Source organism: Budorcas taxicolor, chromosome 22 (genome assembly GCF_023091745.1).
Source record: "Budorcas taxicolor isolate Tak-1 chromosome 22, Takin1.1, whole genome shotgun sequence".
Classification (NCBI taxonomy): domain Eukaryota; kingdom Metazoa; phylum Chordata; class Mammalia; order Artiodactyla; family Bovidae; genus Budorcas; species Budorcas taxicolor.
Genome location: NC_068931.1, coordinates 16,876,156 through 16,948,244, shown reverse-complemented (window position 1 = coordinate 16,948,244; position 72,089 = coordinate 16,876,156).

Genomic DNA, 72,089 nt, shown 5'->3' with positions numbered 1-72,089 from the left:
CATAATGTGTTTTCTATTTTAACTGAAGTTGTTTATGAAGCATAATGAAGAATCAAATATCACTTTTCTTTTATTTTTTACTATAAAGAAGTGGGTTTTTTAATTTTTATTTTTACTTTATTTTTCTTTACAATACTGTATTGGTTTTGCCATACATTGACATGAATCAGCCACGGGTGTACATGAGTTCCTAATCCTGAACCCTCCTCCCACCTTCCACCTCATATCATCTCTCTGGATCATCCCCGTGCACCAGCCCCAAGCATCCTGTATCCTGTATTGAACATAGACAGGCGATTCATTTCTTACATGATAGTATACATGTTTCAATGCCATTCTCCCAAATCATCCCACACTCTCCCTCTCCCACAGGGTCCAAAAGTCCACTCTAAACATCTGGAGCCGATTATACAGAGTGAAGTAAGCCAGAAAGAAAAAACACCAATACAGTATAGAAAGATGGTAATGATAATCCTGTATGCGAGACAGCAAAAGAGACACAGATGTTCAAATATCACTTTTCAACAAACCCTTCCATCCTCCCGTGTTTATTGACTCCCTTCAGTGTATCATTTCTCCTATGACATCAAGGCATTTTGGACATTTTGCTCCTCTAGCTTGGTCCTTCCTTGGCATCTCCATACTTAGTTTTGTCTTTCTCTTGTTTGAGGATGCTTTTCCTGCTATCCTTCTACTCTATGATTAGATATCGTCATTGTAAACAGGACTTACCTAATGACCCTCTCTAAATTAGCCAATATACCATTCAACTAATCTCTATTATATCACTGTTTTAAAACATGGTTTTGTTGTTTCTGTTCAGTTGCTCAGCCATGTCCAACTCTGTGATGCCAAGGACTGCAATACATCAGGATTCCCTGTCCTTCACTATCTCCCAGAGTTTATATCTGGTATAGATACTATTAGTTGAGGTCATGGGACAGTTGCTAAAACTCACGTCCATTGAACTGGTGATCCCAACCAACCATTTCATCTTTTTCTCTTGCCGTCAATCTTTTTCAGCATCAGGGTCTTTTTCAATGAGTGGGCTCATCACATCAGCTAGCCAAAGTACTGGAGCTTCAGTTTCAGCATCAGTCGTTCCAATGAATACTCATGGCTGATATCATTTAGGACTGATTGGCTTGATCTTGCTGTCCAAGGGACTCTCAAGACTCTTCAACACCACAGTTCAAAAGCTTGGGTTGTTTTGTGCTCAGTTTTCTTTATGGCCTAACTCTCACATCCATACATGACTACTGGAAAAATCATAGCTTTGACTAGATGGAGCTTTGTCAGCAAAGTGATGTCTCTGCTTTTTAATATGCTGTTTGGCTTTTATTTCAAGGAGCAAGTGTCTTTTAATTTCTTTCCCGCAGTTACCATCTGCAGGGATTTTGTAGCCCAAGAAAATAAAGTTTGTTATTGTTTCCATTTTTTCCCCATCTATTTGCCATGAAGTCACTGGACCTTAGTTTTTTGAATGTTGAGTCTAACGCCAGCTTTTTCACTATCCTCTTTCACCTTCATCAAGACAAGAGGATATTTAATTCCTCTTTGTTTTTTTCCATTAGTGTGATCTGAACCATCAGCATATCTGAGTTTATTGATATGTCTCCTGGCAATCTTGATCCCATCTTAAGCTTCATCCAACCCCACATTTTGCATGATGTGTTCTGCATATAAGTTAAATAAGCAGGATGACAACATACAGCCTTGATGTACTCCTTTCCCAATTTTGAACCAGTCTGTTGTTCCATGTCCTGTTTTAAATGCTGCTTCTTGACCCACATACAGGTTTCTCAGAAAGAGGGTAGAATAGTCTGGTATTCTCATCTCTTTAAGAATTCCCCACAGTTTGTGGTGATCCACACAGTGAAAAGCTTTAACGTAGTCAATGAAGCGGTAGTAGATGTTTTTCTGGAATTCTCTTGTTTTTTCTAAGATCCAAAGGATGTTGGCAATTTGATCTCTGGTTCCTCTGCCTTTTCTAAATTCAGCTTGTTTATCTGGAAATTTTCATTTCACACAGTGCTGAAACTTTGCTTAAAATATTTTGTGCATTACTTTGCTAGCATGTGAAATGACTGAAATTGTATGATAGTTTGAACATTCTTTGGCATTGCCTTTCTTTGGGATTGGAATGAAAACTGAACTTTCCCAGGTCTGTGGCCACTGCTGAGTTTTCCAAATTTGTTGGCATATTGAGTAAAACACTTTAATAGCATCATCTTTCAGGATTTGAAATAGCTCAGCTGGACTTCTGTCACCTCCACTAGTTTTGGTCATAGTAATGTTTCCCATGACCCACTTGAATTCACACTCCATTATGTCTGGCTCTAGGTGACTGATCACACAATTGTGGTTATGCAAGTCATTAGGACCTTTTTTGTACAGTTCTTCTGTGTATTCTTGCCACCTCATCTAAATACCTTCTGCTTCTGTTAGGTCCATACTGTTTCTATCCTTTATCATGCCCATCTTTGCTTGAAGTGTTCCCTTGTTATCTCTAATTTTCTTGAAGAGATCTCTCAACTTTCCCATTCTATTGTTTTCCTTTATTTCTTTGTGTTATTCACTTAGGAAGGCTTTCTTATCTCTCTTTGTAATTCTTTGAAACTCTGCATTCAAATGAGTATGTCTTTCCTTTTCTTCTTTGCCTTTCATTTCTCTTCTCAGTTTTGTAAGGCCTTCTCAGACAATCATTTTGTCTCTTTGTATTTCTTTTTCTTGTGGATAATTTTTATCACCACCTCCTGTACAATGTCATGAACCTCTGTCCATAGTTCTTCAAGGACTCTATCTATCAGATCTAAACTGGTCAACCACTTGTAAAAGAATGAAACTAAATCACTTTCTAACACCGCACACAAAAATAAACTCAAAATGGATTAAAGATCTAAATGTAAGACCAGAAACTATAAAACTCCTAGAGGAGAATATAGGCAAAACACTCTCCGAAATAAATCACAGCAGGATCCTCTATGATCCACCTCCCAGAATACTGGAAATAAAAGCAAAAGTAAACAAATGGGATCTAATTAAAATTAAAAGCTTCTGCACAACAAAGGAAAATATAAGCAAGGTGAAAAGACAGTCTTCTGAATGGGAGAAAATAATAGCAAATGAAGCAACTGACCAACAACTAATCTCAAAAACATACAAGCAACCCCTGCAGCTCAATTCCAGAAAAATAAACGACCCAATCAAAAGATGGGCCAAAGAACTAAATAGACATTTCTCCAAAGAAGACATACGGATGGCTAACAAACACATGAAAAGATGCTCAACATCACTCATTATTAGAGAAATGCAAATCAAAACCACAATGAGGTACCACTTCACACCAGTCAGAATGTCTGCGATCCAAAAATCTGCAAGCAATAAATGCTGGAGAGGGTGTGGAGAAAAGGGAACCCTCCTACACTGTTGGTGGGAATGGAAACTAGTACAGCCACTGTGGAGAACAGTGTGGAGATTCCTTAAAAAATTGCAAATAGAACTACCTTATGACCCAGCAATCCCACTGCTGGGCATACACACCGAGGAAACCAGAAATGAAAGAGACACATGTACCCCAATGTTCATCACAGCACTGTTATAATAGCCAGGACATGGAAACAACCTAGATGTCCATCAGCAGATGAATGGATAAGAAAGCTGTGGTACATATACACAATGGAGTATTACTCAGCCGTTAAAAAGAATACATTTGAATCAGTTCTGATGAGATGGATGAAACTGGAGCCGATTATACAGAGTGAAGTAAGCCAGAAAGAAAAACACCAATACAGTATACTAACACATATATATGGAATTTAGAAAGATGGCAATGACGACCTTGTATGCAAGACAGCAAAAAATACACAGATGTGTATAACGGACTTTTGGACTCTGAGGGAGAGGGAGAGAGTGGGATGATTTGGGACAATGGCATTGTAACATGTATAGTATCATGTAAGAATTGAATCGCCAGTCTATGTCCAACGCAGGATACAGCATGCTTCGTGCTGGTACATGGTGATGACCCAGAGAGATGTTATGGGGAGGGAGGTGGGAGGGGGGTTCATGTTTGGGAACACATATATACCCGTGGTGGATTCATGTCAATGTATGGCAAAACCTATAAAGTATTGTAAAGTAAAATAAAGTAAAAATAAAAAAAAATAAAAATAAAATAAAAGTAAAAAAATAAAAAATAAAAAAAAATAAATAAATAAAAATAAAATAAAATAAATCTACTTGTGACTTCCACTGCATAATTGTAAGGGGTTTGATTTAGGTTATGCCTGAATGGTCTAGTGGTTTTCCCTACTTTCTTCAATTTAAGTCTGAGTTTTGCAATAAGGAGTTCATGATCTGAGTCACAGTCAGCTTCTGGTCTTGTTTCTGCTGATTTTATATATGGCTTTTCCATCTTTGGCTGCAAACAACATAATCAATCTAATTTCAGTTTTGACAATCTGGTCATGTCCCTGTGTGGAGCTGCCTCTTGCATTGTTGGAAAAAGGTGTTTGCTATGACCAGTTCATTCTCTTGGCAAAACTCTGTTAGTCTTTTCCTTGCTTCATTATGTACTCCAAGGCCAAACTTGCCTGTTACTCCAAGTATCTCTTGACTTCCCACTTTTGCATTCCAGTCCCCTCTGGTGAAAAAGACATCTTTTTTGGTGTTAGATCTAGAAGGCCTTGTAGGTCTTCATAGAACAGTTCAACTTGGTCTTCTTAGGCATTAATGGTTGGGGTATAGATTTGGATTGCTGTGATGTTGAATTATTTGCCTTAGAAATGAATCTAGATGATTCTGTTGTTTATGAGATTACATCCAAATACTGTTTTTCAGACTCTTTTGTTGACTATAAGGGTTAATTCGTTCCTTCTAAGGGATTCTTGCCCACAGTAGTAGATAAAATGGTCATTGGAACTTAATTCACCCATTCCCATCCATTTTAGTTCACTGATTCCTAAAATGTTGATGTTCACTCTTGCCATCTCCTGTTTGACCACATCCAATTTACCTTGACTCATGGACCTCCCATTCTAGGTTCCTATGCAATATTGTTCTTTATGACATCAGACTTTACTTTCACCACCAGACATATTCACAACTAGGCATCATTTCTTCTTTGGCTCAGGCTTTTCATTCATCCTAAATGAGGAGCTATTTCTTGACTCTTCTCCAGTAGCATATTGGGCACCTAGCAACTTGGGAGGTTCATCTTTTACTGTCACTTTTTTTTTTTTTTTTTTTGCCTTTTCATATTGTTCATGGGATTCTCAAGGCAAGAGTGCTAAAGAGGTTTGCCATTCCCTTCACCAGTGGAGCACACATTGTCAGAACTCTTCAACATTTCCAGTCCTTCTTGAGTGGCTTTACACTGCATGGCTCATAGTTTCTTTAAGTTGTACAAAACTGATCCATGTGATCATTATGGTTAGTTTTCTGTGATTGTGGCTTTCATTCTGTCTGCCCTCTGATAGGTGAGGATAAGAGGCTTACATAAACTTCCTGATGGAAGGGACTGGCTGTGGGGAAAACCAGGCCCTGCTCTGGTTGTCAGGGCCATGCTCTGTAAAATTTTAACCCAATTTTCTGCTGGTGGGTGGGGCTGTGTTCCCTCCTTGTAGTTTGCCCTGAGGCCTCCTATGGATAATTTGTTTTATCAATCTGCTTATTTATTGATTCATATGTTCTGTCTTACCTCATTGGAACTTTTTTTGAATTTGCCACATGACTTGTAGGATCTTTGTTCCACGACCAGGGATCCAACCCAGGCCCACAACAGTGAAAGCGCTGAATCTTAACCACTTCACCACTAGGGAATTCCTCACACCTTACTGGAATTTAAGCTCCATCAGAAGAGTGATATTTTCTTATTTTCATCTATTTTTTCCAGAGGCATTTTAGACCATAATTACATTTTCTATTCTTTGGATGGGGCTTCCCTGGTGGCTCAGAGGTTAAAGCATCTGCCTGCAATGTTGGAGACCTGGGTTCGATCCCTGGGTTGGGAAGATCCCCTGGAGAAGGAAATGGCAACCCACTCCAGTATTCTTGCCTGGAGAATCCCATGGACAGAGGAGCCTGGTGGGCTACAGTCCACGGGGTCGCAAAGAGGATATTTAATTTGCATACACATTTATTGATCTACATATATTTTAATTAATTTATTCAATAAATACTTATTGAGCAATTGAACAATTATTATATACCAGGGAATTTTTTTTTTTTTTTTTTTTTGGTTTAGGGACAGGAGGAATGCAAAATCAAACCTCTGTCCTTAAGAATATTGGAGTTCAGAGGTGGAGACAGACATGAAACAGATAAGTAATAGACAGCATTTGAGATGGTGATTAGTGCTATGGAGAAATATAGAACATAGAAGCTAGAAAGGAGTTGTTATCTTTATTAAGAAAGGAAGATCTTATGGAAAACGTAAATTTTAAGTGGAACCCTGACTAAGTATTTACAGTGATTAAAATAAGATGTACATTGTAGATTTTAAACAGAGAAGTGAATCAATCTGCCTCCTTTTTTAAAAAAAACATTTTGGCTCTTGGATTGAATAAACCCTGTGGGGAGGCAGGATCCAGTGGAAATAAGGAAACTAAGGTAGGAAGTATATAATGGTCTACATAATAGGTGTCATTGCCAGGAACCAGAATATGACCAGTGTAGATAAGGAGAAATGATCAGATTCTATATATACTTTGAAGATACAGTATATGGAATTTGCTCATGGCATTAATGTACACTGTGGAAAAAGAGAGGAGTTAGGATAACACAGATTTTTGGCCTGATCCATTAGAATGATGGAATTAAAGGCTATGAAAAGAACAATTCTGAGAGAAGGGAAGAAATTGGAAATAGGTTTGGGGCTTGTTAAACTTAAAATGCCTGTAAGACATCCAGGTGGAAATGTCAAACAGTTTGGTTATACAAATTAAAATTCAGATAATTCACCCATTCATCTTAATAAATACTCACTAATTATTTCTGCTGTGTCAGAAATTGTGATGAAATGTTGTAACTACTAATTTGAAAAATATACTATCCCTATGTTTTAGGAATTTTCAGTTTAAAGGGGAAAAAAATGAGCAAGGATTTCCAATAAATAGGATAAAAGTTTCCCTGATACTCCAGGAATATGTAGCAATGGTAGGAAAGTTTTATTTGGTATTGGGTTAAGAAAAGAGGGTTGGGAGAGCTGATGCTTTGGCAGAGATTTGAATGGTATTTAAGTTAACCATATTGAGGGTGGGATCTAGAATGTTCCTTGCTGATTTTCAAGTACAGCTCATATCTCATTTCCATGACACTTTCCCATAAACTCATGCCAAGCATAAAGTATTTCTTGAAATTAAGCAAAACAAAGGGAATATGGATTTGACTTTGGGATTTTTATTTACAAAATAAATTCTTCAAGATAGGATATATTATACAGCTTACAGAATAATTTTTTAAATAATTATAAAATGTTATCCCTATACTTCATTTTGCAGTTTTTTCAAAGGTTTAATATTATCACAGTGAGGTGAATGAATGTTGTGATGTGCCCAGATCCTCTTTTAGGATTATAGTTTCAATTTTCCCAGCTCCTTGTAGCAGTCCCTTCTCTAGAAGTTGCCCTATAATGAAATGAATCCATTACCCAAGGTGAGCACTCCTCCCCAGGGTCAGCACACATCTAATGAATGTCAGAGCACAAATGCCTGTCATTGCAGGTTGAGTCAAGACACCTCTGAAGAGCCAGCTCATCTCCAGAATTCTCCATATGATTGGTTGGGTGTTCTGTTAACACTACCTCAAAGTTGAATTTCTCTTTCAGTCCAATTCTGCTTTTTTCATTTGATTAAAGGTTTTGTTCCTAAACATACTACCAAATAAACCTCTTGTAAGCCAATTTTTGACTTACAGTCTACTTTCTGGTAACTGTCTGTGGCAGACAGTGATATTCACATCATCCACAATATAGATCCATTTAGTAAATCTCAGTTAAACTCCCCGATTAGAATTAAGAATGTCCACTTTACTGAAATCACTATTATAACTTTGGAGTAAACCAATAGAAATATTCCTCATCTCCAAATTCTGCCAAACTCACATGTACCCTAAATTATGAGTGTGTGATTTTAATTTTGAATACCTCACCACTGGATGAATGTATAGTAATTGATGGGAAAGAATGACCTATACAGCATCTAGTTCAGAGACTGTGCCAAATCCTCCCATAGTTTTTGAGCTTCTCAGTCAGGCTTTGAAATTTTAGAAACATCCTTTTTAGGAAGAGCAACTAGAGAGAATCCAGAAGAGGAGAAAGATGATCTAAATTATGGAAAGTCAGGCAATCAATCTCACGTATATAAAAGATTTAAAGAGGATGCAATTTCTTGTTTGTTTGTTTGTTTAAGCTATCATGTCTTTTTATCCTTCTTTAATCCGAAACATTTCCAAAATCTTTCTTGGTTATCATGATGATATCGTATAGTGCACCTGTCTCCCCCTTTTCTTTTCAGTTTCTTTCTTTTTAATTGGAGGATAACTGCTTTACCATGTTGTGTTGGTTCTGCCATATAACAATTCACATAATTCACATCATCTCCTTCTGAAAAACCTCATTGTTGAGGCTCCCTCCACCTCCCATTCCACCCCTCTAGGTAGTCATGGAGTATCAGGCCAGGCTCCCTGTGTTATATAGCAGTTTCCCACTAGTTATCTATTTTACATATGATAGTGTATATACATCAGTGCTACTTTCTCAATTCATCTTATCCAAAAGAGGATGCAGTTTTAGCACTAAGAGTATGAAGCAACTTTGGACATATAAAGATACAGGAATAAAAGTGATGAAGAAGCAGGTTTTGCTCTTTGGCAACAGAGTTATCTCACAGTTACAAAAACATATTAACTGTAGTAAAGTGACACAAAGCCAAGGAAGTTGTGGAAAGATACTTGAATTGTGCTGAGGTCCAAACAGCTGACAGTCAAGGCCTTGTCCAGCTTTGATTTTTTCACCATAGTAGGCTTGGACAAGAAAGGGTCTCAGTTTGAAAAGCATATCAGAGCAACATGGTAATTTATATAGAAAGAGAAACATGTGTACTAGATATATTCATATTAAATAAAGGAAGAGATAAATCTGTATACTAGTTTTAACAGTTGTTGATATGGATGAAAATATTCTATGATGAGACAGCAACATAGCCTTGGTTTATTTACTTTTACAGTTTTAGAGAAATACACTGTATGCCAGAGGACAATGTATTTATCATTTTCTTTGTGGAAAAACAAAACAACAACAACAAAAAAAAACAACAAGCATTATTCTGTTGTTAGTGCATGCAGTGTTGCTATGTATATTTTTGTGCATGTCATCAAGTGTACACGTGGAAGAATTTCCCTAGGACATACAACTAAGGATGGTGTATGTGGGTCACAAGATGTGAGTTATCTATTTTAATAGAAAATGCTAAATTGATTACTAAAGTGATTGTATCCATACTCATTCCCACCAGCAATATGTAAAAACCAGTTACTCCCAGACAACATCAACACTTGCCTGTCTTACTGATTTTCTATTACTGTGTTGGGTGTGAAATACTCCCTTATAGAGATTTTACATTTCAGTGTCGATTATTTACAAATTCAGGATTTTTCCATACAATCATGTGATGTCCCTTCCTCTTTTGTGAAATGCCAACTAATTGCCCATACTGTGTGTGTGTGTGTGTTTTAAAATATATATTTCTCTAAATAAACTTCTTCCATATATTTTTCCTAATAAGTAATAGTTCTTTATATATTCTATATTTAATCTTCTTTAATTTTATGCATATGAAATATCTTCCTGCAGTGAGTGTTATGTTTTTATTACTTATGTAATAACCTTTTGAAAAATGAAAATGTTAATTTTAATATATTTATATTTATTGATTCTTTCATGGTTACACATATTGGATCTTGTTTAAGAAATTATTTTCTATGCTAAGGTCTTTAAGATGTTACTCTCTAATATTCTGCAATTTTGTCTTTACTAGTTAGACATTTACATTTAATTTTTTAACCTACCTAATGATTCCTGTTAGTAGTGTTAGGTAGAGATCCAAAAACATTTTTTAATGAACAATTGATTGTCCTGTGCTTAGTCACTCAGTTGTGTCCGACTCTTTGCGGCTGCATGGACTGTAGCCTGCCACAATCCTTTGTCCATGGAGATTCTCTAGGCAAGAATACTGGAGTGGGTTACCATGCCCTCCTCCAGGGGATATTCCCAACAGAGGGATGGAATCAGATCTCCCACATTACAGGAGGGTTTTTTACCATCTGAGCCACCAGGGAAGGTCCTCTGTCCATTGAGTTTTCCAGGTCAAAATATTGGAGTGAGTAGCCATTCCCTTCTCCAGGGGATCTTCTCCACCCAGGGATCAAACCAGAGTCTCCTGCATTGCAGGTGGATTCTTTACAATCTGAGCCATATACCTGGGATTAATCAACTTCCCTCGAGATGCTGTTGGTCTAACTTAGAAGGGTTCTTCCTCTTATCTCACTTGCATTCTCTCCCTAAATTAATTTCTATAACTTCACAATACATTTTGATATTTGGTAATATTTGAACTATTCTTGATATCTGCAGTGTACTGTTTATTCTTATACTTTGCTTTCCATACATATTTTAGAATCAATTCAATCGCTTCTCAGCCTTTTGGCTAAATTCAAGTGTAGAATCAACTTACTATTTTTTTTTTAATGCTGTCAGAATTTTTCCTGAAATTTATCTGGGGTAAAATTACATTCTTTCACTATTGTTTCTTCTTATTTATGAGCATGGTATATGACTCCATTTGTTTAACTATTTTAATGTCTTTCAGTAAAGCTCTATACATTTTTTCATAAAAGGCTTGCAAATTCTGTACTTTAAAAAGATTCATACTTTATTACCTTTACTTTTGGTGATTTTATATTGTTTTATCTTTTTTTCCCCAAAATATTTTTTTTACAGAAATGCAATTTATTGCATATACTAATTCTTAGTATTGAGAAACTTGCTAAATTATCTCATTAATATTTTTCATAGACAAATGTCCTTAGGAATGGCAATCTGACCATTTAAAAGGAAAGTTTAAAAGCCTATGAGAAATGGAGGCAAAGAAGAAAAAAAAAAGAACTTGAAGATACATAAGCGTTCCAGTCAACATCATTCTAGTGATGGAAAAATTTGCAATAAAATTCTCATAAATGGATTTTCACAAATTGAGTTTTTGTATTTTTCACTGGGATGTGTCTACTGCTAAGAAATTGTGTTCCGCCTTGTTCAGATACCAGGTTCTTTTCTTGCTGGAATGATGCTTTGGGGTTTATGATAGAAAAGTAAAATTTAACACCTTTCCCCTAACCTTCATCCCTTCTTCAAGATAAACTGCTATGTTTGATCCTCTTCCTAAAGTTCCTATTGACAGGACACCAATCATTTTATTTGCATACCACTTTCTTTTTATTATTATTATTTTTTTTAATTTTAAAATCTTTAATTCTTACATGTGTTCCCAAACATGAACCCCCCTCCCACCTCCCTCCCCGTAACATCTCTGTGGGTCATTCTTTCACAGGACTAAAAGTGCTTTACAGAACTAGTAACATCCAAGTTCCCAACGTAGACGGACAGATTATTTGTTCAAAAGGCAAGCTTATCAAGTCTACACTGCTTACCTTTCTGTGTGCAGAGTTGTATTGGCTGTCTTTGAAATGAGGGGAGCATCGGGTGTCCCTGGCACTTGACAAGCAGAGGTGCTGTAGATGTCTCTTCCAGGCCCTTTGGAGCAGCAGGCTGTGGGCTCCTTGTATCTGAAAGGCCATATGAACCTGCTGGGAAGAGGATGTGCCAGTTCTCCAGTGGTGTTTCATAGGGAATTCACTACCATGAGACTCAACTCCTTGGGTTGAAATTTATCAAGGAGTACTAATCACTCTAGGGGCTGTACTTGGTAACCAAGTCCCAGGGGTTAGGTAATGTCAAGTAATACCAGATACAAGTGTCTTTTTTTTATTATCAAAAATTATAATCTTTCTTTGGCCCTTCTTAAGTGTGGCTCTTCCACTCTGGTCAGGCTTACCTTTTCAGTTTCTCTGTAGGCATTTCATCTTCTTTTTTATGCTTTCCCAGGTGACCTTTTTTTTTTTTTTTTAAATCATTATTAACACACTGTTCTTGCTTTTCCAGTAATCAGATTACATGGGCATGACTTCTATTTCAATAATTCAAACTAAATTCATGTTCCTTTAGATTTTTAGTTTATGCATATATACATATATGTTGTAGTATCTATATAACTCCTAATATTGGGCTAGAAAAATTCAATCATGTTAATTTATGTTTGAGCCCTGCAGGCAAGCTGTATAATCATAGTATAATATGTATATCACTACACATGCATACATATCATTAAATATTAAAATATCACATACAATTGTTATATTATTCTTTATATGTTGCTTGACAAAATTTTCTTACTATTTATGCTTATGCTATTCCTGTTAAAGTGTTAAATACTTGAAGGCAGATGACATACATCTTTCTTCCTTAATTTATCATAGGTTTATAGTAAAGAAATATATTTGTATATGCATCTATATCAGAGTATATAATAATTTTTGAGTAACTAGAGTAACTGAGAAATATAATTTTAGCTTACAGGTTCTATTTAGTAGAATGTATCTACATGAAGTTTATATATGCTTGTATACATGTGATGCATACACATTATAGTCACTTAGCAAGTGATTATAAGTATCTATATATGTATACAAATGGATACATGCAATCTATATCATTATTTTATAATAATCAAGAAATTAGGTCCTTACACTGTAAAAACATTATGTAAATATAAAAGTTACACAAAGGTTTTTTTCTCACAATAATGTAAATCTAAGATTAAGAATATATCTCAATAGCTCTTAAGAAAATATATGCATAATTTATGTTTGATTTCAGTAGATTTACTCTCTAGGAAAACATAATCCAACGGTTTTCACTAAAGAAATATGTTATGGCTTGGAAAAAATATATTTTTAGTATCTAACTTGTACAAATAGTTCCCTCACAACAAACCCTTCTATTAGCATGTACATTTATAGTCATAAAACAACCTTTAAGCCACATTTTACTAAGCCCTAAAGCAGATGAAAATCAAATGCAGATGTGGAATGGGAGCCAAACAGATGCTGAAAAACCCTGTCAATATCCTAAAGGAATCTATTCCCTATCAGAGAGAAACTTAATTTCTACTATAAAGAATTTGATTATGTATTGTTATACAAAATGTGATTAATGTTTTGTGGTGATTAATCAACTGCAAAATATATAATTATGCCATCTGTATTTTTCCAGCTTCTTGTCACTTACAAATTCTGCAGGGGAGTAGGGAGGTGGGGTGTTGAGAACTTGTGGCATTTAGAGAGCTTTAAACCCACAGAAGACTCATCTGGGGAACTGAACAACTTGCAGACCTGATGCTAATTCTAATGAAAAAGGAATAAGATCATAAACAAAGAGACCCCCAAAGCCCTGCTGGCTCCCTGCAGAACAGAAGACTATGAAAAGGGAGGCCACTACCTCCTAGACACATCAAAAACTAGTTCCCATGGTTAAATTGCCATTTGTTTTTCATTCCAATAACAGGTTACAAACTTCATCTTGACTAGTGAAAGTAATCGCATCAGTGCCAGGCAAGGATCCGTCCTTTATTTCAATACATCAATAAAATAAATATTTTTTGCATCTCTATTCTACTACAATCCAAGATGTAAGACTGCAATTAAGGTTTATGCTGCAACCCATATGCATTCCTTCCTAAAACTTGAAACTGTTAGAGTTGTATTTACACATGTGTCCCAGCTGGAAAAAAAGTTTCAATATAGTTGTGAGCTGCTTATTAAGTTGAATTCTGCAGAAAACCTCAGGTTTTAATACATCATTTTGACCTAGATAATGCTAGATAATATGTTTCATTGATTTATTTTTTTCATTTTACTATTGTTTTGGGGGGGAGCATTATGTAGAAACAGTTTAAAATGAGTTCTGCTTCAAATTCCCAGTGGTTTTCAGTATTAATAAGAGTAGCATCTACTTGTATGCTGAAGAGTAGCACAGGGAGATGTAGTGATTTTCTCAAAGAATGTTTCTTTAACTCTGGATATATGTAAGAATTGTATGGAATTTATATTTTAAACATAAAGTCTAGCTTACACCTGCAGAGATTAATTGTCCTGGCATGCAATCTAAGCATTGATATTTTTAGAAGTTTCCAGATGATATCCCTTGGACAGCAAGGATATCAAACAAGTCAATCCTAAAGGAAATCAACACTGAATATTCTTTGGAAGAACTGATGCTGAAGCTCCTGATGCAAAGAAACAAATCACTGGGAAAGACACTGATGCTGGGAAAGATGAAGGCAGGAGGAAAAGGGGATGACAGAAGATGAGATTGTTGAATAGCATCCCTGATTTAATGGACATGAGTTTGAACAAACTCTGGGAGATAATAGAATCTGCCTGCAATGCAGGAGACCTGTGTTTGATCCCTGGGTTGGGAAGATCCCCTGGAGAAGGAAATGGAAACCCATTCCAGTATTCTTGTCTGGAGAATTCCATGGACAGAGGAGTCTGACAGACTACAATCTATGGGATCACTGAAAGTTGGACACAACTGAGCAGCTGTCACTCACACTCTCTGGGAGATAGTTAAGGACAGGTAAGCCTGGGGTCCATGCTGCCCTCCGTGGAGTGGCAAAAAGTTGAACATGACTGAGTGACCAAACAATGACAAAAACAACACAAGATGATTTCCAGGTAATGTCTTCTAGAATGAATATCCAATAAGCCAGTGGCTCAAGTGTGGTCCTCAGACCATCAGTTAAGCAGCACCTGAAAACTTGTTAAAAATGTAAATTATCAACTTTCATTACACACATATTAAGTTTGAAAATCTGGCATGAGATCCAGTGGACTAGAATGCAGTAAGTTCTACAGGTAACTTGAATATAAGCTATTTTTCCTCAAACTTTAGACTGCATTAAAATCAGAATTTCTGATATAGTACATTCGGTGTGAGGCTGGAGAATCTGTATTGCTAACTATTTTCAATGTGATGCTGATTCTACTAATTGAGGGATTGCTGTTTGGATACTGCAAGTCTAAAATGTTGCAACAAATATAAGCCAAGACTAAGATATATATATATATATATATATATATATATATATATACACATATATATATGTGTATATATATATTGTTATTGTTCAGTCACCCAGTCATGCCCAACTCTGCAACTCCATGTTGTTTAATGTTGTATATTGTCCGTCTTAATTTAAGAATTACTCCTTTGTCAAAGATAACCTTTGTAAAACCTTTAATTTCAAACTCCCACAGGTGATACCCTCCCAGTCTCATTCCTGATTCTAGAACAAAAGCTAAGTGTGCACAGGCATTCATTGATTTTGTTCATTACTGAATGTGGGTTTAGCTCTCAATAAACACTTATGCATGAGAGAGAAAATGAGAGAATATTTTGTTTGAGATTATCAGGAAATTTAGTCAAGCAAAAGATTCACTTATTCTTTTCAGCTGTTGTTTTACTTAACTGACAGGTTGTTTTGAAATAATATTGACTAAGTGTATTTTGCTTAAAATATTGAATCTATCTAATTTAGCAACCGGCCACAAGCAGACATCTTTTGACCAGGTTTCCCGGATCTGAACCAAAAAAATCATGAAACTGAACAATTATTTTTCACACATAGTTTGTAGAGGGAAAATTTCCTTCTGGAGAGAAGGAAGAAAATAATGTATGGACTTAAAGATTTAGGAAAAGAGAAGGGGAACTATTCTCTGTGATAGGTCATTACACAACCAGTCTCAAAAACACTGCTCTCACTACATAGGGTTCCTGTACACTGCTTTCAGAGGGATCTGGCTCAAAACTGTAACAAAACTGTTTCTGGGAGTTGAGAGCAAGAAGTTGATTGTTCAATATGCCATTTCTACCTGTGTATAATAGAGGGTTTTTTGCATATTTTACAAAAATTTCAGAAGATGTCAGATTCTGCCAAATTTAGCATATTTCCTCAAGATGTCAAAAAGACTAGATTTATCAATTTTTGTGATCTGGATCATATGCTAAAGTTATTAGTCTATCAAAAATTTACAAAACTAAACAAGAAGCAAGAATGCTGGTGTGGGTTGCCATTTCCTTCTCCAAGGGAACAATATTCTAAATGCTGGCAAATGGCTTTATCACACATCAGTTCAGTTCAGTTCAGTTCAGTTCCTCAGGCGTGTCCAACTCTTTACAACCCCATGGACTACAGCACACCAGGCTTCCCTGTCCATCACCACTCCTGCAGCTTGCTCAAACTCATGTCCATCAAGTCAGTTATGCCACCCAATCATCTTGTCCTCTTCCGTCCCCTTCTCCTCCTGGCTTTAACCTTTCCCAGTATCAGGGTCTTTTCCAGTGAGTCAGTTCTTCCCATCAGGTGGCCAAATTACTGGAGTTTCAGCTTCAGCATCAGTCCTTCCAATGATATTCAGGATTGATTTCCTTTAGGATTGACTGGTTTGATTTCCTTGCAGTCCAAGAGTCTTCTCCAACATCATATTTCAAAAGCATCAATTCTTTGACACTCAGCTTTCTTTATAGTGCAACACTCTCATCCATACATAACTACTGGAAAAATCATAGCTTTGTCTAGACAGATCTATATCAGCAAAGTAATGTCTCTGCTTCTTAATATGCTGTCTAGGTTGATCATAGCTTTTCTTTCAAGGAGCAAGTGTCTTTTAATTTCATGGCTGCAGTCACCATCTGCAGTCACTTTGGAGCTCCCCAAAATAAAACCTCTCACTATTTCCATTGTTTCCCCATCTATTTGCCATGAAGTCATGGAACCGGATGCCATGATCTTAGTTTTTTGAATATTAATCTTTAAACCACTTTTTTTCACTCTCCTCTTTTGCTTTTGTCAAGAGGCTCTTTAGTGCTTTTTCACTTTCTGCCTTAAGGGTGGTGTCATCTGTGTATCTCATGCTATTTATATTTCTCGCAGCAATCTTGATTCCAGCTTGTGCTTCAGCCAACCTGGCGTTTCACATGATGTACTCTGCATATAAGCTAAATAAGCAGGTTGACAATATATAGCCTTGATGTACTCCTTTCCCAATTTGAAACCAGTCTGTTGTTCCATGTCCAGTTCTAACTGTTGCTTCTTGACCTGCAGATTTCTCAGGAGCCCATAAGGAACATTAAAAAAAAAAAAAAAAAAAAAGCAGGTTATTCTTTTGGAATTTGGAGATGACTCCCCCCACCCAAAATGAAAGTATTGTTTAGTAGAAAGAGAACAGAATCAGGGAAATATAGCCACTATTTTCTAATAATGCCAAATGGAGTATAATCTATAAAAATATTAAATCACTTTGCTGAAACCAATATAGTATTGTAAATAAACTATACTCTATTTTAAAACGAATCAGAATTCAATTACATGGGAAAAATACTTAAAGAAAAAATTATAAAATAGAACCATTCCAACAAAACTTGAATGTACAATAAACTATTTCAAAGAGTTTATAATAGTAAAGTAAAACATATGGACTTCTCTAGAGGAACAATCAGTAAAGAATCCACCTGAAATGAAGATGACCACCTGAAATACAGGAGACCTGTGTTCAATTCTTGGGTCATGAAAATTCCTTGTAGAATGAAATGGCAACCCACTTCAGTATTCTTGCCTGGGAAATTCTATGGACAGAGGAGCCTGGCAGTCTACAGTGTATGGGGGTAGTAAATAAAATTAAATATAAAATGGGTTTTAATGTAGAGTAACGGCAGATACATAATTAAAATTTTAAAGGAAAAGAAATGAGAAAAAGATTAAAACAAGCTTTATTGTCAGAACTAGATATAGACTTGACTCTGCATAAATTAAGTCACTGATCTTTAGAAGCACAACTGTGCAAAGGGCTAGAAAAGATATAACAATCAGGTGTTATCACAGATTGATGGTGTAATATTTCCAATTTCTATGTCTTTTTGAAACGAAATGTCTTTGAATTCCAGAAAATTCAAAATATTGACTGAGAGAAGAACTTATAATCTGTACATATTTGAGAAAGAAATTAAGAAGTACTATTTGTATAGGTACAGATTTATTTTGAAAACTGTTGGGCGAAAAATGAAAGCTGCAGAAGGGTAAGAACAGAATGAAAATACTTATGCAGAGTTTAAAGCACATGATGTATGGTTCGTGAACATATTAGAGTGAGACAGCTCTCAATGTGAAAGTGGAGAATGTGTGGAGAAAGGAATGCAGGGAGGAGTCCCGTAAAAATTGACAAAAGTTACATGAAATCTTAATTTCTGGAGGCCCATTAGATCATTTTATTTTTTTGAATAACATGATCTTTACAAATTTGAAGAAGTAAAGAAAGTGACATTATATAGTTTTGTCTCAGAGTGGAGGAGAATAGAATATTGTGTTAATTTCATCATTTATGTGGATAATTGTTTACCTTTTGTGAGCGGAGTACCAGGTTGGATGGACATTATAGTCAGATGGATACATTTCTGTTTTCAAAGAGTTTGCAAATTCAAAGCCCTGCCTGATGTAGGAAAAGTGAAGGAGGGTGAAATTCTAGGTAAACATTTTTATTTCTTATCATTTTGTAAATAATTCCAGTTTCAGTCAACTGTGATCTCCTTGTGATCTCATTTTAATATCACAGTAAAAAGAATTCAACTCCAGGAAAATCAAAGTATATTAATTTTCACTTATTGGTTAAATGTTATTTCTCTGTGTTCTGACCATTACCAGTTCTTTGTAAAAATAATCACTGATGCTTTGTTACAGAACTTCAACTTTCCAAAGATACCATAGCAGGGTAACCAATTAAAGGAGATCATTAAGGAAATATATTGCAATTAAGTTTATATTCAGCAGATAGGCCTTGTTGCTAGATAAGAGGAATCTTTTAAATGTGGACTATTCATTTATTTTTACATTTTATCATGTTGATTATCACAGCATGAGGCATTCTTTTAGATTAAAAACGTTGTGAAACGTTAAATTTAAAAATGAAAAAGTCAATATGCACAATTAAACAATTATCACTTTCAACCTAGACTCACAAATGAAAATAAATAGGTAAGACAAGAGCATATAAACACTTAGGGGGTCTCAGTTATACTCACTGCCTCTGTAGCAGCTCCATTAACTTGAAACCTTGGGTTGTTATTAAGAAATTACAGTCTTGCCTCAGGAAAGGAGTAAAGTTATGCTTGTTCATAAGCCTGAGCTATATCTTCTTCATCATAAGAACAGGGATTCTCCCTTCAAATGTGGAGTAGATACGTGTTTTAACGTGTAGTTGTTGTTCATTTGCTAAGTTGTGTCCAACTCTATGCAAGCCCATGGATTCCAGGTTTCCCTATCCTTCACCGTCTTCTGGAGTTTGCTCAAACTCTTATCCATTGAGTTGGTAATTCCATTCAACCATCTTGGCCTCTACCATCTCCTCCTCCTGCCTTCCATCTTTCCCAGCATCAAGGTCTTTTCCAGTGAGTCAGCTCTTTGCATCAGATTGCCAAAGTATTGGAGCTTCAGCTTCAGCATCAGTCCTTTCATTGAATATTCAGTACTGATTTCCTTTAGGATTGACTGGTTTGATCTCCTTGCAGTCCAAGGAATTCTCAAGAGTCTTTTCCAGCACCACAGTTTGAAAGCATGAATTCTTCAATTTGTTAATGTGGTGAATTACATTGATTGATTTGTGGATATTGAAGAATCCTTGCATCCCTGGGATAAAGCCCACTTGGTCATGGTGTATGATCTTTTTAATGTGTTGCTGGATTCTGATTCCTAGAATTTTTTTAAGGACTTTTGCATCTATGTTCATCAGTGATATTGGCCTGTAGTTTTCTTTCCTTGTGGCATCTTTGTCAGGTTTTGGTATTAGGGTGATGGTGGCCTCATAGAATGTGTTTGGAAGTTTACCTTCGTCTGTAATTTTCTGGAAGAGTTTGAGTAGGATAGGTGTTAACTGTGGGAGGGGGGTTCAGGGTTAGGAACTCATGTACACCTGTGGTGGATTCATGTCAATGTATGGCAAAACCAATACAGTATTGTGAAGTAAAAAAATAAAATAAAATAAATAAATTTTAAAAAAATAAAATAAAATTTGAAAAAAAAAAAAAAAGCATCAATTCTTCTGTGCTCAAGTTCTTTATGGTCCAACTCTCAAAACCATACATGACTACCAAAAAAAAAAAAAAAAAAGGAGTTTTAACCTGTGACATTTAACACATGCACAATCTACCTCTCTTTCTTTCAAAATGTACTTTCAAATTCTATTAGCTTTCTAAGTTTGCACCTCAAGGCAAAGTCTATGTCTCAAATATACAGCAATGACAGAGAAAATATAAAAGAAGAACCATACCAAGCCACCTTACCTGTCTCCTGACAAACCTGCATGTGGGTCAAGAAGCAACAGTCAGAAGCTTACATGGAACAACCAACTGATTCAAAATTGGGAAAGGAGCACAACAAGGCTGTATATTATGGCCTTGTTTATTTAACTGAAATGAGGAGTTATTTGTTCAGTAGCTAAGTAACCTGTGACTCGTTGTGAGCCCATGCACTGCAGCATGCAGGGCTACCCTGTTCTTCACTGTCTCCTATAGTTTGCTCAGATTTATCTACATTGAGTCAGTGATGTTATCTGAAAATGCTGGGCTGGATGAATCACAAGCTAGAATCAAGATTGCCAATTTGATTGAGAAATATCAACAACTTTAGTTATGCAGAGGATACCACACTAATGGAAGAAAGTGAAGAGGAACTAAACAACCTCTTCAGGGTGAATGAGGAGAGGGAAAAAGCTGGCTTAAAGCTCAACAATCAAAAAACTAAGATCATGGCACCTAGTCCCAACACTTCATGGCAAAAGATGGGGAAAAAGTGGAAGGTGTGACAAATTATATTGTCTTGGGCTCCAAAATCACTGTGAACAGTGACTGCAGCCATGAAATTAAAAGACACTCACTCCTTGGAAGGAAAGTTATGGCAAAATTAGACAGCATATTAAAAAGCTGACAAAAATCTGTATAGTCAAAGCTATGGCTTTTCCAGGAGTTATGTATGGATGTGAAAGTTGGACCATAAAGAAAGCTGAGCACTGAAGATCTGATGCTTTCAAATTGGTTGTCAGAGAATACTCTTCAGAGTATCTTCTACTGCAAGGGCATCCTAAAAGAAATCAACCATGAATATTCATTGGAAGGACTGATGCTGAGGCTGAAGCTCCAATAGTTTGGCCCCCTGATGCAAAGAGTTTTCTCATTGGAAAAGACTCATGCTGGGAAAGATTGAAGCCAAAAGGACAAGGGGGCAGCAGATGATGAGATGGTTAGATATCATCACTAATTCAATGGACATGAGTTTGAACAAACTCTGGGAAATAGTGAATGACAGGGAAATCTGGTGTGCTTGAGTCCTTGGGGTTGCAAAGAGTTAGATATGACTTAGAGACTGAACACACACACAAGCAACAGTAATGGCAACAAAAAAGCTCTTTATATAGGCTCCAAAACCAGATTATACATATTTGTGGGCCAGAGATGGAATACTGAAGACAACAGTGAGCACAGCTGTGATGTCAGGCTTGTTGGTCTCTGAGATGGTCAGTAGATAGTGGTGAAGACGTGCAGTAATGATGGAGCATCTGCTTGAAGCCACCCAGAGGATAGTGGTAAGAAGAGTCTACTGTGAAATGGGTTTGAAAAGGCAGAAACTTAAGAATCTAGGAAACCTGAAGATGAGGTCAAAACTATATGATCTGCAAACACAACAAACAACAGTTGGAGGGATGATAGGAAGCACATAAAAACAGCTTAACAGGAAACAGATATGAACCATTACTATAAGGACTGAGGTCCAGTAAGGAGAGGGGCAACTCAAAGTCATGAGGCAAAGACAGGTAAGAAAAGCGAGAATGGACTGAGAAAAGGATAGATAAACAATACACACACACACACACACACACACACACACACACACACACACACACACACAGAGTTTCTCCCTCAAAAGTAGCATTTCTTGCAAAATGGCAAACCGATTGAAAGATTAAAGATATATAGTAATGAATTTTTGGGGAAAAGAATGTATCCAGATACATTAATTTTGTATAAAAGTCTTGGAATAGTTTTAATACGCTAAATCACCACACAATACAATTTAAATCTCTCTGTTGCAAAGACATGTTTTGTTTAGTATGCCTTTTAATTTTGTTAAATTTTGTTTGACTTTGTTAAAAGACAACAAATGGCAGAAAAAATATTTTAAATGTATCTAAGTGACAGACAGATTAAGACAGATCTTAAGGAAAAAACTTTATGAGGAGGTGGTCCTAAGATGGCAGAGGAGGGAGACCACTTTCTCCCCTAAAAATTCATCAAAAGAACATTTAAACCCTGAGTAATTTCCAAAAAACAACTTCTGAATGCTGGCAGAGGACATCAGGCACCCAGAAAAGCAGCCCATTGTCTTTGAAAGGAGGTAGGAAAAAATATAAAAGACAAAAAGAGACACAAAAGAGGTAGGGACAGAGCTCCATCCCGGGAAGGGAGTCTTAAAAAGAGAGAAGTTTCCAAACACCAGGAAACACTCTCACTGCTGAGTCTGTGGTGAGTCTTGGAGCCACAGAGGGCAACATAACTGGGAGGAAAAATAAATAAATAATTAAACCCCACAGATTACATGCCCAACGGTAACTCCCCCAGAGGAGAAGCAATGCAGACTCCTGCACCCACCACTAGCAAGTAAGGCCTGGGCAGGGAGGTGTGGACTGTATTGCTTAGAGTAAGGACCAGGCCTGAATGTCCAGAAGGCAATTCCCTCAAGGAAATAACTTGGGCTAGCAAACCAGACTGTGGGGTAGCTACCACGTGAAAATCCCTAACCTAAGACACCACCAGGCCCACTCACAGAACAAAGGATTGACTAGAGCTACGTGAAAAGCCCTAACCTAAGACACCATCAGGCCCGCTCACAGAAAAAAGGACTGAACAGAGCTAGCTGGCTACAGACCATCCCCCTTCAGTGACAGGCAACCAGAGCTGGAAGGGGGCAATCACAGCCCCAGAGAGGCATTATCTACCAAACTGCAAGCAGGATTCTCTGCTAACCAAGACTTCTTGGGGTTCTGGACAGTCAACATCTGCCTGAGAAGGTGCGCCGGTTGTACACCCAGAAAACCGAGTGGCAGGGACTGGGGAGGTAAGTCGCAGCAACTGTGCTCACCAAACACTTCATCACCTGAGCTGCTCAGACCTGGGAAGGGCACTAAATGCAGGCCCAACCGATTCTGCACCTCTGAGGACTACCTGAGTGCCTGAACCTGAGCGGCTTAGACCTGGGAGGTGCATGCAGCCCAGGGCCAGCCTTGGATGGCTTCTGGAAGAGCAACCTAGAGCATGAGCAGTGTGGCCAGGGAAGGCACACGCGCCGGGAGCTGGGGCATACCCAGTGTAGCTGAGACACTGAGAGCACACGCCAGTGTTATTTGTTTGCAGCATTCCTCCTTCCCCACAGCGTGACTGAACAAGTCAGCTGAAAAAAGTGTCCACCTGCCTTGTGTCAGGGCAGAAATCAGACATTGAAGATACAGCAAATAGAAGAAGCTAAAACAGAGGGAACTGCCTTGGAAGTGACAGGTGCAAAAGGTTAAAACTCTGTAGTTAGTACCGACTACATAGGAAGGGGCTTATAGATCTTGAAAAGTATAAGCTGGACCAATGAACTATCCAAAAATGAACTGACCCCACACTGCCCACAGCAACACCAGAGAAAGTCCTAGATATATTTTTACTATCATTTTTTTTTAATTTTTTAAAAAATTTTAAGTCCTCTATTATTTCTTTAATTTTCATTTTCATAACCTACTATTACTTTGCAAAAAAAAAAACAAACCTATTTTTAAAAGCAAACTTCATATATATATCTTTTTTTAAATTTTTGTGATTCTTTAATATTGTATTTTTGAAAATCCAACCTCTACCCTAGATTTTTAATCTTTGCTTTTGGGTATTTGTTATCAATTTTGTACCTTTAAGAACCCAATCTTCAGTACCTATTTTTACTTGGGAGTGAGATTACTGGCTTGACTACTTTCTCTCCCTTTGTACTCTCCTTTTTCTCCACCAAGTCGCCTTTATCTCCTCCCTCCCCCTTCTCTTCTCTACCCAACTCTGTGAATCTTTCTGTGTGTTCCAGACAGTGGGGAATACTTAGGGAACTGATTATTGGCTGGATCTGTCTCTCTCCTTTTGATTACCACCTTTGTTCTCCTGTGCCACCTCTATCTCCTTCCTCCCTCTTCTCTTCTCTGTATAACTCCGTGAACATCTCTGAGCAGTCCAGACTGTGGAGTGCACACAAGGAAGTGATTACTGGCTAGCTTACTCTCTCCTTTTGATTCCACCTCATCTCATTCGGGTCACCTCTAACTCCCTCCTCCCTCTTCTCTTCTCCATGTAACTCTGTGAACCTCTCTGGGTGTTCCTCATTGTGGAGAAACTTTTCATCTTTAACCTGATGTTTTATCAATGGTGCTGTATACATGGAGAAGCCTTGAGGCTACTGTAAAAATAAGACTAAAAACTAGAAGCAGGAGGCTTAAGTCCAAATCCTGAGAACACCAGAGAACTCCTAACCCCAGGGAACAATAATTGACAGGAGCTCATCAAACGCCTCCATACCTACACTGAAACCAAGCACCACCCAAGGGCCAACAAGTTCCAGAGCAAGATATACCATGCAAATTCTCAAGCAACACAGGAACACAGCCCTGAACTTCAATATACAGGCTGTCCAAAGTCATTCCAAACCCAGTGACATCTCACAACTCATTACTGGACACTTCATTGCACTCCAGAGAGAAGAAATCCAGCTCCACCCACCAGAACTCTGACACAAGCTTCCCTAACTAGGAAACCTTGACAAGCCACCCATACAATCCCACCCACAGTGAGGAAACTCCACAATAAAGGAAACTCCACAAACTGCCAAAATACAGAAAGGCCACCCCAAACACAGCAATATAAACAGGATGAAGAGACAGAGGAATACGCAGCAGGTAAAGGAACAGGATAAATGCCCACCAAACCAAACAAAAGAGGAAGAGAGAGAGAGAATCTACCTGATAAAGAATTCTGAATAGTGATTCAAAATCTTGAAATCTAAATGGAATCATAGATAGCCTGGAGACAAGGATTGAGAAGATGGATGAAAGGTTTAACAAGGACCTAGAAGAAATAAAAAAGAGTCAGTATATAATGAATAATGCAATAAATGAGATAAAAAACACTTTGGAGGGAAGAAATAGTAGAATAATGGAGGCAGAAGATAAGATTAGTGAAGTAGAAGATAGAATGGTAGAAATAAATGAATCAGAGAGGAAAAAAGAAAAACGAATTAAGAGAAACAAGGAAATTTTCAGAGACCACCAGGAAATATTAAACACTCCAACATTCAAATCATAGGAGTCCCAGAAGAAGACAAAAAGAAAGGCCATGAGAAAATACTTGAGGAGATAATAGTTGAAAACTTCCCTAAAATGGGGAAGGAAATAATCACCGAAGTCCAAGAAACTCAGAGAGTGCTAAACAGGATAAACCCAAGGCGAAACACCCCAAGACACATATTAATCGAATTAACAAAGATCAAACACAAAGAACAAATATTAAAAGCAGCAAGGGAAAAACAACAAATAACACACAAGGGGATTCCCATAAGGATAACAGCTGATCTTTCAATAAAAACTCTTCAGGCCAGGAGGGAATGGCAGGACATACTTAAAGTGATGAAAGAAAATAACCTATACCCAGATTACAGTACCAGCAAGGATCTCATTCAAATATGAAGGAGAAATCAAAAGCTTTACAGACAAGCAAAAGTAGAGAGAATTCAGCACCACCAAACCAGCTCTCCAACAAATGCTAAAGGATCTTCTCTAGATGGGAAACACAAAAAGGGTATATAAACTCGAACCCAAAACAATAAAGTAAATGGCAAAAGCATCATGCTGCTGCTGCTGCTAAGTCACTTCAGTCGTGTCCAACTCTGTGCGACCCCATGGATGGCACCCACCAGGCTCTGCCGTTCCTGGGATTTTCCAGGCAAGAACAATGGAGTGGGTTGCCATTGTTTCTACAATGAGTGAAAATGAAAAGTGAAAATGAAGTCATTCAGTCATATCTGACTAGTAGCAACTCCATGGACTGCAACCTACCAAGCTCCTCTGTCCAGGAGATTTTCCATTGCCTTCTCCAAAAGGGATCATACTTATCAATAATAACCTTAAACATGAATGGGTTGAATGCCCCAACCAAAAGACAAAGACAGGCTGAATGGATACAAAAACAAGACCCCTATATATGTTGTCTACAAGAGACCAACCTCAAAACAGGGGACACATACAGACTGAAAGTGAAGGTCTGGAAAAAGATATTCCAAGCAAATAGAAACCAAAAGAAAGCAGGAGTAGCAATACTCATATCAGATAAAATAGACTTTAAAACAAAGGCTGTGAAAAGAGACAAAGAAAGACACTACATAATGATAAAAGGATCAATCCAAGAAGAAGACATGACAACTATAAACATATATGCACCCAACATAGGAACACCACAATATGTAAGACAAATGCTAACAAGTATGAAAGGGGAAATTAACAATAACACAACAATTGTGGGAGAATTTAATACCCCACTCACACCTATGGATATATCAACTAAACAGAAAATTAACAAGGACACACAAACTGTTCAGTTCAGTCGCTCATCATGTCCGACTCTTTGTGACCCCATGAATAGCAGCATGCCAGGCCTCCCTGTCCGTCACCAACTCCCGGAGTTCACTCAGATTCAAGTCCATTGAGTCAGTGATGCCATCCAGCCATCTCCTCCTCTGTCATCCACTTCTCCTCCTGCCCCCAATCCCTTCCAGCATCAGAGTCTTTTCCAATGAGTCAACTCTTTACATGAGGTGGCTAAAGTACTGGAGTTTCAGCTTTAGCATCATTCCTTCCAAAGAAATCCCAGGGCTCATCTCATTCAGAATGGACTGGTTGAATCTCCTTGCACACAAGGGACTCTCAAGAGTCTTCTCCAACACCACAGCTCAAAAGCATCAATTCTTCAGGGCTCAGCCTTCTTCACAGTCCAACTCTCACATCCATACATGACCACAGGAAAAACCATAGCCTTGACTAGACGGACCTTAGTCGGCAAAGTAATGTCTCTGCTTTTCAATATGCTATCTAGGTTGGTCATAACATTTCTTCCAAGGAGTAAGCGTCTTTTAATTTCATGGATGCAGTCACCATCTGCAGTGATTCTGGAGCCCCCCAAAATAAAGTCTGACACTGTTTCCACTGTTTCCCCATCTATTTCCCATCAAATGATGGGATTGGATGCCATGATCTTCGTTTTCTGAATGTTGACCTTTAAGCCAACTTTTTCACTGTCCTCTTCCGCTTTCATCAAGAGGATTTTGAGTTCCTCTTCACTTTCTACCATATGCCTGGTGTCATCTGCATATCTGAGGTTATTGATATTTCTCCCGACAATCTTGATTTCAGCTTGTGCTTCTTCCAGTTCATCATTTCTCATGATGTACCCTGCATATAAGTTAAATAACCAGGTTGACAATATACAGCCTTGATGTACTCCTCTTCCTATCTGAAACCAGTTTGTTGTTTCATGCCCAGTTCTAACTGTTGCTTCCTGACCTGCATACAGATTTCTCAAGAGGCAGGGCAGGTGGTCCGGTATTCCCATCTCTTTCAGAATTTTCCACAGTTTATTGTGATCCATACAGTCAAAGGCTCTGGCATAGTGAATAAAGCAGAAATAGATGTTATTCTGGAACTCTCTTACTTTTTCGCATGATCCAGCAGATGTTGGCAATTTGATCTCTGGTTCCTCTGCCTTTTCTAAAACCAGCTTGAACATCTGGGAGTTCACGGTTCACATATTGCTGAAGCCTGGCTTGGAGAACTTTGAGCATTACTTTACTAGCATGTGAGATGAGTTCAATTAGGTGGTAGTTTGAGCATTCTTTGGCATTGTCTTTCTTTGGAATTGGAACGAAAACTGACCTCTTCCAGTCCTGTGACCACTGCTGAGTTTTCCAAATTTGCTGGCATATTGAGTGCAGCACTTTCACAACATCATCTTTCAGGATTTGAAATAGCTCCACTGGAATGTCATCACCTCTACTAGCTTTGTTCATAGTGATGCTTGCTAAGGCCCACTTGACTTCACATTCCATGATGTCTGGCTCTAGGTGAGTGATCACACCATCGTGATTATCTGGGTTGTGAAGATCTTTTTTGTATAGTTCTTCTGTGTATTCTTGTCAACTCTTCTTAATATCTTCTGCTTCTCTTAGGTCCAGACCATTTCTGTCCTTTATCGAGCCCATCTTTGCAGGAAATGTTCCCTTGGTATCTCTAATTTTCTTGAAGAGATCTCTAGTCTTTCCCTTTCTGTTCTTTTCCTCTATTTCTTTGCATTGATCGCTGAAGAAGGTTTTCTTTTCTCTTGCTATTCTTTAGAACTCTCTATTTAGATGCTTATATCTTTCCTTTTCTCCTTTATTTTATGCCTCTCTTCTTTTCACAGCTATTTCTAAGGCCTCCCCAGACAGCCATTTTGCTGTTTTGGATTTCTTTCCATGGGGAGATTCTTGATCCCTGTCTCCTGTACAATGTCACGAACCTCATTCCATAGTTCATCAGGCACTCTATCTATCAGATCTAGTCCCTTAAAACTATTTCTCACTTCCACTGTATAATCATAAGGGATTTGATTTAGGTCATACCTGAATGGTCTAGCAGTTTTCCCTACTTTCTTCAATTTGAGTCTGAATTTGGTAATAAGGAGTTCATGATCTGAGCCACAGTCAGCTCCTGGTCTTGTTTTTGTTGACTGTATAGAACTTCTCCATCTTTGGCTACAAAGAATATAATCAGTCTGATTTCGGTGTTGACCATCTGGTGATGTCCATGTGTAGAGTCTTCTCTTGTGTTGTTGGAAGTGGGTGTTTTCTATGACCAGTGCATTTTCTTGGCACAACTCTATTATTCTTTGCCCTGCTTCATTCCATATTCCAAGGCTGAATGTGCCTGTTACTCCAGGTGTTTCTTGACTTCCTACTTTTGCATTCCAGTCCCCTATAATGAAAAGGACATCTTTTTTGGGTGTTAGTTCTAAAAGGTCTTGTAGGTCTTCATAGAACTGTTCAAATTCAGCTTCTTCAGCGTTACTAGTTGGGGCATAGACTTGGGTTACTGTGATATTGAATGCTTTGTCTTGGAGATGAACAGAGTTCATTCTGTTGTTTTTGAGATTGCATCCAAGTACTGCATTTTGGACACTTTTGTTGACCGTGATGGCTACTCCATTTCTTCTCAGGGATTCCTGCCTGCAGTTGTAGATATAATGGTCATCTGAGTTAAATTCACCCATTCCAGTCCATTTTAATTTGCTGATTCCTAGAATGTCAACGTTCAATCTTGTCATCTCTTGTTTGATCACTTCCAATTTGCCTTGATTCATGGACTTGACCTTCCAGGTTCCTATGCAATATTGCTCTTTACAGCATTGTACCTTGCTTCTATCACCAGTCACATCCACAGCTGGATATTGTTTTTGCTTTGGCTCCATCCCTTCATTCTTTGTGGAGTTATTTCTCCACTGATCTCCAGTAGTGTGTTGGGCACCTACTGACCTGGGGAGTTCCTCTTTCAGTATCCTATCATTTGCTTTTTTGCACTGTTCATGGGGTTCTCAAGGCAAGAATACTGAAGTTGTTTGCCATTCCCTTCTCCAGTGAACCACACTCTGTCAGACCTCTTCACCATGACCTGCCCATCTTAGGTTGCCCTGCCGGCGTGGCTTAGTTTCATTGAGCTAGACAAAGCTGTAGTCTTAGTGTGATTAGATTGACTAGTTTTCTGTGAGTATGGTTTCAGTGTGTCTGCCCTCTGAAGCCCTCTTGCAAAAACTATCATCTTACTTGGGTTTCTCTTACCTTGGACGTGGGTGTCTCTTCACGGCTCCTCCAGCAAAGCGCAGCCACTGCCCCTTACCTTGGATGAAGGGTATCTCCTCACCACCACCGTTCCTGATCTTCAACGTGGGATAGCTCCTCTAGGACCTCCTGCACCCGCACACCCTTAAATGACACAATAGACCAGTTAGACCTAATTGATATCTATAGGACATTTCACCCCAAAACAATGGATTTCACCTTTTTCTCAAGTACTCACGGAACCTTCTCCAGGATAGATCACATCCTGGGCCATAAATCTAGCCTTGGTAAATTAAAAAAAAAAAAAAAATGAAATCATTCCAAGCATCTTTTCTGACCACAATGCAATAAGATTAGATCTCAATTACAGGAGAAAAACTATTAAATATTGCAACATATGGAGGCTGAACAACACACTGTTGAATAACCAACAAATCACAGAAGAAATCAAAAAAGAAATCAAAATATGCATAGAAACAAATGAAAATAAAACCACAACAACCCAAAACCGGTGGGACACTATAAAACTAGTTCTAAGGGGAACGTTCATGGCAATACAGGCATATCTCAAGAAACAAGAAAAAAGTGAAATAAATAACCTAACTCTACACTTAGAGCAACTAGAAAAGGAAGAAATGAAGAACACCAGTGTTAGTAGAAGGAAAGAAATTTTAAAAATTAGGGCAGAAATTAATGCAAAAGAAACAAAAGAGACCATAGCAAAAATCAGCAAACCCAAAAGCTGGTTCTTTGAAAGGATAAATAAAATTGACAAATGATTAGTCAGACTCATCAAGAAACAAAGGGAGAAAAATCAAATTGATAAAACTAGAAATGAAAATGGAGAGATCACAACAGAAAACACAGAAATACCAAGGATCATAAGAGACTACTATCTGCAATTATATGCCAATAAAATGGACAACTTGGAAGAAATGGACAAATTCTTAGAAAAGTACAACTTTCCAAAACTGAACCAGGAAGAAATAGAAAATCTTAACAGACCCATCACAAGCACAGAAATTGAAACTGTAATCAGAAATATTCCAGCAAACAAAAGCCCAGGTCCAGACAGCTTCACAGCTGAATTCTACTGAAAATTTAGAGAAGAGCTAACACCTATACTACTCAAAATCTTTCAGAAAATTGCAAAGGAAGGTAAACTTCCAATCTCATTCTATGAGGCCACCATCACCCTAATACCAAAACCTGACAAAGATACCACAAAAAAAAAAAGAAAACTACAGGCCAATATCACTGATGAACATAGATGCAAAATTCCTTAACATGCTTCTATCAGTCAGAATCCAACAACATATTAAAAAGATCATACACCATAACCAAGTGGGCTTTATCCCAGTGATGCAAGGATTCTTCAATGTCCACAAATCAATGTAATTCACCACATTAACAAATTGAAAAATAAAAGCCATATAATTATCTCAATAGATACAGAGAAAACCTTTGACAAAATTCAACATCCATTTATGATAAAAAAAAACTCTCCAGAAAGCAGGAATAGAAGGAACATACCTCAAGATAATAAAAGCTATATATAACAAATGCACAGCACACATTATCCACAGCAAACACAGCAAATGGTGAAAAATTGAAAGAATTTCCCCTAAAGTCAGGAACAAGACCATGGTGCCCACTCTCACCACTACTATTCAACATAGTTTTGGAAGTTTTGGCCACAGCAATCAAAGCAGAAAGAGAAATAAAAGGAATCCAAGTTGGAAAAGAAGAAGTAAAACTCTGTTTGCAGATGACATGATCCTCTACATAGAAAACCCTAAAGACTCCACCAGAAAATTACTAGAGCTAATCAATGAATATAGTAAAGTTACAGGATATAAAATCAACACACAGAAATCCCTTGCATTCCTATACACTAATAATGAGAAAGTAGAAAGAGAAGTTAATGAAAAAATTCCATTCACCATTGCAATGAAAAGAATAAAATACTTAGGAATATATCTACCTAAAGAAATTAAAGACCTTTATATAGAAAACTATAAAACACTGGTGAAAGAAATCAAAGAGGACACTAATAGATGGAGAAATGTACCATGTTCATGGATCAGAAGAATCAATATAGTGAAAATGAGTATACTACCCAAAGCAATATACAGATTCAATGTAATCCCTATCAAGCTACCAATGGTATTTTTCACAGAGGTAGAACAAATAATTTCACAATTTGTATGGAAATACAAAAAACCTTGAATAGCCAAAGCAATCTTGAGAAAGAAGAATGGAACTGAAGAAATCAACCTGCCTGACTTCATGCTCTACAACAAAGCCACAGTCATCAAGACAGTATGGTACTGGCACAAAGATAGAAATATAGATCAATGGAACAAAATAGAAAGCCCAGAGATAAACCCATGCACCTATGGACACCTTATATTTAACAAAAGAGGCAAGAATATACAGTGGAGAAAAGACTACCTCTTTAACAAGTGGTGCTGGGAAAACTAGTCAACCGCTTGTAAAAGAATGAAATTAGAACACTTTCTAACACCATACACAAAAATAAACTCAAAGTGGATTAAAGATCTAAACATAAGACTAGAAACTATAAAACTCCTAGAGGAGAACATAGGCAAAACACTCTCCGACATAAATCACAGAAGGATCCTCTATGACCCACCTCCCAGAATATTGGAAACAAAAGCAAGAATAAACAAATGGGACCTAATTAAAATTAAAAGCTTCTGCACAACAAAGGAAACTATAAGCAAGGTGAAAAGACAGCCTTCTGAATGGGAGAAAATAATAGCAAATGAAGCAACTGACAAACAACAAATCTCAAAAACATACAAGCAAGTCCTGCAGCTCAATTCCAAACAAATAAATGATGCAATCAAAAAATGGGCCAAAGAACTAAACAGACATTTCTCCAAAGAAGACATACAGATGGCTAACAAACACATGAAAAGATGTTCCACATCGCTCATTATCAGAGAAATGCAAATCAAAACCACAATGAGGTACCATTTCATGCCAGTCACAATGGCTGTGATCCAAAAGTCTACAAGCAATAAATGCTGGAGAGGGTGTGGAGAAAAGGGAACCCTCCTACACTGTTGGTGGGAATGCAAACTAGTACAGCCACTTTGGAGAACAGTGTGGAGATTCCTTAAAAAACTGGAAATAGAACTGCCTTATGACCCAGGAATCCCACTGCTGGGCATACATACCAAGGAAACCAGAATTGAAAGAGACACGTGTACCCCAATGTTCATCGCAGCACTGTTTATAATAGCCAGGACATGGAAGCAACCTAGATGTCCATCAGCAGATGAATGGATAAGAAAGCTGTGGTACATATACACAATGGAATATTACTCAGACATTAAAACGAATATATTTGAATCAGTTCTAATGAGGTGGATCAAACTGGAGCTAATTATACAGAGTGAAGTAAGCCAGAAAGAAAAACACCAATACAGTATACTAACACATATATAATGATTTTAGAAAGATGGTAATGATAACCCTGTATGTGAGACAGCAAAAGAGACACAGATATATAGAACAGTCTTTTGGACTCTGTGGGAGAGGGAGAAGGTGGGATGATTTGGGAGAATGACTTTGAAACATGTATAATATCATATAAGAAACAAATCGCCAGTCCAGGTTCGATGCATCATACTGGATGCTTGGGGCTGGAGCAATGAGATGACCCAGAGGGATGGTATGGGGAGGGAGGTGGAAGGGGGGTTCAGGATGGGGAACACATGTACACCTGTGACAGATTCATGTTGATGTATGACAAAACCAATACAACATTGTAAAGTGAAAGAAAAAAAATAAAGTTTATGAGCACAGTACGTGAAAGAGGAAAAAAAATGTTCATTAAAGACATGAAATAAGTGCAGCTTAAATATTATTGAGAAAATAAAAATAAAATACTTCACCTGCATCAAATTACCAAAAGTTAAAATGTCTTGTCAATACCATGTACTGGACATAGCATTCCCTTTGATAGCCAAATAAAGGACTCATAGGTAAAGTACCTATTTTGTGTTTGTGTGTGTGTGTGAATGTGCTAAGTCACTTCAGTCATGTATGACTCATTGTGACCCTATAGACCATAACCCACCAGGCTCCTCTGTCAATTGGGATTCTCCAGGCATGAATACTGGAGTGGGTTGCCACGGTCTCCTCCAGGGGATCCTCCCAATTCAGGGATCTTCCACATTGGTAGGTGGGTTTCTTTACCAATAGTGCCACCTGGGAAGCTCAATATTACCTACCTATACTTTAAAAAACCCAATACTATAATATCAAACTATTATAATATCTCAAAGTTAGAATATGAAAGAAAGAATAAAGGAAAGTATTTCTAATATGATTGCATAATTTCATACATAAATGCTTGGACAGTCATCATCATGTCAGTCAGGCATCTGTATCACTGTGAAATGGACAACATTGAATCCACACCAATCCTGCTATATTTGCTGAATAATTTAATTACCATGGGTATTTTTGTCATTAGTGATATGTTTCTTTAAAGTAGTGACTTTTGTGCATATACCTTCCCACACATACACAAAAAAAAATACTTATCTCTACAGTTTACACAATGATCCTAGTCACTAAAAATTCAACATAGGTTAAACTAGATAAAATTTTCTCTGGATTCACATGGAAACTAAAATATGTGATAGCCCGGATAATTACACACAAATTTGAGTTGTTTTCTCTTATTTCTATGAATGTTCAGTTATGCTTTCAAAATTTGTTTGAGGAACAAAATGAATTTTCTCATGGGGGAGTGTCAAATCCAGGGTTGTTGTTCAGCCTCTCAGTCATGTCTCACCCTTTGCAAGCCCAGGGACTGCAGCACTCAAGGCTTCCCTATCCTTCACCATCTCCCAAAGCTTGCTCAACCTCATGTCCATTGAATTGGCGATGCCATCCAAACTTCTAGTCTTCTGTCATCCCCTTCTGTCTTCCATCTTTCCCAGAATCAAGGTCTTTTCCAATGAGTCAGATCTTTGCATTAGGTGGCCAAAGTACTGGAGCTTCAGCTTTGGCATCAGTCACCTCATATTCCTGAACCCTACCACCTTAAGAGCAGTAGCACTTTCCAATAGTTAGGACAATCAAAAATTTCATCACAAATTTCAAATGTCCCTCACAATATAGTACAAAAGTCTATGAGAAGTTCTGACTACAGCAAAAGGGACTATTTTAGTGATATATATTTGTGCAACTCACAGGGCAGAATTTATAATAAATTTTAAGGTTTCATTCTCTAAGACCAAACAATTCCTCTCACAAGTGTACACTCCAGAGAAAGCCTATCCTAGTACATGGGGAAGAATGTATGTGAGTGATTACTGCAGCACAGAGAAAAGCTGAAACTATCTAAATGTCTATAAACTGGAGAAGGATTAAATAAATTGTGACATGTTCTTGCATGTTCTTGCAATGGACTATCCAATATACATATAAATGATAGAACTACAGATATGAATTGATTAATTTCAAAAGCATAATATTAATAAAAAAGTTGTAGAGGGTATTTTACAGAAGGATGTCAATTGCATGCATTAAAAATATGAAAGCAATAGATTGCATTGTTAACTACAAATATATACTTAACAAACAAACAATAATTCATACCAGTATTTAGAGAGGCTTCTCTACCAGAAATGGATGGAGCAGAGTTTACAATGTTACATTCTTTAGGAAAAAATTCAAAGCGGATGTTTGTTTTTAACCTACTATTTTATCAGAGTGTGTCTTATGTTATTCTCCATATTTAGGTACATTAAAAAAAAAATCACATTCTTTTCATTTAACAGTCAATGTTTCTTTCAAGGCAAAGGGTTTTTATTGGTGACAGAAAAGGTTATTTTTTCCATAAATTTTTACAGTATACTTTACATGATTTCTTACAAAGAAATTTTTCCCACATGCCTCTTTGGATGGCCTCATTTCCTTCCTGCTTTATATGAAATCCATGCTATTTGATGGGATAAAAATATGTTTCATTCATACATTTCTCTCTCTCTCTCTTTATTTTTAGCTTCTAGCATAAATTCTAGGCTTCCCAGGTGGCTCAGTGGGTAAAGAATCTATCTGCAATGGAGGAGATGTGGATTTGATACCTGGGTCAAGAAGATCCCCTGGAGGAGAGCATGGCAACCCACTCCAGTATTCTAGCCTGGAGAATCCCATGGACAAATGAATCTGGTGGGCTAGAGTCCATAGGGTCCCAAACAGTCAGAGCTGTGCTAAGCAGAGCACACACATAATTTCTAGCTTCCATGTCATATATGAGAAAAAAAATTGACATTAAAGGATAGATTTTGTATAAAAATAAACAAATGCTATAGAAGAAATTACTTCACCTGTGCCAGGGACTGTATTTAAGAAAATATTTATACTGAAAAAAACAAAATTCTGCTAGAATAGATGTGTTTTCTATACTTTCACAAGATTTAAAAAAACAAAAAGTATTTCCTAGGTTATTTATAACTTACTCATATTTTCTTCTTCTTCTTTTTTTTTTAATCACAAAGGTTCCCTGCAAGGAATTAAAAATAAGGGTAGTATTTAAAGCTCTGCACAGCTACTGAAAAATTTTATTTCATTTTTGAGCTTTGCATAATGGCATACTAGCAGAGATCTCACAATAACATCACGAAAACCATGAGGCAGTTACTTTTCAAACACAAACCTCTGTGTAGAGTGGGGCAACTGGAGTAAGAACTAGCATATGAGAATGACTCAGCATCAAGAGGAGGAAAAAAAATTCCATTCATGTTATCTTACTTATGATTGTGGGTTGGTTAAGTCAATTTCAATTTAAATTATTTGTATTAACTTACTTTCCACAAACACTAAAGCTATAACCAGCTAGACGTTTACAATACTTTGAGGGGGACAAAACTAGTTACTAAAGTGAAATTCTGGAACTCAAATTATGCAAGTCTCTTCAGAACTGCCTCATGCAAAAGAATGCCAAAATAATCCCCATTGTTGCTTAGGTATGCTATTTATTGAAAATATTCAATAAATTTTGTTGAATAAATAGATTAATTGGATTTGTCACAGTAGGGCATCATGCTTCATTTAGCCCAAGAATCGGCTACCATCAGTAGCATCAGATGTTGCTTTATAGTTGCAGGACTATCTATCATAATGACAATTCAGAGATTAGCTTTATCTATGAAAAATACCCATTTCTATTAAATCTCATTATGCATTGTCCTCACTGATTTATCTAAAATTTCATTAAGGTATTTCCTGTTCCAGTGTATAATAAAATCTCTTTATTAACCCTAAATTTATTACTTTAAAAATGTTAGAGAAAGATTCTCTGACTAGAGTAGTCCATGAAACTGTCATTTATATATTCTTTCCGTGTACCAGTTTTAAACTTAAAGCCTTATCCATAATTTTCAATCTTAAGTCAATCACTGATTTCTTCATTTGGTTGATCAATCAGGCAATGAATGTTTATTTAGCACCACTGTATGTAACGCACCATCATAGTTGCTGGGAATAAGTCAGTGACAAAACGCACATCAGACTCTGCCCCCATGGGGCTATTCTGAACAGGAGAATAAACTGCAGGAAAAAAAAAATGACCTGCTATCTATCTATATAAAAATCTATCTATGTATACCTAATTATGCCAGACCATTTGAAGTGCTGAGGAGAAACTAAAGCAGAAGTGCCCAACAGGAAGTGTTGCATGGGGGGAGTGGGATGAGGGTGATCACAGGTAAGTTACAGCTTTACGCAAAATGACCAGGGAAGGCATTATGGAGTATGTGAATATTGGAGGGAAGGTGGGAAAAAAAGGAGAAGGTGAACCTATGAGAAGAGCTTTCCAGGTAGCAGAGTTAGCAAGTGCAAAGATGTGCTGTGCCTGGTAACTTCAAAGACCAGAGATAATGCCAGACTGGAGACCTCAGGGGTTTGTCGGAAACTATAAAGTCACTATCACTTTCTATGATCTTCATTTCAGCTCCCTTCACCACGACTTTTGTTAAGTTATAAAAACCAGCACTGCAAGGATTCATTCTGCTTTCTTATATAAACAGTACAGGAATTTTAGGACAATTTGTTTTCATCCTTGAAGTTTAATCTTCTTTTACCATCCACCTTTCCCACTTCCTTCCTCCCACAATTTTATAGCATGCATTTTTCTTAAAGTTTGCATGATTTGAAATATTTCTGACCTCTTCAAGTTTTATATACTACTGTCAATGTTAAAGCAGATTATATCCACATACAAAAAGACAAATGAACATTACTAAAGGAAAATTAGGGTATCTGAATTCCACTTGTTGTATGAATTCCACTTGGTCACATTATACTCAGACTAAATAAAATGTTTAAATAAATGGATAAAAGTAAGAACTGAATCAATCAGTACATCAGACAGTTAATTTTTTAAATACGCAACTTGACTATGGTGCAGATAATCCCTAATCTATATGCAATTGTTTTTCAGAGAGGACTCATCTAATCAAAATATATCCCTTGGTTATAGAAGCTCTTGTGCTGTATTAGACATAACAAACTAAGGAAACTCAAAACCTAATTCAGAAGTCCCTCCTAGACAGTATTATTTGTAAGATTTCATGCTCAGTCAATTAATTATAAAACAGGGGTGAAAGCACTATGTCTCTATTTTAGCCCATTCATTGTTGTTGTTCAGTCACCCAGTCGTGTCCAATTCTTTGTGACCCATGGACTACAGCACACCAGGCTTTCCTGTCTTTCACCATCTCCCAAAGTTTGCTCAAGTTCATGTTCATTGCATCAGTGATGCCATTCAGCCATCTCCCCTCTTCTCTGCCTTCAGTCTTTAAAGCAACAGGGACTTTTCCAATTAGTCAGCTGTTCACATCAGATGACTAAAATGCTGGAGCTTCAGCATCAGTCCTTCCAACACGTATTCAAGGCTGATTTCCCTGAAGACTGACTAGTTTGATCTTCGTGCTGTCCAAGGGCCTTTCAGGAGTCTTCTCCAGCACCCCAGTTTGAAGGAATAAATTCTTTGGTGCTCTGCCTAATGTACAGTCCAGCTTTCACAATCATGTGACCACAGGGAAGAGCATAGCCTTGACAATACGGAACTTTATCAGCAGAGTAATGTCTCTGCTTTTTAGCACATTGTCTAGGTTTGTCATAGCTTTTGTACCAAGAAGCAGTTGACTTCTGATTTCATGGCTGCAGTCATCACCCACAGTGATTTTAGAGCCCAAGAAGAGGAAATCTGTCACTACTTCCACCTTTCCCCCTTCTATTTGCCATGAAGCAAAGGGGCCAGATATCATGATCTTAGCATTTTTTTTCTTTGTTTTTAATATTTATATTTAAGCTGGTTCTTTCACTCTCCTCCTTCACCCTCATCAAGAAATTCTTTAGTTCCTCTTCATTTTCTGCCATTAGAGTGCTTTCATCACATGTCTGAGGTTATTGATGTTTCTCCCTATCTTGATTCCATTCATACAGGTTTCTCAGGGGACAGGTAAAATGGTCTGGAGTTCCCATTTCTTTAAGAGCTTTCCACAGTTTGTTATGATCCACACATTCAAAGCTTTAGTGTAGTCAATGAAACAGAGGCAGATGTTTTTCTGGAATTCCCTTGTGATCCAGCGAATGTTGGCAGTTTGATCTCTGATTCCCATTCCTTTTCTAAATCCAGCTTGGACATCTGGGATTTCTTGGTTCATATAATGCTAAAGTCTAGCATGCAAGATTTTAAGCATGCCCTTAAAATCTAGCATGAGAGATGAGTGCAATTGTTTAATGGTCAGCACATTCTTTACTACTACCCTTCTTAGAAATTGGGATGAGGATTGACCTTTTCCAGTCCTGTGGCCACTGCTGGATCTTCCAGTGCTGCCATATTGAATTCACCACTTTGATGGCAACATCCTTTAGTGTTCTGAATATACTTCTACTGGAATTCCATCGCATCCACTAGCTTTATTAACAGCAGTGCTTCCTAAGGCCCACTTGACTTCACAGTCCAGAATGTCTGTCTCTAGGTGACTGACCACACCATGGTAGAAATATGGTTCATCAAGACGTTTTTGTACAGTTCTTCTGTGTATTCTTTCCCTCTCTTCTTCACCTCTTCAGAATCTACTAGGTCCATTCATATATTCTTTCAAAGCTGTTTTAAATAACTGCATATATGAAATATGTTCTATCTCATACTATTAGCTACTTTTCATTTTTTCATTTTTTCAGTTTCAATTGCTTTTCTAACTACATTAACATTATATTCATACCTGCATAAAATCCTTCTGATTAGTTCCTGAAAAGAGTCCTGTTAATTTTTTACTTTATTTATATTTTATTACATAAAATATAATAATATGTTTAATTGTACAGTTCAATACTTTTCACCAAATGTGGTGGTAATCACTGTCACATAATGAAATATTTCATCACCCAAAATGATCTTTAAGTCCCTTCTCAGTCAATCATCATCCAATACTAGCCCCAGGTAATTGCTGCTTTGCTTTCTATCCCTACAGATTAAATTTGTCTTTTCTAGAGCTCCACATAAATGAAATGATACATTTTGTGCTCTTTGTGTCTGGATCCTTGAGCATGTCTGCTGCTGCTGCTGCTGCTAAGTCACTTCAGTTGTGTCCGACTCTGTGTGACCCCATAGACAGAAGCCCACCAGGCTCCCCCGTCCCTGGGATTCTTCAGGCAAGAACACTGGAGTGGGTTGCCATTTCCTTCTCCAATGCATGAAAGTGAAAGGTGAAAGTGAAGTCACTCAGTCGTGTTCGACTCTTGGTGACCCCATGGACTGCAGCCTACTAGGCTCCTCCGTCCATGGGATTTTCCAGGCAAGATTAGCTAGTAGTTTCTATTTCCAAGTGATGTGTCATTGCATATCACAATTTATTTATTTATTCATCCATTGATGTACATTGTTAGGATTGTTTTCAATTTGGAGCTATCATGAATAAAGCTTCTTTAAATAATCATATGCAAACATTTATGTGAACATATTTTCATTTATCTTCCACTTAACAATATAATTGTTTTATTTTGTGAATCAAATGCTTAAAATTAAAAAAAAAATAACTTTTTTCAAAAAAGCTGAAACATTTTAAATTTTAACCAGCAATTCATAAATTTTAGTTGCTGTATATTCTCACTAACATATGTCATTTGTGTGTGTGTTGTGTATTAATTTTGTCATTCTAATGAGTATGTAGGAATAACTCTCTATGGATTTATATTTCCTTCAAGCTAATGTTTTTGGGTTTCTTTTCATGTGTTTTTGGTATTTGTATATTTTTATATCGGATATGTATTTTTAATTCTTTTACTTATTTTAAAAATTGAGCCTGTATAGTTATTTGGGAGTTAAAAAATTTTAATATGATTTCTGGGTATTAGTTATGTGCCATATATATGTGGCACATATTTTTTCCCAGTCTGTGATTTGCTTTTTATTTCATAATGGTGTTTTTCATCTTTAGTAAACATTAGTTTATTATATTTGTCTTTTATGATTAGTTCTATCTGGGCTCTATAGAAGATATATCTGCTCTCCACAGGGACATAAACATTTTCTTCTCCTTTAAAAAAAAATGTATTGAAATACAGATGCTTTACAATGTTGTGTTATTTTGTCCAGTAAACATTTTCCTATTTTTTTCTTTTCCCCTGCAAGATTTATAATATGAATTTTTACATTTAGATTCATTATCTGAGTTAATTTTTCTTTTATGCTGCCAGATAAAGTTTGAGATTCTTATTTTTCACACACACACATAAAGATATAGATGTAGATGAATACATAGATACAGCAAGATAATTCCAGAAAAACATCTACTTCTGCTTCATGAATTATGCTAAAGCCTTTCATTCTGTAGATCACAACAAACTGTGAAAAATTCTTAAAGAGGTGGGAATACCAGACCACCTTGCCTGCCTCCTGAGAAACCTGTATGCATGTCAAGAAGCAACAGTTAGAACCAGATATGGAAAAATGGACTGGTCCCAAATTGTGAAAGGAGTACATCAAGGCTGTATACTGTCACCCTGCTTATTAAACTTATAGGCAGAATACACCATGTGAAATGCCAGGCTGGAGGAAGCACAGCTGAAATCAAGATTCCTAGGAGAAATATCAATAACCTCAGATTTGCAGATGACACTACCATTATGGCAGAAAGCAAAGAGGAACAAAAGAGCTTCTTGGTGATGCTAAAAGAGGAGAGTGGAAAAAGCTGTTTTAAAATTCAACATTAAAAAAACTAAGACCATGGCATCTTGTCCCATCATTTCATGGCAAAATGATGGAGAAACGATGGAAATAGATTTTATTTTCTTAGGCTCCAAAATCACTGCAGATGGTGACTGCAGCCACAAAATTAAAAGATATTTGCTCCTTGTAAGAAATGCTATGACCAACCTAGACAGCATATTAAAAAGCAGAGACATTACTTTGCCAACAGAAGTCTGTCTAGCTAAAGCTATGGTTTTTCCAGTCATCATGTATGGATTTGAGAGTTGGACTATAACGAAGGCTGATGCTTGTGAACTTTGCTGTTGAAGACTCTTGACAGTCCCTTGGACTACAAGAAGATCAAACCAGTCAATCCTAAAGGAAATCAGTCCTAAATATTCACTGGAGGAAGTGATGCTGACCAATACTTTGGCCACTTCAAAGAGTTGACTCAATGGAAAAGACCATGATTCTGAGAAAGATTGAAGGCAGGAGGTGAAGGGAATGACAGAGGGCTAAAATGTTGGATGACATCACCAAGTCAATAGACATGAGTTTGAGGAAACTCTGGGAGATTATGAAGGACAGGGAAGCCTGACATTCTGCAGTCCATGGGGTCTCAAAGAATTGTATATGACTGAGTGATTGACAACAATAGTAGTCAATAGTCAAAGCTATGTCATTTCTAGTAGTCATGTATGAACATGACAGTTGAACCATAAAGAGGGCTGAGTGCTGAAGAATTGATGCTTTCGAATTGTGATGCTGGAGAAGACTCTTAAGAGTCCCTTGGACTGCAAGGAGATTGAACCAGTCAATCCTAAAGGAAATCAGTCCTGAATATTCATTGAAAGGACTGATGTTGAAGCTGAAAGTACAATACTTTGGCCACCTCATGCAAAAAGCTAATTTATTGGAAAAAAAAACTTGATACTGGAAAAGATGGAAGGAAAGAGGAGAAGGGGTTGACAGAGGTTATGATGGTTGGATGGCATCACTGGCTCAATGAACATGAAACTGAGCCTAGTCCAGGAGATAGTGAAGGATAGGGAAGCCTGACATGCTGCAATCCATTGAGTTGCAAAGAATCAGGCATGATTTAGTTACTGAACAGCAACAAAAATGTGTTTATGTGTGTATGTGTGTGTGTATATATATATATATATATATATTCCTACATTATTTGTTGTAAAGATGCTTTTCCTTAGTGAATCACCTTGGCACTTTAAGTGAAAATCAATTGACCATGCATATAGGGGTCTGAACTCATATGTACAAGGTAAATTGAGAGCTTGAATCTATATTCTGTTCCACTGATAATGTATGTATTCCTACTTTAAGAATACTTTGTACTATTTACTATTACAATAAGTCTTCAAATAAGAAAAAAATCTCCAACATTGTTCTTTTTGGTATTGTTTTGACTATTCCAAACATTTTCATTTCCACATAAATTTTAAAATCAGCTCATCAAATTCTAAAAATTCCTGTAGGATTTTATTAGGGATTAAGTCCATGAGATCACAAAAATGTGTCCAAGACTGGGCAACTGCACACTCACTCATTCACTTTGACACATGAGTGACTTTGGGAAAGATGTGTAAAGATGCCCAATAGTCCATGAAAATGGTATGTCTCTCCATTTGTGTATATATTTTTTTTAGGATTTCTCAGATTTTATAATTATCAGTGTACATGGCTTGCAAATCTTTTGTTGCAGTTATCCTTTTTTATTTATTTTTAATATTTTAGGGGCTTCCCTGGTAGCTCAGCTGGTAAAGAATCTGTCTGCAATGCAGGAGACCCCGGTTTGATTCCTGGGTCTTGAAGATATGCAGGAGAAGGGATAGGCTACCCACTCCAGTATTCTTGGGCTTCCCTGGTGGTCCATCAGTGAACATGGCTTGAAAAATTTTTTAACATTTATCCTTAAAGTTTTTCATTTTTATTTTGATATTATAAGTTTCATTAATTCATTGATATTGCAATGCAGTTGATTTTTATATGCTGAGATTTAAAGTTTTCTCTGCTACTATATAGCAGGTAATTCCATATTCTATTGTTACTTCATACAATAATTGGAACCCCATAGTCATCTTTTGTTTTTTTTTTTCCTTTTAATTGTTAATATTAAATATATACAATATAATCTAAGATTATGGTACTTAAAATAATAGTCTTCTAATCCAAGAATAAGGGATATTTTTTCAAGCTTTTTAAAATATTTTCAGTAGACTTTTAAAATATGATTAATAATTTTTACACTTTGCACTATTAATTTGATATTCATAAGTCAGTTTTCATTCCAATCCCAAAGAAAGGCAATGCCAAAGAATGCTCAAACTACCACACAATTCCACTCATCTCACATGCTAGTAAAGTAATGCTCAAAATTTTCCAAGCCAGGCTTCAGCAATACGTGAGCCGTGAACTTCCTGATGTTCAAGCTGGTTTAGAAAAGGCAGAGGAACTAGAGATCAAATTGCCAACATCTGCTGGATCATCAAAAAAGCAAGAGAGTTCCAGAAAATCATCTATCTCTGCTGTATTGACTATGCCAAAGCCTTTGACTGTGTGGATCACAATAAACTGTGGAAAATTCTGAAAGAGATGGGAATATTAGACCACCTGACCTGCCTCATGAGATATTTGTATGCAGGTCGTGAAGCAACAGTTAGAACTGGACATGGAACAACAGACTGGTTTTAAATAGGAAAAGGAGCATGTCAAGGCTGTATATTGTCACCCTGGTTATTTAACTTCTATGCAGAGTACATCATGAGAAATGCTGGACTGGAAGAAACACAAGCGGGAATCAAGATTGCCGGGAGAAATATCAATAACCTCAGATATGCAGATGACACCACCCTTATGGCAGAAAGTGAAGAGGAGCTAAAAAGCCACTTGAGGAAACTGAAAGAAGAGAGTGTAAAAGTTGGCTTAAAGCTCAACATTCAGAAAATGAAGATCATGGCATCTGGTCCCATCACTTCATGGGAAATAGATGGGGAAACAGTAGAAACAGTGTCAGACTTTATTTTTGGGGGCTCCAAATCACTGCAGATGGTGATTGCAGCCATGAAATTAAAAGACGCTTATTCCTTGAAAGAAAAGTTATGACCAATCTAGATAGCATATTCAAAAGCAGAGACATTACTTTGCCAACTAAGGTCCGTCTAGTCAAGGCTATGGTTTTCCAGTGGTCATGTATGGATGTGAGAGTTGGACTGTGAAGAAGGCTGAGTGCTGAAGAATTGATGCTTTTGAACTGTGGTGTTGGAGAAGACTCTTGAGAGTCCCTTGGACTGCAAAGAGATTCAACCAGTCCATTCTGAAGGAGATCAACCCTTGGATTTCTTTGGAAGGAATGATGCTAAAGCTGAAAATCCAGTACTTTGGCCACCTCATGAGAAGTGTTGACTCATTGGAAAAGACTCTGATGCTGGGAGGGATTGGGGGCAGGAGGAGAAGGGGATGACAGAGGATGATATGGCTGGATGGCATCACCGACTTGATGGACATGAGTCTGAGTGAACTCTGGGAGTTGATGACGGACAGGGAGGCCTGGCATGCTGCGATTCATGGGGTTGCAAAGTGTCGGACACGACTAAGCCACTGAAATGAACTGAACTGAACTGACAGTGCTATGTAATTAACTATTAGGATGACAAGTGGTAATATGTTTAATATTCTTTATGTAAAACTTGCAATTTTTGACTTTTACGTTAACAATCAGGAGTGAATATACATCAAGATCAGTTTTGCTTTGTTTTGGAGGAGAAGTGGCTCCTTATTGCCTAACTCTATCCTTCTTTCCTTCATACTGATATAAGTAATTTTTTAATTATACATACCAATAGATTATTGAGCATCCATATCTTGTGTGCTATTTGGAACAATTATATTTCATTTCATAATTATGCAATTTTCCTGAGAATTTTAAATTTTTGTATAGAATTGATTAAAATATTTTCCATATTGAACATATATTTTCTTATATTGTTGTTTGATTGCTAAGTCATGTCCAAATCTTTGTGACCCCATGAACTGCACTACTTCAGACTGCTCTGTCCCTCACTGTTTACGGAATATTGCTCAGATTCATGTCTATTGAGTCAGTGATACTATCTAATCATATCATCCTCTGCTCCCCACTTCTCCTTTTGCCTTCCATCTTTCCCAGCATCAGGGTCTTTTCCAATGAGTTGAATCATCGAATCAGGGGCCTAAGTATTGGAACTTCAGCATCAGACCTTCCAATGAATATGCAAGGTTGATTTCTTTTAGGATTGACTAATTGGAGCTAATAGTAATCCAAGGGACTCTCAAGAGTCTTCTCCAGCATAACCATTTGAAAACCTCAGTTCTTCAGTACTCAGCCTTCTTTATGTTCCAACTTTCACATTCATACATGACTACTGGAATAACCATACCTTTGACTAAACAGACCTTTGTTGGTAAAGTGTTGTCTCTGTTAAAGGGCTATGCTGTTTAGGTTTGTCATAGCTTTTTCCCCAAGGAGCCACAGTCTTTTAATTTCATGGCTACAGTCATCTTCCACAGTGATTTTTGAGCCCAAGAAAAGAAACTGCCACTGTTTCCACATTTTCCCCTTCTATTTGCTGTGAAGTGATGGGAGCAGTTGCCATGATCTTAGTTTTCCAAATATTGAGTTTTAAGCCAGCTTTTTCACCCTCCTCTTTCACCCTCATCAAGAGACTCTTTAGTCCCTCCTCACTCTCTGCTATTAGAGTGATATCATCCACATTTCTGAGATTTTTGATATTTCCTCAGCAATCTGGATTCCAGCTTATGATTCATCCATCCTGGCATTTCACATGATGTATTCTACATGTTAGTTAAATAAGCAGGGTGACAATATACAGTCTTGTTATACTTCTTTCCTAATTTGGAACCAGTCAGTTGTTCCATGACTGGTTCTCATCATTGCTTCTTGACCTGCTTAGGTTTCTCAGGAGACAAGTAAGATGGTCTGGTATTTTTATCTCTTGAAGAATTTTGTTGTCATCCACACAGTCAGATGTTTTAGTGGTCAATGAAGCAAAAGTAGTAAAAAGAAAAAGACAGAAAGAAAATTCTGGAATTCTCTTGTTTTCTCTATGATTCAATGAATGTTGCCAATTTGATTTTTGGTTCCTCTGCCTTTTGTAAATCCAGCTTGTCTGGAAGTTCTTGGCTCACATACCACTGAAGCCTAGCTTGAAGGATTTTGTGCATTACCTTCCTAACATGAAAAACGATTTTTCTTTGGATGGTTTTAGTCACCTTCTCCTGTACAATGGTGTGAACCTCTGTCCAAAGTTCTTCAAGCACTCTACCTCCAAATCTAACTCCTTGAAGCTGTTTGTCACCTCCACTATATACTCTTAAGGGATTTGATTTAGGTCACACCACAATGACCTAGGTTGGTTTTTTTTTTTTACTTTCTACATTTTAAGCTTGTGTTTTGCAATAAGAAGCTAAAAATCTGAGCCACAGTTAGCCCCAGCCCTAGGTCTTGATTTTTGTTTGTTTGTTTTTTCTTATGTATCTGTGATTATTTTTCTATTAACATATCTGATAGTGTGCATTCTTTTTTCCCCTTTTCTTAATTCAATTTATTCATTTCATATGTTATCTTTTCTTATGTTCATTCTTTATTCTCCTTGTTATCTTTCTGAGTTTACAGCCTAATCAATTTGTTTTCATTAATTATTTTACTGATAACTTCATTTAAGGTTATTAATGTTTTCTGAGAAAATATTTAAGTCTCTAATTATATCCCATCTTTAGTACCAGTCTTTTGTGCCTGCAATTAGTTATTCCCCTCTCCCCTTCACACCCACCTCTAGTTTCGGTACACTTGCTGATCAAGAAGTTTGGCAATAGCAACACCATCTATCAAGAAACATCATAATCACTAAACTGGTTGCACTAGAATCTTATATGCACTAGTTTTGAATACAGTTAATGCATAAGTCATTTCACAGATTGGATGATGTGATGGAGATAGTGGCGAGAATGCATAGAACTCACCTTTTCTAGTGTTTTATAAGTTAAAAATAAAATGATTAAAAATAATTTAGAGAGTTCTCTGGTAGTCTACTGGTAAGGAGTTTTGGCTTTCACTGCCAAGGCCCAGGGTTTAATCTATGGTCAAGGAACTGGGATCCTAAAAGTCACACAGTGTGGTCAAAAAGAAAGAAAGAAGATAAGTTAATTTCTCATGTTTGAAAAATTCAAAATGATAAAGCTGAGAGAGTTTATATATATTTTAATGGGCATTAACTAAAAAGCCTCTTGATGAAAGTGAAAGAGAAGAGTGAAAAAGTTGTGTTAAAGCTCAACATTCAGAAAATGAAGATCATGGCATCTGGTCCCATCACTTCATGGGAAATAGATGGGGAAACAGTGGAAACAGTGTCAGACTTTCTTTCTTTTTTTTTTTTTTAATTTTTATTTTTACTTTATTTAACTTTACGATGCTGTATTGGTTTTGCCATACATTGACATGAATCCACCATGGGTGTACATTTCTAATCACTGCAGATGGTGATTGCAGCCATGAAATTAAAAGACTCTGACTCCTTGGAAGAAAAGTTATGACCAACCAAGATAGCATATTCAAAAGCAGAGACATTACTTTGCCAACAAATGTCCATCTAGTCAAGGCTATGGTTCTTCCAGTGGTCATGTATAGATGTGAGAGTTGGACTGTGAAGAAAGCTGAGCACTGAAGAATTGATGCTTTTGAAATGTGGTGTTGGAGAAGACTCCTGAGAGTCCCTTGGACTGCAAGGAGATCCAACCAGTCCATTCTAAAAGGAGATCAGGCCTGGGTGTTTTTGGAAGGAATGATGCTAAAGCTGAAACTCCAGTACTTTGACCACCTCATGTGAAGAGTTGACTCATTGGAAAAGACTCTGATGCTGGGAGGGATTGGGGGCAGGAGGAGAAGGGGACGACAGAGGATGAGATGGCTGGATGGCATCACCAACTCAACGGACATGAGTTTAAGTAAACTCTGGGAGTTGGTGATAGACAGGGAGGCCTGGCATGCTGCGATTCATGGGGTCACAAAGAATCAGATATGACTGAGCGAATGAACTGAACTGAACTGACTGAACTTTTAGAATTCAACATCAGTATTTACCAATTTTATGTAAATGATGCTTTTATCTTCCATCCTGGAAATTTACAGCCCCGTATGACTATTTGTATTCTTATGTTGATGAATGCTTCAGGTATGAGCCATCTCTTCTACTGAACCATGAATAGTTGGAATACTTTAATTTGAAAAATCACACAATAAGATTGTAACACATTGAAAACTAGTATGGAAATAATGATAGAATATATTTCTGAAAGAGGAAGAATGGCTTAGGTTACGGAAACCATTCTAGAGAGTTAAAAGAGAGCTGCTAGTGAAAGCAGGAAAACGACAACCAAATCCCCAAATCAGTGTTAAAAAAAAAGAAAAGAAATCTGCCATTATTAATGTTAGCAACAAACAAAACGTGAATTCATGTCTACTTGAGTTTTAAACTCTCCTGGAGATAATTAACAAATATTTCTCTCCACAGCAACATTCTTTTTATTCTCAGACCAGCAGGTAACTCCTTTTTCCAAGAAATAGGTCTAATTCCTTCTGCATGGCAAAAGAGCTCATGGGAAAAAAATGCACCTTAATCTCTCTTTTTCAATTACATCTACCTACTCCCAGCAGGCTTCACCCAAACAAGTCCAAGGATTCTAAACAAGATGTTTTCCTCTTGAACATGTCCAACTTGGCTCAGACTCCCTGCAGTGCAGTTCCAATATGATTCAATATGATTCTGGAATCAAATCAACTGATTTGTGTTTCTGTATTCTCACCTATTATAAGCAAGTTTCCAACCTCACAAGGCAAATTTCTGATTTACCTGTGTACTTTAAAAAGCACAATAGATGAGAGATTCTTGTATACATTAAATTCATCCACTAAACTGAAAGCAGAAAATTGAGACAGTGTAAGAGATAATCATCTATAATTTGTATATATTAGTAAATTATAATTGTACCTTACTATCCCAGACTAAGTAGGCTGAAAGTTTATATTGATAATCTGTATGTGCACACTTATTTTAAAATAATATCAAATAGTGGCCTACTAATAATTGTATTTTAAATAATTCATAACAGTAAATTAAAATTCTTTCCTCTTTATGTCTTTAGTAGCTCATAGGATTACTCATGGGGGCTTGCCTGATGGTTCAGTGGTAAAGAATTGGCCTGAAATGCAGGAGACCCTGGGGATGCAAATTCGATCCCTGGGTTGGGAAGATCTCCTGAAGGAGGACAAGGCAACCTATCCTAGTATTCTTGCCTGGAGAATCCCATGGACAGAGGAGCCTAGCAGGCTACAGTCCATTGGGTTGCAAACAGCCAGACATGACTGAAGTGACTCAACATACACACAGGATTACTTATAGACACAGCAAAAAGGCCTATCTTAGGTCACATGGTCCCAAAATATGGTCCCAAGTACCGAACTATGCTAGATCACTGATCCATACCTCACACAATGTAAGTCAGTTGTTAATGACTATAGTATTATAACCAACAAGCCAATAGATGTACCAGATTGCAGGATTACCAGTGCAGTCAGATCAAATGAGCCTAAACTAAAGAAGAGTATCTTTGGGATTCAACAGGCCATATCAGTGTTTCCCATTTTCTCCTTGACTGCTGCTGCTGCTGCTAAGCGCTTCAGTCCTGTCCAACTCTGTGCGATCCCATAGACGGCAGCCCACCAGGCTCCAGGCAAGAACACTGGAGTGGCTTGCCATTTCCTTTTCCAATGCATGAAAGTGAAAGGTGAAAGTGAAGTCGCTCAGTCGTGTCTGACTCTTTGCGACCCCATGGACTGCAGCCTACCAGGCGCCTCCATCCATGGGATTTCCCAGGCAAGAGTACTGGAGTAGGGTGCCATTGCCGTCTCCTGTTCTCCTTGACTAAAATACTATAAAAATATATGCAGCAAAATACAATGACACAAAAATAATATTTTATTAAATTATTGGCAACATATCAAGGATGCATTTTCCTTTTGCAATGTGTATGTTACCACTGTAATTATAACTAAATATATATTTCATTTATAGCTATCCATATAACATGTTGGTTATTCATCTGTCAATGAATCTTTAGGTTATTTCTGTGTCTTGGCTACTGTGCATAATCCTGCAATGAACATGAGGGTGCAGATGTCTTATTGATGTAATGAGTTTATTTTCTTCAGATATATACCCATAAGTAGAACAATGGGCCATATGTTAATTTCACTTTTAATTCATAGGAATCTGCCTACTGTTTTTCATAGTAACCAGAACAATTTACATTCCCATCAATGGTGTAAAAGGATTCATTTTCCTTTACAGCCTCACCAGCAATTTCTTCTTCTTCTTTTTTTAATACTGTAAGCATTGCAATAGGTGTGAAGTTATATTTCATTGTGGTTGTGATTTGCATTTCACTGATGATTAGAATGTTGAACATCTTTTCATGTATTTGTTAGCCATTTGCATGTCTCTTTTAGAAAAATGTTTATTCAGGTTCTTTTCCTATTTTTACATCAGATTATAGATTAACTATTGCTATTGATTTGGAGCTTCCCTGGTGGCTCAGTGGTAAAAAATCTGCCTGCAATGCAAGAGACAAGGATTCGATCCCTGAGTTGATAGGGTCCCCTGGAGGAGGGCATCACAACCCATTCCAGTATTCTTGCTGGGAGAATTTCATGGGTCTTAACTTTCATTCTATTAATGTAATATATTACATTATTATTCTTTTTTTCTTTTTCTTTTTTTTTTTTGCATATGTTGAACCATCCTTGCATTCCAGGGATAAATTTCACTTGATCATGGTATATAATTCTTTTAATGTGTTGTTGAATTCAGTTTCATCAGTATATTTTTTAGAATTTTTACAACTATATTCATCAGGATTATTGTCTAATCGTTTTCTTTTCTTGTATTGTCTTATTCTGTCTTGTTATGTTCAGGGTAATTCCTTGCAAAATGAGTTTGGGAGTGCTCCATCTTCTTCAAGCTTCTTCAAGTATTTGAAAAGGATTGATATTAGTTCTTTTTACAGTGCTTAGTAGAATTCACCAATGAACCCAATCTGGTTTTGGACTTTTCTTTTTTGCTACGTTCTTGATTATTTATGTTGGAGAGGGCAATGGCACCCCACTCCAGTACTCTTGCCTGGGAAATTGCATGGATGGAGGAGCCTGGAAAGCTGCAGTCCAGGGGGTTCCTGAGGGTTGGACATGACTGAGTGACTTCACTTTCACTTTTCACTTTCATGTATTGGAAAAGGAAATGGCAACCTACTCCAGTCCTTTTGCTCATTATTGGTTTGTACAGATTTTCCATTTCTTCATGATTCAGACTAGCTAAGTACTGTTTCTAGAAATCTATCCATTTCTTCTAGGTTATGCAATGATGATAGTTTCAACAATCTTTTATATTTCTGTGGTGTCAGTTTTAATGTCTCCTCTTTCATTTCTGATTTTTTTAATCATCTCTTTATTTCTAATTGTAATTAAAGGCTTGTCAATTTAATTTGTCCTTTCCAGCTTAATTTTGTTGGTCTCTTTTGTTGTTATTCTAGTCTCTCTCTCTTTTTTAAACTTAAATTTCTGACCTAATCTATCTTATTTCCTTCTTTCTGCTTTCTTTGGTCATAATTTATTCTCTTTTTTCCCCCAGTTCCTTGATATATAAAGCTAGTTTGGCTATTTGAACTCTTTATTTTTTCTTAATGTAAGTATTTATAACTACAAGATCCCCCTTTATAATTACTTTTACTGCTTCTTATAAGTTTTGGTTCATTTTGTCTACATTTTTGTTTATTTCAAGATAATTTTTTTTTAAATTTCCCTTTGATTTCTTCTTTGACCCATTGGCTGTTCAGGAATATGATATTTAATTTTCACATATAAGCAATTTTTTTTTAAATCCACTCTTTTGTTGACTTCTAGTTAATGAGATCTCCATCTCTTTGATATGGCCACTGTTAACCTTGTCATTCAAATCACAACTAAATATTCTGGTTGGGACAGGAAAGAAGTGGGTCTTTTTGTATCCTACATAGCTGGGGAAACTCTTTCACACACTTTCATCTTTCCTTGTAGAAGAAATTGCAGGGGTTTGTAAAACAAGGTATCTCTTGGTACTGAATTGGACCTCCTTAAGTAGAAATTATGAAGGAAAAGTGAAAATCTTATTCTAATCAATGCATTTAATCTCAATTTTTTAAAAAAATCTTTTATTTTCTTTCTCCTCATCTATGTGCTAAATGTCTCTTAGAAATCTTGAAATCGAACAAAGACACCCTTGTAAAGAGACTATTATCAAAATCAGTGTTCTTTATGAAAAAGATGTCAGGAAGTTCTTATTGCCATGATAATGGCATTACTCTCTCATATGTGATGTTTATTCATGGAAAGTAGAAATATAGGGGTAAGAAAACATACAGCTTATTACTGTGCTACTATAATACTGATGGGGCTTCCCCCGTAACTAAGTTGGCAAAGAATCTGCCTGCAGTGCAGGAGATCTGGGTTTGATCCATGAGATGGGAAGATCATTTGGAAAAGGAAGTGGCAACCCACTCCAGTATTCTTGCCTGGAGAATCCCATGGGCAGAGGAGCCTGGCAGGCTACATTCCATGAGGTCTCAAGAGTCAGACCCAACTCAGTGACTGAATTACCACCACCACCAATACTGGTAGGACTGCGTGTAGCATTTTGCTGAAAGATCTCTCTTACATAAACTTTATCATTGACATGACTTTATAGTATAAACTTCTGTTTGGAACCTGGAGTAAGTTCGCTATCAAAATATACCTACCACAGTGGTTCAGGGGTAAAGAACTGCCTACCAATGCAGGAGACAAAACAAAGGCATGTTTGATTTCTGTGTCCAGAGGATCCCCTGAAGGAGGAAATGGAAACCCAGTCTAGTATTATTGTCTGGAAAATTCCATGGACAAAGGAGTTTAATGGATTACAGTCTATGGGGCTGCAAAGAGTTGGAGATGACTGAGCACAGTTCTGGTATATTTAATGTCAAAGTAACACACAAAAATTATGAGCAGAAATTCAAGTCACTCCATCTTTACCAAAATTTTGTTATTGATGTTCAATTCCTCAGTCGTGTCTGACTCTTTGTGATCACATGGACTGAACATGGCCAGGCTTCCCTATAATTCACCATCTCCAAGATTTTGTTCAAATTCATATCAAGTGAGTTGGTGATGTCATCTAAACAACTCATCCTCTGTTGTCCTCTTTACATTCTGTCTTCAATCTTTCCCAGCATCAGGGTCTTTTCCAATGAGTCATTTCTTCAATTCAGGTGGCCAAAGTATTGGAGCTTCAGCTTGAGCATCAGTATTTCCAATGAATATTCAGAACTGATTTCCTTCAGGAATGACTGGTCTGATCTCCTAGCATTTCAAGGGATTTTAGAGAGTTTTCTCCAACATCACAGGTCAAAAATATCAGTTCTACAGCACTCAGCTTTCTTTATAGTCCAACTCTCACATCCATACATGACTACTAGAAAAACCGTAGCTTTGACTAGATGGACTTTTGTTGGCAAAGTAATGTCTCTGCTTTTTAATATGCTGTCTAAGTCTGTCATAGTTTTGTTTCCAAGGAGCCAAGTTCTTTTAGTTGCATGGCTGCAGTTACCATCTGCAGTGATTTTGGAGCGCAAGAAAATAAAGACTGCCACTGTTTCCATTGTTTCCCAATCTATTTGCCATGAAGTCATGGGACCAGATACCATGATCTTTGTTTTCTTGACTGTTGAGTTTTAAGCCAGCTTTTTCACTCTCCTCTTTCACTTCATCAAGAGGCTCTTTAGTTCCTCTTCACTTGGTGCTATTAGGGTGGTGTCATCTGCATATCTGAGGTTATTGATATTTCTCTCAGCAATCTTGATTCCAGCTTGTGCTTCATCCAGTCCAGCATTTTGCATTAACTTATAAGTTAAATAAACAGAGTGACATTGTACAGACTTGATGTACTCATTTCCCAATTTTGAATCAGTCCATTGATCCATGTCCAGTTCTAATTGTTGCTTCTTGATGTACATACATATTCCTCAGGATACAGATAAAGTGGTCTGGTATTCTCATCCCTTGAAGAATTTTCCACAATTGTTGTGATTGACACATTCAAAGGCTTTAGCGTACTGAATGAAGGCGATGTAGAGGTTTTGCTGGAATGCTCTTGCTTTTTCTATGATACAATGGATGTTGGCAATTTGGCCTCTGATTCCTCTGTCTTTTCTAAATCCAATTGAATATCTGGAAATTCTTAATTTTGAAGTAATTTTGAAGCCTAGCTTCAAAAACACTAATATGCTAGCATGTGAAATGACTGTAACTGGGCAGTAGTTTGAACATTCTTTTCCAATGAATCAACTCTTCGCATGAGGTGGCCAAAGTACTGGAGTTTCAGCTTTAGCATCATTCCTTCCAAAGAAATCCCAGGGTTGATCTCCTTCAGAATGGACTGGTTGGATCTCCTTGCAGTCCAAGGGACTCTCAAGAGTCTTCTCCAACACCACAGTTCAAAAGCATCAATTCTTTGGTGCTCTGCCTTCTTCACAGTACAACTCTCACATCCATATATGACCACAGGAAAAACCATAGCCTTGACTAGATGGACCTTAGTCAGCAAAGTAATGTCTCTGCTTTTGAATATACTATCTAGGTTCGTCATAATTTTTCTACCAAGAAGTAAGCCTCTTTTAATTTCATGGCTGCAATCACCATCTGCAGTGATTTTGGAGCCCAAAAAAATAAAGTCTGACACTGTTTCCACTGTTTCCCCATCTATTTCCCGTGAAGTGATGGGACCAGATGCCATGATCTGAATGTTGAGCTTTAAGCCAACTTTTCCACTCTCCTCTTTCACTTTCATCAAGAGGCTTTTGGGAGGGATTGGGAACAGGAGGAGAAGGGGACGACAGAGGATGAGATGGCTGGATGGCATCACTGACTCGGTGGACGTGAGTCTGAGTGAACTCCGGGAGCTGGTGATGGACGGGGAAGCCTGACGTGCTGTGATTCATGGGGTCGCAAAAAGTTAGACACGACTGAGCGACTGAACTGAACTGAACTGAACTTGAGCATTCTTTGGCATTGCCTTTCTTTGCGGTTGGAATGAAAACTGATCTTTTCCAGTGTGGCGGCCATGCTGAGTTTTCCAAATGTACTGGCATATTGAGTGTACCATGTTCACAGCATCATCTTTTAGGATTTGAAATAGCTCAGCTAGAATTTCATCACCTTGGCTAGTTTTGTCCCTAGTGATGCTTCCTAGGGTCCACTTAACTTTGCATTCCAGGATGTCTGGCTCTAGTTGAGTGATCACACCATCTAGGTTATCTGGGTCATGAAGACCTTTTTTGGTTAGTTCCTCTGTGTATTCTTTCCACCTTTTCTTAATATCTTCTGCTTCTGTTAGGTCCATACCGTTCATGTTTTTTATTGTGCCCATCTTGGCATGAAACGTTTCCTTGTTACCTCTAATTTTCTTGAAGATATCTCTAGTCTTTCCCATTCTATTGTTTTTCTCTAGTTCTTTGCATTGTTCACTTAGGAAGGCTTTCTAATCTCTTTTCTCTTCCTTGGAACTGTATTCAGATGAATATGTCTTTCATTTTCTCCTTTGCCTTTAGCTCCTCTTCTTTTCTAAGCTATTTATAAGGCCTCGTCAGTCAACCACTTTGCCTTTTGGCATTCCTTTTTCCCGGTGTTGTTTTTAGTCATTGCCCCCTGTACAATGTTATGGACCTCCATCCATAATTCTTCAGGCACTCTGTCTATCCGATATAATCCCTTCAATATATTTGTCACTTCCTCTGTGTAATCATAAGTTACATGATTTAGGTCATACCTGAATGGCCTAGTGGTTTTCCGTATTTTATTCAATTTATGTCTGAATTTTGCAATAAGGAGTAAGTGATCTGAGCATTAGTCAGTTCTCAGCCTTGTTTTTGCTGACTGTATAGAGTTTCTCCATCTTCAGCTCAAAGAATATTATCAATCTGATTTTAGTATTGACCATCTGGTGATGTCCATGTGTAGAGTTGTTTCTTGTTTTCTTGGAAGACGGTGTTTACTATGACCAGTGCGTTCTCTTGGTAAAACTCTGTTAGCCTTTGCTCTGCTTTATTTTATACCTCAAAGCCAAACTTGTCTGTTACTCCCAGTATCTCTTAACTTCCTACATTTGCATTCCATTTCCCTATAATAAAAGGACACTTTTTTTTTTTTTTTTTTTTCCGGTGTTAGCTCTAAAAGATCTAAATCAAATCCCTTATCATTACACAGTGGAAGTGACAAATAGATTCAAGGGATTAGATCTGATAGACAGACTGCCTGAAGACCTATGGATGGAAGTTGTGACATTGTATGGGAGGCAGGGGCAAAGACCATCCGCAAGAAAAAGAAATGCAAAAAGGCAAAATGGTTATCTGAAGAGGCCTTACAAAGAGGTGTGAAAAGAAGAAAAGTAAAAAGCAAAGGAGAAAAGGAAAAATATACCCACTGGAATGCAGAGTCCCAAAGAATAGCAAGGAGAGATAAGAAATCGTTTCTCAGTGATCAATGCAGAGAAATAGAGGAAAACAATAGAAAGGGAAAATTAGAGATCCTTTCAAGAAAATTAGAGATACCAAGGGAATATTTCATGCAAATATGGGCACAGTCAAAGACAGAAACAGTATGGACCTAACAGAAGCAGAAGATATTAAGAAGAGATGGCAAGAATACACAGAAGAACTATCCACCAAAAAAAAAAAAAAAACTTCATGACCCAGATAGTCATGATGGTGTGATCACTCTCCTAGAGCCACACAGCCAGGAATGTGAAGTCAAGGAAGCACCATTATCAACAAAGCTAGTGGAGGTGATTCAATTCCAGTTGAGCTGTTTCAAATCATGGAAGATGATGCTGTGAAAGTGCTGCACTCAATATGGCAGCAAATTTGGAAGACTCAGCAGTGGCCACAGGACTGGAAAAGGTCAGTTTTCATTCCAATTCAAAGAAAGGCAATACCAAAGAATGCTCATCTCACATGCCAGCAAAATAATGCTCAAAATTCTCCAAGCTAGTTTTCAACAGTGTGTAAACTGAACCTCCAGATGTTCAAGCTGGATTTAGAAAAAGCAGTGGAACCAGACATCAAATTGCCAACATCTGTTGTATCATCAAAAAAGCAAGAAAGTTCCAGAAAGACATCTCCTTCTGCTTTATTGACTATGCCAAAGTCTTTGACTGTGTGGATCACAAAAAAACTGTGGACAATTCCTAAACAGATGGGAATATCAGACCATCTAACCTGCCTCCTGAGAAATCTGTATGCAGGTCAAGAAGCAACAGTTAGAACTGGACATGGAACAACAGACTGGCTGCAAATCGGGAAAGGAGTATGTCAAGGCTGTATACTGTCACCCTGATTATTTAACTTATATTCAGAGTGCATCATGAGAAACGCTGGACTGGATGAAGCACAAGCTGGAATCAAGATTGCCAGGAAAAATATCAATAACTTCAGATATTTAAATGACACCACACTTATTGCAGAAAGCAAAGAACTAAAGAGCTTCTTGATGAAAATGAAAGAGGAGAGTGAAAAAATTGGCTTAAAATGCAACATTCTGAAAACTAAGTTCATGGCATCTGGTCCCCTCACTTCATGACAAATAGGTGTGAAAACAATGGAAACAGTGGCAGTCTTTATTTTCTTGGGCTCCAAAATCACTGCAGATTGGGGCTGCAGCCATGCACCTAAAAGATCCTTGCTCCTTGGAAGAAAAGCTATGACCAACCTAGACAGTGTGTTAAAAAACAGAGACATTACTTTGGTAACAAATGTCTGTGTCTTCAAAGCTATGGATATCTAGTCATGTATGGATGTGAGAGTTGAGCATTAAAGACAGCTGAGCACTGAAGAATTGATGCTTTAGAACTGTGGTGTTGGAGATCATTCTTGAGACTCCCTTGGACAGCAAGATCAAACCAGTCCATCCTGAAGGAAATCAGTCTTGAATATTCATTGGACAGGCTTATGCTGAAGCTGAAACTAATACTTTGGCCAACTGATGCAAAGAAGTGATTCATTTGAAAAGACCCTGATGCTGGGAAAGAATGAAGGCAGTAGAAGAAGGGGACAACAGAGGATGAGATGGTTGGATGGCATCATCAGGTCAATGGACATGAGTTTGAGTAAACTCCAGGAGTTGGTGATGGGCAGGGAAACCTTGAGTGCTGTAGTCCATGGGTTCGCAGAGTCAGACTTGACTGAGCAACTGAACAGAACTGAACTGAACTAGAGGATCTTGTGGGTCTTCATAAAACTGTTCAAATTCAGCGTCTTTGGCATTAGTGGTTGGGGACCAGACTTGGATTACTATAGTGTTGAATGGTTTGACTGGCAAATGAATAGACATCATTTTGCTGTTTTTCAGATTGTATTGAAGTACTGCATTTCGGACTCTCTTGTTGACTATAAGGGCTACTCCATTTATTCTATCAGATTCTTGTCCTCAGTAGTTGATATAATGGTCATGTGAATTAAGTTCACTAATTTCAGTCCATTCTAGTTCACTGATTCCTAAAATGTCGATATTCACTCTTACTGCCTCCTGTTTGACCACTTCCAATTTACCTTGATTCTCGGACCTAGCATTCCAAGTTCCTATACAATATTGTTATTTACAGCATTGGACTTTGTCTCTACCTCCAGACATATCCACAACTGGGCTTGCTTCCACAGTCGCTCAGCCTCTTCATTCCTCCTGGAGCTATTTCTCAGCTCTTCCCCATTAGCATATTGGTCATCTACCAACCTGAGCAGTTCACCTTTCACTGCCATATATTTTTGTCTTTTCATACAGCTCATGGGGTCCTCAAGGCAAGAGTACTGAAGTGGTTTGCCATTCCCTTCACCCGTGGACCACATATTGTCAGAACTCTCCACCATGTCATCCTTTTTGAGTGGCCCACCACAGCATGACTGATATTTTCATTGAGTTTGAAATGGCTGTGATCCATGTGATCAGTTTGGTTAATTTTCTATGATTGTAGTTTGCATTCTGTCTGCCCTCTGGGGGATACCAATAAAAGTCTTGTGGAAACTTTCTGATGGTAGGGACTGGCTGTAGGGAAAACTGCATCTTGCTTTGGTGGGTGAGGCCATGCTCAGTAAGTCTTTAATCCAATTTTCCACTGATGTGTGGGGCTGTGCTCCCTCCTGAAGTTTGGCATGAGGCCAAACTATGGTAGGGATAATAGCTGTAATGTCAACCTCCTTCAGAAGGACTTAAGCTAGTACACTGAGGCTCTCAGGACTGTTGTAGTCAGACCCCGCAGCAGGCCACTGTCAACTCACACCTGCAACATAGACTCTGGGACACTCACAGGCAAGCCTGACTCAGTCTCTTGTAGGGTCAGTACTTCTTTCTCCTGGGTTTTGGTGCACACAGGTTTTGTTTTGCCCTCCAAGAAAATGTGGGTTTTATTTTTCTAGAAAAGTGGAATCTAATTATGATCTTTCATTATAAATCAATAACTGAAAAAATTACTCTTTAAAGGCAGACATTTAGTCTTTATTAGAGAAGATTATGGAAAGATGCCTTTCCAACCGTCTCAATAGTTCTCTGACTATCTGTAATTGGAGGCATTCTATATTTGTGGATGCTGTTGGCATATAATTGATTTAAATACTTTTTTTAATTTGAAAATTGAGGGATATTTCTTAACCTTATTTTGTTTCTTTAGTTTCTTACTATCTATATTGATAGAGCAGCTATTAGATAGTTCTGGAGATATGAGTAACCCCTGATTATTTTAAATGTAATTTACAAATGACTTTACCTCATATATGTACAAAGCTTACTGTTACCAGAACATCTGTTATTTCCTTTCAGTTGCATAAGAGTATATATATTTAAAGCTGGTTCACATTTTTATTTTAATTAGGCAAAACTGTTGAGAAACCTTTGAATCTTCCTGTCCACTGAAACTCTTTTAGATGGCTCATTAAATGACACATTAATTATTTTTAAGTTAGTCAACAGATTTATTTCACTGGTCTCTGTTTTCAACAGAGACATGTAATACTGTGGGGAAAAGGAAATTCAATTATATACACATTCTGTTTGCCATTTCCATCCAATTGTGGCTATTTATTTATTTTTTAAAAAAATTTATTTTATTATTTTTTTCAACCCATCAGTATTTTATTTATTTTTTATTATTTTTTTAATTTTTATTTTTACTTTATTTTACTTTCAGTACTTTACAATACTGTATTGATTTTGCCATACATTGACATTAATCCACCTTGGGTGTACATGAGTTTCCAAATATGAACCCCCCTCCCACCTCCCACCCCATATCATCTCTCTGGATCTTCCCCGTGCACCAGCCCCAAGCATCCTGTATCCTGCATCAAACATAGACTGGCGATTCGTTTCTTACATGATAGTATACATGTTTCAATGCTATTCTCCCAAATCATCCCACCCTCTCCCTCTCCCTCAGAGTCCAAAGAAGCTAGATCAACTTCATATACTTGGATCAAGTACATGAACTTATATGAAATACTCATTTTTAAATAACTGGTGAGATTTTATAAAGCCTGTTCATTCAAGTCAGCAACTAAATTGTGCCATTATAGAGTTTTGAATCATATATACCTGCAGCTTAGTGCTAATTTGGATACAGCTGTTTATATATCTATACTATTCTGATAATAATTTTAATTTAAAGTGTGAAAAACAAAATATTTTAGTTTAGAAAGATCTTTTTTAACAATTTTGTTTTACCATTCCAAAATATACTTTTTTTTTAAGTTGAGAAAATTAAGATAAAGCAATGAGTCAAAGATAGTAAAAACAGCAGCTCATCTATAATGAGAATTTACATTTAGCTTTTTTAGTCTTTTTTTAATATAAATTTAATTATTTTAATTGGAGATTAATTACTTTACAATATTATATTGGTTTTGCCATACATCAACATGAATCTGCCACAGGTATGCACGTGTTCCCCATCCTGAACCCTCCTCCCTCTTCCCTCCTCATACCATCCCTCTGGGTCGTCTCAGTGCACCAGACCCAAGCATCCAGTATCATGCGTCGAACCTGAACTGGTGATTCATTTCATATATATTATCATACATGTTTCAATGCCATTCTCCCAAATCATCCCACCCTCTCCCTCTCCCTCTCCCTCTCCCAAAGAGTCCAAAAGACTGTTCTATACATCTGTGTCTCTTTTGCTATCTCACATACAGGGTTATCATTACCATCTTTCTAAATTCCATATATATGCATTACTATACTGTATTGGTGTTTTTCTTTATGGCTTACTTCACTCTGTATAATAAGCTCCAGTTTGATCCACCTCATTAGAACTGATTCAAATATATTCTTTTTAATGTCTGAGTAACATTCCATTGTGTATATGTACCAGCTTTCTTATCCATTCATCCTCTGATGGACATCTAGGTTGCTTCCATGTCCTGGCTATTATAAACAGTGCTGCGATGAACATTGGGGTACACGTGTCTCTTTCAATTCTGGTTTCCTCGGTGTGTATGCCCAGCAGTGGGATTCCTGGGTCATAAGGCAGTTCTATTTCCAGTATTTTTAAGGAATCTCCACACTGTTCTCCAAAGTGGCTGTACTAGTTTGCATTCCCACCAACAATGTAAGAGGGTTCCCTTTTCTCCACACCTTCTCCAGCATTTATTGCTTGTAGACTTTTGGATCACAGCCATTGTGACTGGGATGAAATGGTACCTCATTGTGGTTTTGATTTGCATTTCTCTGATAATGAGTGATGTTGAACATCTTTTCATGTGTTTGTTAGCCATCTGTATGTCTTCTTTGGAGAAATGTCTGTTTAGTTCTTTGGCCCATTTTTTGATTGAGTCATTTATTTTTCTGGAATTGAGCTGCAGGAGTTGCTTGTGTATTTTTGAGATTAGCTGTTTGTCAGTTGCTTCATTTGCTATTATTTTCTCCCATTCAGAAGGCTGTCTTTTCACCTTGCTTATAGTTTTCTTTGTTATGCAGAAGCTTTTAAGTTTAATTAGATCCCATTTGTTTATTTTTGCTTTTATTTCCAATATTCTGGGAGGCGGGTCATAGAGGATCCTTCTGTGATTTATGTCAGAGAGTGTTTTGCTTATTTTCTCCTCTAGGAGTTTTATAGTTTCTGGTCTTACATTTAGATCTTTAATCCATTTTGAGTTTATTTTTGTGTATGGTGTTGTTCAGTCTTTATTTCCTCTCCTGTCAATTATATTCAGTTCAACATGACATAATATATTTTCCTCCAGTATTTTCTACTTCCCATTACTAACTCATAAATAATACATATAGATTTATATTTCTAATTGTAAACCGCTTTTGCATTCCTCATGGTGCCTAGCATAGAGCTTACTAAGCTGTATGCTATTATGTATTTGTCACATGAAAATTCTCTTAAAAACCTTATTAGTGTGGGAGAACTGTGTGGGATCTCATAAGAATTCATGTTTCATGTTTTTCTGCTTGTTTTCAAGACACAATGATTGAGATTATACTCACTGTTTACCTCTAAGGAGCCAGCCATTGCCTCATTACCCTTTAACTTTACTTTGTCCTCTTAATGATAATTCATAATTTTCTGAATTCTATGTAACTAGAAAACCTACATGAATATCTGAAAAAATTTATACAGCTATATTATAATATCCCAGAGACTTTATCTTGACATTTGATTTTCTTCTAGAACAACCAGTGTTACTTTCATTACAAATCTTATGAGTTTTATAACTTTCATTACAATGTGAATTCACAGAAATTTGAGGATGAGGAAGTAAAATCATTAGTTATATCTTCAGGGGATAACTATGGTCATACCTAGGAAACTATGATAACCTACAAAAACCTTGTAAAGTTGTCATAAAATGATACCTAGGACACTTTAAATGACTTATGAAAAAGAAATTCTGCCAAGCAGCAATACCTTTGGTAACTTAGGGTATAAAACACACTGTGTTTAGGGAAGAAACACTTAAATGACAGCACAGACATAGAGTGTAGTGCTTCCTGCTAAACTGAAGTAGCACCATTAAAAGCTGCAGACCATAAAAAGGGCAGACTAAGCATGATGGTAGAGGATACTTCCTCAGCCCCTTGGAAAAAAGTTAATTGTCTGTGCTTTTTATAAATAATGTGATATTGAAGCAAAAACGTCTCCATTTTATCTTTTTAGTCTCTACAACACAATCTATAATTCAGGTCCTGATGATTTTTCTATGATATTTAATTATTGTCTTTCCAAACCTTTAGCTGTCCCCTTGCCAAAATTCTCCTTCTTCCATCACCTACATATATAAAAGTGCCTCGCAGTTGGGTGAGTGTGGTTATCTCATTGTTGTTTTTAGAGCTCTGCCACTGTCCACAAGGAAAGTAATTCTCAGCCTTGTGGGCTCTTCCTCAGCAGAAACCACAGCTTCCCATCCTTCCATTCTACGACTCACCATGAACAATTTAGGTCTTCCCTCTGTTCATCTGATATACCTCATTTTCCCTGTTCCATTGAGGACTTTTTTTTTTTCTATTTTGTTCCTGGAACACACTCTTTTCCCCCAAGATTATCTGGATCATCTTTTTTCCATCTTAAAAACCTACTGAAAATGGTGAGTCATATTGATTGAAACATCAAAATCCATACACAGTGTAAACTTTGGGTGATATGGCATAATGCTAAAAATTTGGCAAATGTAAGAGTGGACACAATATAAGACTTTGAGTAATTGATAACTTATTTAAGACTTTATTTTGCCCTCTTTGAAAAGAGAAAATTCCAGGGAACTAGTATGAACACTGATTAAAATAAAATTAAGGATGAGTGGCCTATGTGTTAGGGGTCACAGACAGTCTTAGGGTGCAATTGAATATTGAGAATAATATGAAGAACACCTGATCAAACTCTTTTAAAAGTCTTTTGTTAGATAAGAGTGTCTTTTTTAATTGAGATATTATTTTCAACCTCCCAAAAGTGAAGAATTTTACAGTCTATTTTAATATTAAGTACTATCTTTTAGACCATAGGTGAGGAAGAGTGGGAAGAGAAAGATAAATAGAAAGGAGGAAGTTTACTTGTTTACATATCTATCTCTCTCTATTATTTATATATTCATCAGTAGACTCTTAGAGAGAGAGGAAGAGAACCCCAGAGAGAGAGAACACAGCAGGTTCCAGGATTACAGAGGCAGCTCTCAGAATTTCTTGCCTGAATGTATGCAGAAGAGAGACCTGTTCCTCCTTCCAAACTAAATTGCATCATTTGCAATTGAAGTATTAATGATGGACCATTCTAAACTCTAGGATTTAATAAATGAGTCTTGTTGGAAAAGCTAGAGAATTAGACGGTAGCAATGCACTAAACAAGGAAAGAATTCAGAGAATTGCAATTAGAACTGATTGAAAACTCTCTATAATTGTCATATAAAATTATTTTTTGAACCCAGATCAGCACAGAATTACTAGGAAGCATCAACTATTGATACCCAAGAGGATAATTAAAAGAGAAAATCTATTGTACCAAGTCTACTGATTTTTGCTAAATTTTTGATGAGTAATGATAAATGTTAGTACCTGTAAATCTTACTGTGTCTGATATAGTTTATTATATGTTTACTTAAGCCAAATGTTTATCAATTTGCATGGACATTTCACTCTAGTTAAAAGACATATGAATACCACTGTTATCATGATAAGGTGCTGAAAGAAATAATGCCCATAGATTCAGTTTCTTAAAAATATGTGAACTCAGAGGATCTGGTTAAAGATGGTGGAGTAGAAGGATCTGCACTCATCTCCTGCAAGAGCAACAAAATTGCAACTAGCTGTTGAATGATCTTTGACAGGAGGACGCTGGAATCAATCAAGAAAATATATCCCATGTCCAAGGACAAATAATAAGCCACAGAGAGATGGTGGGAGGGGCATGATCACAATAAAATCAAATACCATACCTGCCACAAACTAGTGACCCACAAACTCGAGAACAATGGTACCAAAGAAGTTCTCCCACTGTTGTGAAGACTCAGAACCTCATGTGAGGCTTCCCAGCCTGAGGACCCAACAAAGGGACTGGGAATCTGACTTTGAAGCATAATGGGATGTGATTACAAGACTTCCATAGGACTGGGAGAAGCAGAGACTCCAGACTCAGAGGGCATAAATAAAATCTTGTTAGCACAAACACTCAGAGGAAAGGATCAGTAAATCCACAGGAAAGTGAATCAAACCTACCTGTTACCTATTGTGAAGGTGTGGATCAGCAGGGCCTCACAGGCAGCAACTTTCTACGAAGGTTCTCTTAGGTTTAAGTACTCTTGGACATCTGGTTAATCTCACCATAGAGCACATAGACTCCAGGGCTGGGTTACCTCAGGGCAAATAACTACTAGGGAGGGAGGGCAAACTCACCCATCAGCAGATAATTGGATTAAAGCTTTACTGAGCAAGGCCTTGCCCATCAGAGCAGTTCAGTTCAGTTCAGTCACTCAGTCATGTCCGACTCTTTGCAACCCCATGAATCGCAGCACGCCAGGCCTCCCTGTCCATCACCATCTCCCGGAGTTCACTCAGACTCACGTCCATCGAGTCCATGATGCCATCCAGCCATCTCATCCTCGGTCATCCCCTTCTCCTCCTGCCTCCAATCCCTCCCAGCATCCGAGTCTTTTCCAATGAGTTAACTCTTCGCCTGAGGTGGCCAAAGTACTGGAGCTTCAGCTTTAGCGTCATTCCTTCCAAAGAAATCCAAGGGTTGATCTCCTTCAGAATGGACTGGTTGGATCTCCTTGCAGCCCAAGGGACTCTCAAGAGTCTTCTCCAACACCACAGTTCAAACACATCAATTCTTCAACGCTCAGTCTTCTTCACCATCCAACTCGCACATCCATATGTGACTACAGGAAAAACCATAGCCTTGACTAGACGGACCTTAGTCGGCAAAGTAATGTCTCTGCTTTTGAATATACTATCTAGGTTGATCATAACTTTTCTTCCAAGGAGTAAGCATCTTTTAATTTCATGGCTGCAATCACCATCTGCAGTGATTTTGGAGCCCAAAAAATAAAGTCTGACACTGTTTATACTGTTTCCCCATCTATTTCCCATGAAGTGATAGGGCCAGATGCCATGCTCTTCGTTTTCTGAATGTTGAGCTTTAAGCCAACTTTCTCACTCTCCTCTTTCACTTTCATCGAGAGGCTTTTTAGCTTCTCTTCACTTTCTGCCATATGCCTGGTGTCATCTGCATATCTGAGGTTATTGATATTTCTCCCGGCAATCTTGATTCCAGCTTGTGTTTCTTCCAGTCCAGCGTTTCTCATGATGTACTCTGCATATAAGTGAAATAAGCAGAGTGACAATATACAGCCTTGACATACTCCTTTTTCTATCTGGAACAAGTCTGTTGTCCCATGTCCAGTTCTAACTGTTGCTTCCTGAGCTGCATACAGATTTCTCAAGAGGCAGGTCTGGTGGTCTGGTATTCCCACCTCTTTCAGAATTTTCCACAGTTTATTGTGATCCACACAGTCAAAGCCTTTGGCATAGTCAATAAAGCAGAAATAGATGTTTTTCTGGAATGCTCTTGCTTTTTCCATGATCCAGTGCATGTTGACAATTTGATCTCTGGTTCCTCTGCCTTTTCTAAAACCAGCTTGAACATCAGGGAGTTCGCGGTTCACATATTGCTGAAGTCTGGCTTGGAGAATTTTGAGCATTACTTTACTAGCATGTGAGATGAGTACAATTGTGTGGTAGTTTGAGCATTCTTTTGCATTGCTTTTCTTTGGTATTGTAAGGAAAACTGACCTTTTCCGATCCTGTGGCCACTGATGAGTTTTCCAAATTTGCTGGCATATTGAGTGAAGCACTTTCACAGCATCATCTTTCAGGATTTGAAATAGCTCAACTAGAATGCCATCACCTCCACTAGCTTTGTTCATAGTGATGCTTTCTAAGGCCCACTTGACTTCACATTCCAGGATGTCTGGCTCTAGATTAGTGATCACATCATCATGATTATCTGAGTCGTGAAGATCTTTTCTGTACAGTTCTCCGTGTATTCTTGCCACCTCTTCTTAATATCTTCTGCTTCTGTTAGGTCCAGACCATTTCTGTCCTTTGTCGAGCCCATCTTTGCAGGAAATGTTCCCTTGGTATCTCTCATTTTCTTGAAGAGATCTCTAGTTTTTCCCATTCTGTTGTTTTCCTCTATTTCTTTGCATTGATCACTGAGGAAGGCTTTCTTATCTCTTCTTGCTGTTCTTTGGAACTCTGCATTCAGATGCTTATATCTTTCCTTTTCTCCTTTGCTTTCTGCCTCTCTTCTTTCCACAGATATTTGTAAGGCCTCCCAAGACAGCCATTTTGCTTTTTTGCATTTCTTTTCCATGGGATGGTCTTGATCCCTGTCTCCTGTGCAATGTCATGAACCTCCATCCATAGTTCATCAGGCACTCTATCTTTCAAATCTAGACCCTTAAATCTATTTCTCACTTCCACTGTATAATCATAAGGGATTTGATTTAGGTCATACCTGAATGGTCTGACGGTTTTCCCTACTTTCTTCAATTTAAGTCTGAATTTGGCAATAAGGAGTTCATGATCTGAGCCACAGTCAGTTCCTGGTCTTGTTTTTTTTTGACTGTATAGAACTTCTCCATCTTTGGCTGCATAGAATATAATCAATCTGATTTCGGTGTTGACCATCTGGTGATGTCCATGCGTAGTCTTCTCTTGTGTTGTTGGAAGAGGGTGTTTGCTATGACCAGTGCATATTCTTGGCAAAACCCTATTAGTCTTTGCTCCACTTCATTCCAAAGTCCAAGGCCAAATTTGCCTGTTACTCCAGGTGTTTCTTGACTTCCTACTTTTGCATTCCAGTCCCCTATAATGAGAAGGACATCTTTTTGGGGTGTTAGTTCTAAAAAATCTTGTAGGTCTTCATAAAATCATTCAACTTCCACTTCTTCAGCGTTACTGGTTAGGGCATAGAGTAGGATAACTGTGATATTGAATGTTTTGCCTTGGAGATGAACAGAGATCATTCTGTCATTTTTGAGATTGCATCCAAGTACTGCATTTCGGACTCTTTTGTTGACCATGATGGCTACTCCATTTCCTCTCAGGAATTCCTGCCCACAGTAGTAGATATAATGGTCATCTGAGTTAAATTCACCCATTTCAGTCCATTTTAGTTTGCTGATTCCTAGAATGTCGACGTTCATCCTTGCCATCTCTTGTTTGACCACTTCCAATTTGCCTTGATTCATGGACCTGACATTCCAGGTTCCTATGCAATATTGCTCTTTACAGCATCGGACCTTGCTTCTATCACCAGTCACATCCACAACTGGGTATTGTTTTTGCTTTGGCTCCATCCCTTTATTCTTTCTGGAGTTATTTCTCCACTGATCTCCAGTAGCATACTGAGCACCTAATGACCTGGGGAGTTCCTCTTTTGGTATCCTATCATTTTGCCTTTTCATACTGTTCATGGGGTTCTCAAGGCAAGTATACTCAAGTGTCTTGGATTCCCTTCTCCATTGGACCACATTCTGTTAGGCCTCTCCACCATGACCCGCCCGTCTTGGGTTGCCCCGCAGTCATGGCCTGGTTTCATTGAGTTAGACAAGGCTGTGGTCCTAGCGTGATTAAATTGATTAGTTTTCTGTGAATATGGTTGCAGTGTGTCTGCCCTCTGATGCCCTCTTGCAACACTTACCATCTTACTTGGGTTTCTCTTACCTTGAGCGTGGGGTATCTCTTCACGGCTGCTCCAGCAAAGCACAGCCGCTGCTCCTTACCTTGGATGAGGGGTGTCTCCTTACTGCCACCGTTCCTGACCTTCAACGTGGGATAACTCCTCTAGGCCCTCCTGTGCCTGCGCAGCCACCACTCTTGGGTTGCTCCTCCCGGCCACAGGCCCTGGCTCTGGGTGTGGGTGGCTCCTCCCAGCTGCCTCCCCTGGCCTCCAGCTTGGGGTGGCTCCTCAAGGTCACTGCCCCTGGCCTCGGGCACGAGGTGGCTTCTCCCTGCCGCCCCTGACCTCGGACGTGGGGTAGCTCCTCCCAGCCACTGCCACTGACCTCGGACACAGGGTAGCTCCTCTAGGCCATTCCTGTCATCGCAGCCTGGCACTCTAGGCCACTGCCCCTGACCTCAGACATGGGGTAGCTCCTCACAGCTGCCTGCGCTTAGTGAGCCGGCTTGCAGCTGCCTGCCCACCAGAGCAAGACCTAGTTTTTCCCACCAACAATCCCTCCCATCAGGAAGATTACACAAGCATCTTAGCCTCAGCCATCAGAGGACAGACAGAAGAAGCAAGAATACCACAGCAACTAAAAAAAACCACTTACAGAAAGTTAATCAATATGAAAAAGCAGAAAGTTATGCCCCAGATGAAGAGACAAGATAAAACCCCAGGAAAACATCTGAATAAAGTGGAGATAGGCAACCTTCCAGAAATAGAATGCAAAATAATGATAGTGAATATGACTCAGGATCTTGGGAAGTGAATGGAAGCAAAGAGTGAGAAGATGCAAGAAATGTTTAACAAAGACCTAGAAGAACTAAAGGAAAAGCAGAGATGAACAATACACTAGAAGAAATACATACCAGAATAACTGAGGCAGAAAAATGGATAAATATCATGGAGGATCAGATCAGTCAGTTCAGTTCAGTCACTCAGTCATGTCCAACTGTTTGCGACCCCATGAATCACAGCACGCCAGGCCTCCCTGTCCATCACTGACCCCCAGAGTTCACTCAGACTCATGTCCATCGAGTCAGTGATGCCATCCAGCCATCTCATCCTCTCTTGTCCCCTTCTCCTCCTGCCTCCAATCCCCCCTAGCATCAGAGACTTTTCTAAGGAGTCAACTCTTCACATGAGGTGGCCAAAGTATTGGAGTTTCAGCTTCAGCATCATTCCCTCCAAAGAAATCCCAGGGCTGATCTCCTTCAGAATGGGCTGGTTGAATCTCCTTGCAGTCCAAGGGACTCTCAAGGGTCTTCTCCAACACCACAGTTCAAAAGCATCAATTCTTCGACACTCAGATTTCTTCACAGTCCAACTCTCACATCCATACATGACCACTGGAAAAACCATAGCCTTGACTAGACGGACCTTTGTTGGCAAGAATGCTGGAAATCACTGGCACAGAACAGAATATGAATATATATATATGAAAAGAAATAAAGACAGCCACTGGTGACCCACTCCAGTACTCTTGCCTGGAAAATAACGTGGGCAGAAGAGCCTGGTAGGCTGCAGTCCAGGGGGTCACTAAGAACCGGACACAACTGAGAGATTTCACTTTCACTTTTCACTTTCATGCACTGGAGAAGGAAATGGCAACCCAGTCCAGTGTTCTTGCCTGGAGAATCCCATAGATGGCAGCCCACCAGGCTCCCCCATCCCTGTCGCACAGAGTCAGACATGACTGAAGAGACTTAGTAGCAGCAGCAAGAGACCTCTGAGACAACATTAAACACACCAACTTTCACATTTTAGGGGTCCCAGAAGGAGAAGAGAGAG